The sequence below is a fragment of the Cherax quadricarinatus genome, chromosome 15 (genome assembly GCF_038502225.1).
Source record: "Cherax quadricarinatus isolate ZL_2023a chromosome 15, ASM3850222v1, whole genome shotgun sequence".
NCBI lineage: Eukaryota > Metazoa > Arthropoda > Malacostraca > Decapoda > Parastacidae > Cherax > Cherax quadricarinatus.
Genome location: NC_091306.1, coordinates 21,491,103 through 21,563,191, shown reverse-complemented (window position 1 = coordinate 21,563,191; position 72,089 = coordinate 21,491,103). Strand labels below are relative to the sequence as shown.

Below are 72,089 nucleotides of genomic sequence, written 5' to 3'. Positions count from 1 at the left end.
CATGCTATAAATACCCACGTACCTTTCACCAAGGTAGATCTGTTTGTGACTTGATAAAGCCCACTGTGTGGGCGAAACGTTGGTAATAAAGGAACACATTATACTGATTATGTGTTTACATTTCCATTGTGTCGGTATTTTATACCAATTATTTCCACACCTAGCTCTGCTGGGTGCGTGGTCTTTGTGGGATTTATGGCTGAGTGGATAAGGTGACATGTGCAGGACAATGTGTCGTCGGGTCGAGTGTCTTCGGATCACGAAAAACACCTAGCTCTGCTGGGTGCTTGATCTTTGTAGGATCGATGGCTGAGTGGATAGTGTGACATGTACGTTGTGCCGTCTTTTGATGAAGGACAGTTTATCGTGGGGTCGAACCCTGGCCTACCGCAGTTTGGTATATATATATCAGTGAAACCATGAAACAAGTGGTTTTGAATCACTGACCAAACTGCGGTAGGCCAGGGTTCGACCGCAAGATAAACTGTCCTTCATCACAAGACAGCACAACGTACATGTCACACTATCCACTCAGCCATCGATCCTACAAAGATCATGCACCCAGCAGAGCTAGGTGTTTTTCGTGATCCGAAGACACTCGACCCGACGACACATTGTCCTGCATCAAGAGACAACACAACGTACATGTCACCTTATCCACTCAGCCATAAATCCCACAAAGACCACGCACCCAGCAGAGCTAGGTGTGGAAACAACTGGTATAAAATACCGAAACAATGGAAATATAAATTATATATATATATATATATATATATATATATATATATATATATATATATATATATATAAACACTGATCTCTGGCTGAAGGAGACTCGAACCTACGAACCTTAGGACAAGGTACGCAGTGCTTTACCAATCTACCCACACTGGACAATACCTTGGCGTGTAGCATGCGCTACACGTTTGATCCAAGGCAGCCAGCTTTCAGGGAGAAGGCTTACAGCTTTTCATCTCATCCCCTGCATGCATCAGCCTTACTAGAGATTTGAACAATGCAAGGAATTCGCGAATTCCTTGCATTGTTCAAATCTCTAGTAAGGCTGATGCATGCAGGGGATGAGATGAAAAGCTGTAAGCCTTCTCCCTGAAAGCTGGCTGCCTTGGATCAAACGTGTAGCGCATGCTACACGCCAAGGTATTGTCCAGTGTGGGTAGATTGGTAAAGCACTGCGTACCTTGTCCTAAGGTTCGTAGGTTCGAGTCTCCTTCAGCCAGAGATCAGTGTTTGTGTATATTTCGCATGCTCTCGCGAATTCCTTGCCTATATATATTATTTATTTTTTTTTTTTATTATCACACTGGCCGATTCCCACCAAGGCAGGGTGGCCCGAAAAAGAAAAACTTTCACCATCATTCACTCCATCACTGTCTTGCCAGAAGGGTGCTTTACACTACAGTTTTTAAACTGCAACATTAACACCCCTCCTTCAGAGTGCAGGCACTGTACTTCCCATCTCCAGGACTCAAGTCCGGCCTGCCGGTTTCCCTGAATCCCTTCATAAATGTTACTTTGCTCACACTCCAACAGCACGTCAAGTATTAAAAACCATTTGTCTCCATTCACTCCTATCAAACACGCTCACGCATGCCTGCTGGAAGTCCAAGCCCCTCGCACACAAAACCTCCTTTACCCCCTCCCTCCAACCCTTCCTAGGCCGACCCCTACCCCGCCTTCCTTCCACTACAGACTGATACACTCTTGAAGTCATTCTGTTTCGCTCCATTCTCTCTACATGTCCGAACCACCTCAACAACCCTTCCTCAGCCCTCTTGACAACAGTTTTGGTAATCCCGCACCTCCTCCTAACTTCCAAACTACGAATTCTCTGCATTATATTCACACCACACATTGCCCTCAGACATGACATCTCCACTGCCTCCAGCCTTCTCCTCGCTGCAACATTCATCACCCACGCTTCACACCCATATAAGAGCGTTGGTAAAACTATACTCTCATACATTCCCCTCTTTGCCTCCAAGGACAAAGTTCTTTGTCTCCACAGACTCCTAAGTGCACCACTCACTCTTTTTCCCTCATCAATTCTATGATTCACCTCATCTTTCATAGACCCATCCGCTGACACGTCCACTCCCAAATATCTGAATACGTTCACCTCCTCCATATATATATATATATATATATATATATATATATATATATATATATATATATATATATATATATATATATATATATATATATATAAAGAAAGGAGCACTGCAGCAGGCCTACTGGCCCATGTGAGGCAGGTCCAAGTCACCTACCGGTTTATGCCACTGACCCACGCTAGACAGGTCCAGGTCACATCCACTTAAGGGAGGGAGACGGCATCAGATCTACTAGCACAAGCTAGTCAGGTCCAATTCACTCCCACCCACACCCACTCATGTATTTATCTAACCTATTTTTAATAATGCACAACGTTTTAGCTTCTATGATGGTACTCGGGAGTTTGTTCCACTTATCCACAACTCTGTTGCCAAACCAGTGCTTTCCTATATGCTTCCTGAATCTGAATTGTTCCAACTTGACGCCATTGCTGCGAGTCCTGTCTTGCTAGATATTTTTTTAGCACGCTATTTACATCCTCTTTATTTATTCTTGTTTTCCATTTATACACGTCAATCATATCCCCCCTAATTCTACGCCTTTCTAGAGAGTGCAGATTCAGGGCCCTCATAGGGAAGATTTCTAATACATGGGATCAACTTTATCATCCTCCTCTGTACGTTTTCCAGAGCATTTATATCCTTTCTGTAATACGGTGACCAAAACTGTGCCGCATAATCTAAATGAGGCCTAACCAAGGATATATAGAGTTGAAGAACAACCTGAGGACTTCTATTCTTTATGCTTCTTGATATGAAGCCAAGGATTCTGTTAGCTTGATTTCAACACTCAAGCACTGCTGTCTTGTGTTTTAGATTACTGCTAACCAGAACTCCCAAATCCTTTTCTTAGTCAGTAATATTAAGATCTACATTATTTAGTTTATATGTGGCATGGTTATTTTCCTGTCCAATATTTAGAGCTTTTCCTGGAGTGCTCTAATGTCCTCATTAGAATGAATTGGACGGCCTATTTTGGTGTCACTAGCAAATTTGCTTATGTCTCTATACATTCCCACAGCTATGTCGTTTATGTAAATTGTGAACAACAAGGGGCTCAACACTGACCCCTGCAGAACCCCGCTTGTGACATGCCCCTACTCTGATTTCTCCCCATTTATGCAAACTCTCTGCTACCTATTTGTGGTTGGGGATGTCAGTGCTAAAGTGGGTAAAAATGTTGTAGAGGGAGTAGTAGGTAAATTTGGGGTGCCAGGCGTAGATGTAAATGGGGCCTTTAATTGAACTTTGTATAGAAAGAGGTTTGGTAATAAGTAATACATATTTTATGAAAAGAGGATAAATAAGTATACAAGATGTGACATTGCATGTAGTGAAAGTAGTTTATTGGGTTATGAATTGGTGGATAAAAGGTTGATGTGTAGGCTTCACGATGTACACTAGGGAGCATTGAAAAAATACAAATTTTAGAGATGCAAGCTGCAATTTTCAGGTATTTTTTGTATGGTCACAAACTTCTGTGCAAAATTTCAGACCATTTCATGCCCATTTACCCTGCAGAATCGCGATCGACTTTTCGTCGAATTATACACGGGTGTCTTGCTGGAGCTTCTCGAGGAATGTCACACTGTCTTCCACTGGGATTGTTTTGCTTACACTCACACGATTACACTATACAGTTCAGTCCAAGATTTGTCTTTAGTTTCATGGTATTTTTTGCAACAGGAAGACCGGTCACACATCACTGTAATAGCTCTACCGCGAATTTCTGAGATTGTCAGAAGCACAAGAGTCAAGAATACACAGAACACTATTGTTCCTTTGTTCAGGGGCTATGCCTCGAGCAACACACACTTCACGTCCGTCTCAGAAAGCCAATGTGAGCTTCTGCGCACTTCGCCCTAGGGCGGGCTCTGAACGCTGACTTCAGCGTGATTTCCCTCCTTGCTTAACATCGTCACAGTATTCAATACCAAATGGTTGATTTCTTGTTATCTAGTTACAGACGACCGTTCACGATGTCCCACAGTATAAGTAAAGTGGTGAAGGATTTTCCTTAATTTTCCAGCTAAGGTGAAAAGAGTCATTTTCTCGTTTCACTGTCACTCATATAGCAATAAACACTGCTCTGCAAGAAGAGGTGATGGGATTGTGATCTGGTACACGCTGGTAAATGCAAACGGATTCAATTAAACTGTTGATCAGGAAGCAAGAGAGTCTATCAGCTCCTCTTCCAAGAGGGCTGAGTCCCTCAAGTCCCACAGGGGGCTGAAGGGGGCTGATACCTCCCCTTTCTGGAGAATTTTTTTCACACTGGGGGGCAGGCGAAAGTTCTCCGCAGGTGAACTATTACACATTACACAAATAACCCGCACATAGAAGAGAGGAGCTTACGACGACGTTTCGGTCCGACCTGGACCATTTACATAATCACACTAACGAAAAGGAGAGAAAGAGGGAGTATATATAGGCCACAGGTGGTAGTGTTAGTGGTAGTAGTGGAGGTAGAAGGTAGTAGTGGGGAAGGTAGTAAGGAGGAGGAGGAGTAGCTAGTCAAATACTGAGAAAGACGAGCACTGCAAGGGAGCTAGGTGCCCACAGAGGGTAAGAGCAAGAACACAGAGGGGGAGAAAATATATAAAAATGAAGGAACAAATACCCAAGGCAGAAGAAAGACAACCCAAAGGAGAAAAAGGAAAGAGGAAAGGGGAAGAGGGAGGAGAAGAAGAAAAAGAAAAAGGAATCAGGTTAAGTCACGGGTGTTTTGAAGTTTGGAGCATTTTACAATGTAGTGAGAAAGGAAGGCATCTACAGAGACGAAGCCAAGACTAAGATTCATGCAAGGAAAGTTGTGTATCAGGGAGGATTCCACCAGACGGTGACTGTTAAAGTTGGAAGTTGCAGAAGACCAGTCGATAGGATGGCTGTGATCTCTGACGTGACAGAAAAGAGCATTGTTAGTGTGCTTCCTGAGTCTGTCAGAAAGAGATCGGCCAGTGTCTCCAAATTACTGAAGAGGACAGGAGGAACAAGAAATAAAGTAGACACCAGGAGCATCTGTAGAGGAAGGAGAGGTATGAACGAGATTAGTGCGAAGAGTGTTAGTCTAGCGGAAAGTAAGTTTGATGTCTAAGGAACGGAGAGAGAGTTGTTGAGATTAGAAAAACCGGAAATGTAGGGAAGGCAGAGGATGTTTTCACAGGACTTTGAGGATCATGTGGATTTTCAGGCCACAAGAATCGAGTATAATCTCTATTTCTTGTAGGCCTACTCTTAAGAAAGGTTTGGAAATATCAGCCGTGTAGGCACATTGATTTGTGCGAAATTTCATAAGCACGTCTCGAAGCTTCTCAGTTAGTGAGGGTCCGGTCATCAGACAGGTCATCACACAGTCATTAAGACTTGCAACATCTTTACTAGCACGTGCGCTGCAACTGTATACAACACGTGGTGGAGTGGTTTCAGGATCCTTTCTGACTCCGTGGTGAGGGAGATAATGAGTCTGTCTTCAATTTGTCTTCGGCTACTTCCTCAATGAAGTTATTGTCCAGCTGTTCTTGTATGATATCATATACAGTCAGGAGCTCTGGATTCTTCCTGAGCTGGTGTATTGTGCTTTCATGTGTCCAAAAGCCATGCGATAATTGCTAGGCAGATGTGGTGGATTTAATTTCTCTGGTAATCTAACCAATCCTGCCCATCTTCATATTTGACAGTGTCCAAATATTGGTTATAAGTCTCAGACTCCTGTGGGCTTGGTTTATTTACATCAATACCTATCGCATCTAAATTCCACAACTTATCAGCTGGTTCATTTATTTCTTCCAGTAATGATAATTCTTGTAACTAGTACATTTTCCACTGAATCAATGTCAGCTTCTGTCCCACTTTGAGAGGTAATGGGACCACATATCATGTGGCCTCCTGCTGTTTTCAGCAAGTGAACATCATGTTTACTTACTATATTTTGCACAAAACGGTGATAATAATTACTTCCAATTATTAAATCAATTGGACTAACAGTGTCCGTCTGTATGTCAGGACAGGCTAACTTGACCTTAGCTGCTTTCAGTGCTGCAACTGTTTCTTTTAATCCCTGGATCTGCACAGACTTAGGCAAATCATCTACTACCACAGCTTCTACTCTCTTTTTCCTGTTTCCTAGACCTAGGTCATATGTCTGTTTACCAGAACTTTGGAAAAAAAAACCAGCTATATCTAACTGTAATTTGGCATGGGGTTGTTTATTCAGTTTATTCAGTTTCTTATGAAGGACTTTTGTGAGCCTTGATCAAATAGTGTTGGTACATTGGTTTTGTGCAATATATTAGATAACTCAAGTCAAGCTATTGGGAGAGCAGTCAATTTAGACTTATCCCTTACGTTTACTGCTGTTGTTTGTTGACTTCCGATTTCTCTGGAAGCCGGCTGTTGATCAGCACAAGTGCTTGGGCATAAAGCTGTATAATGCATACCCTTGCATTTAAAACACTTCTTCAGTGAGCATTTACCTCCTTTGTAGGTTGGTAGACAGCAACCACCCAGGGAGGTACTACCGTCCTGCCAAGTGAGTGTAAAACGAAGCCTGTGATTGTTTTACATGATGGTAGGATTGCTGATGTCTTTTGTCTGTCTCATAAATATGCAAGATTACAGGCATGTCTTGCTACTTCTACTTACACTTAGGTCACACTACACATACATGTACACATTTATTTATACACACTCATCTGAGTTTTCTTTGATTTTATCTTAATAGTTCTTGGTCTTATTAATTTTCCTTTTATATCCATGGGGAAGTGGAATAAGAATCTTTCCTCCGTAAGCCATGCGTGTTGTAAAAGTCAACTAAAATGCCGGGAACAATGGGCTAGTAACCCCTTTTCCTGTAAAGATTACTAAAAAGAATAAGAAGAAGAAAATTGTCAAAGTGGGAAGTCTGAATGTGCGTGGATGTTGTGCAGATGATAAGAAAGAGATGATTGTGGATGTTATGAATGAGAAGAAGCTGGATGTCCTGGCTTTAAGTGAAACAAAGCTGAAGGGGGTGGGAGAGTTTCAGTGGAGAGGAATAAATGGGATTAGGTCAGGGGTTTCAAATAGAGTTAGAGCTAAAGAAGGAGTAGCAATAATGTTGAAGGATAAGCTATGGCAGGAAAAGAGGGACTATAAATGTATTAATTCAAGGATTATGTGGAGTAAAATAAAGATTGGATGTGAAAAGTGGGTTATAATAAGCGTGTATGCACCTGGAGAAGAGAGAAGTGTAGAGGAGAGAGAGAGATTTTGGGAAATGTTGAGTGAATGCGTGGGGAGTTTTGAATCAAGTGTGAGAGTAATGGTGGTTGGGGATTTTAATGCTAAAGTGGGTAAAAATGTTATGGAGGGAGTAGTAGGTAAATTTGGGGTGCCAGGGGTAAATGTAAATGGGGAGCCTTTAATTGAGCTATGTGTAGAAAGAAATTTGGTAATAAGTAATACATATTTTATGAAAAAGAGGATAAATAAATATACAAGGTATGATGTAGCACGTAATGAAAGTAGTTTATTAGATTATGTATTGGTGGATAAAAGGTTGATGGGTAGGCTCCAGGATGTACATGTTTATAGAGGGGCAACTGATATATCGGATCATTATTTAGTTGTAGCTACAGTTAGAGTAAGAGGTAGATGGGAAAAGAGGAAGGTGGCAACAACAAGTAAGAGGGAAGTGAAAGTGTATAAACTAAGGGAGGAGGAAGTTCGGGTGAGATATAAGCGACTATTGGCAGAAAGGTGGGCTAGTGCAAAGATGAGTAGTGGGGGGGTTGAAGAGGGTTGGAATAGTTTTAAAAATGCAGTATTAGAATGTGGGGCAGAAGTTTGTGGTTATAGGAGGGTGGGGGCAGGAGGAAAGAGGAGTGATTGGTGGAATGATGAAGTAAAGGGTGTGATAAAAGAGAAAAAGGTAGCTTATGAGAGGTTTTTACAAAGCAGAAGTGTTATAAGAAGAGCAGAGTATATGGAGAGTAAAAGAAAGGTAAAGAGAGTGGTGAGAGAGTGCAAAAGGAGAGCAGATGATAGAGTGGGAGAGGCACTGTCAAGAAATTTTAATGAAAATAAGAAAAAATTTTGGAGTGAGTTAAACAAGTTAAGAAAGCCTAGGGAAAATATGGATTTGTCAGTTAAAAACAGAGTAGGGGAGTTAGTAGATGGGGAGATGGAGGTATTGGGTAGATGGCGAGAATATTTTGAGGAACTTTTAAATGTTAAGGAAGAAACAGAGGCAGTAATTTCATGCACTGGTCAGGGAGGTATACCATCTTTTAGGAGTGAAGAAGAGCAGAATGTAAGTGTGGGGGAGGTACGTGAGGCATTACGTAAAATGAAAGGGGGTAAAGCAGCTGGAACTGATGGGATCATGACAGAAATGTTAAAAGCAGGGGGGGATATAGTGTTGGAGTGGTTGGTACTTTTGTTTAATAAATGTATGAAAGAGGGGAAGGTACCTAGGGATTGGCAGAGAGCATGTATAGTCCCTTTATATAAAGGGAAAGGGGACAAAAGAGACTGTAAAAATTATAGAGGAATAAGCTTACTGAGTATACCAGGAAAAGTGTACGGTAGGGTTATAATTGAAAGAATTAGAGGTAAGACAGAATGTAGGATTGCGGATGAGCAAGGAGGTTTTAGAGTGGGTAGGGGATGTGTAGATCAGGTGTTTACATTGAAGCATATATGTGAACAGTATTTAGATAAAGATAGGGAAGTTTTTATTGCATTTATGGATTTAGAAAAGGCATATGATAGAGTGGATAGAGGAGCAATGTGGCAGATGTTGCAAGTATATGGAATAGGTGGTAAGTTATTAAATGCTGTAAAGAGTTTTTATGAGGATAGTGAGGCTCAGGTTAGGGTGTGTAGAAGAGAGGGAGACTACTTCCCGGTAAAAGTAGGTCTTAGACAGGGATGTGTAATGTCACCATGGTTGTTTAATATATTTATAGATGGGGTTGTAAAGGAAGTAAATGCTAGGGTGTTTGGGAGAGGGGTGGGATTAAATTATGGGGAATCAAATTCAAAATGGGAATTGACACAGTTACTTTTTGCTGATGATACTGTGCTTATGGGAGATTCTAAAGAAAAATTGCAAAGGTTAGTGGATGAGTTTGGGAATGTGTGTAAAGGTAGAAAGTTGAAAGTGAACATAGAAAAGAGTAAGGTGATGAGGGTGTCAAATGATTTAGATAAAGAAAAATTGGATATCAAATTGGGGAGGAGGAGTATGGAAGAAGTGAATGTTTTCAGATACTTGGGAGTTGACGTGTCGGCGGATGGATTTATGAAGGATGAGGTTAATCATAGAATTGATGAGGGAAAAAAGGTGAGTGGTGCGTTGAGGTATATGTGGAGTCAAAAAACGTTATCTATGGAGGCAAAGAAGGGAATGTATGAAAGTATAGTAGTACCAACACTCTTATATGGGTGTGAAGCTTGGGTGGTAAATGCAGCAGCGAGGAGACGGTTGGAGGCAGCGGAGATGTCCTGTTTAAGGGCAATGTGTGGTGTAAATATTATGCAGAAAATTCGGAGTGTGGAAATTAGGAGAAGGTGTGGAGTTAATAAAAGTATTAGTCAGAGGGCAGAAGAGGGGTTGTTGAGGTGGTTTGGTCATTTAGAGAGAATGGATCACAGTAGAATGACATGGAAAGCATATAAATCTATAGGGGAAGGAAGGCGGGGTAGGGGTCGTCCTCGAAAGGGTTGGAGAGAGGGGGTAAAGGAGGTTTTGTGGGTAAGGGGCTTGGACTTCCAGCAAGCGTGCGTGAGCGTGTTAGATAGGAGTGAATGGAGACGAATGGTACTTGGGACCTGACGATCTGTTGGAGTGTGAGCAGGGTAATATTTAGTGAAGGGATTCAGGGAAACTGGTTATTTTCATATAGTCGGACTTGAGTCCTGGAAATGGGAAGTACAATGCCTGCACTTTAAAGGAGGGGTTTGGGATATTGGCAGTTTGGAGGGATATGTTGTGTATCTTTATATGTTTATGCTTCTAGACTGTTGTATTCTGAGCACCTCTGCAAAAACAGTGATAATGTGCGAGTGTGGTGAAAGTGTTGAATGATGATGAAAGTATTTTCTTTTTGGGGATTTTCTTTCTTTTTTGGGTCACCCTGCCTCGGTGGGAGACGGCCGACTTGTTGAAAAAAAAAAAAAAAAAAAAAAAGTGTTACCTAAACACTTAGTGCACCATTTCAGCTGTTGACCACGTTGTTTCCGTGCCTCCATTGGTGTGTATTGACTGCAATACTGTGCCCAATGTGACCCATCAGTATAGGTAAAGTGGTGCAGGATTTTCCTTAATTTTCCTGCAAAGGTGAAGAGAGTCATTCTTCTCGTTAAACTGTCACTCGTACTGCAACAAGCACTGCTTGTTGCAGTACGAGTGGTATATCCTGGTAAACGCATACAGATTCAATTAAACTGTAGGTCAGGAAGCAAGAGAGTTTATAAGTCCCTCTTCCGGTGTGTGTTGGGGAGAGGAGTGGGATTAAATTACGGGGAATCAAATACAAAATGGGAGTTGACACAGTTACTTTTTGTTGGTGATGCTGTGCTTTTGAGGGATTCTAAAGAAAAGTTGCAAAGGTTAGTGGACGACTTTAGAAGTGTGTGTAAAGGTAGAAATTTGAAAGTGAGCATAGATAAGAGTATAGTGATGAGGGTATCAGACTATTTAGATAAAAAAAAATGGATATCACATTGGAGGGAGGGAGTATGGAAGAAGTGAATGTTTTCCGATGTTTGAGAGTTGACGTGTCAGAGGAATAACAGTGTTAAATTACACACACAGGCGTGCCTCGTTGTGCTCCGCGTTTTCGGGTGTTTTCACGGTCGCTCTTACGTGCTAGAACTTTAATTTGTGTCATCAATCCTATACGATACATCCCTCTAGCGCCTGGAACCAATCTTGGGCGGAAAACATTATATACTGAGTCAAAAAAGGAGAATTAGTGTGCATACCTAGCAGAGTTTACTGCCAGAGGGGAATCATAGGCCTGTCCCGTGTGAAAAAATAATAATTGAACTTTGTGTCAGAGGAAAGAAAGTCTCCCTGATAACATTGAATATACATAGTGTATAGTGTATACTATAGTGGCTCCCTAGTATATTGATGATAAAGGCTAAAGTGTCATTTGAAAACAGGTGAATTTGTAAATGAAGTGATAAGCCTATAGAGGCAGGTGCCAGAAGTCGCCAGAATCTTACCACAGGTCAGCTGTTTTTAATAATCTTCCTGGCCTGCTAGTGTACTCGCATATAATCTAGTGATACCAGTGAATAGCAGAATACAGTGCTGTAGTAGCAACTAACCAGTATTATAATGGTACTTAGTGGAAAGGAGTGACTTTCATTAGTTTCTTTTTCTTGAAATACCAGACGTTACTGTGAATTTCATATAACCTGTAGTTACCAGCGGTCGCAATATACACAACGAGAAGCAATTATTACTACAGAAAAAGCGTCCTTCCTCCAAAATTTGCACCAGTCAACTATAGTGATAATATAGCATTTATTGTGGTGGAGACGGAAAAAAAAAATAGAGAAGCTAGATACAGCGATTGATAAACAAGGGTGGAGGTCGACCGTTCGTCATTGTAGGAGTGCCAGCAGTCACCGGCTCTTCAACACGCAAGTTATACTTTTGTATCAATCAAATCACATATTACTCGGGTAGATAATTTCCAGTAGATCCTTCATGTGTTAGCTCAAATCACGGACCAGTATGTTTTAAATAAGTGACCCACTGCTCAGATCAGATAGACTGGTCCGAACCCTTGACTGGTCCGAACCCTTAACTGGTCCGAACCCTTGACTGGTCCGAACCCTTGACTGGTCCGAACCCTTGACTGGTCCGAACCCTTGACTGGTCCGAACCCTTGACTGGTCCGAACCCTGGACTGGTTTCAAACGGTTTCGTGCACTACCTAGCAGGTTATTAATAGAATTTTCAAGAGGTTGCTAGTAGAATTGCAGTAAATCAACCATTCAAATCATTATGAAGCTGTGTGTAGTCTGTGGTCAGTCAAACAAACGGGCTTCCACATGCATAAATTGTCATTTTTGTGGAAATTGGTGTCACGCCCCTTGTGCAGATATCCAAGAACTAGCTACAAGCAGTATTAAAACAGGGAAGTGTTTTTGGGTATGCCCAAATGAGATAAATCTGTGGACTAAAATCACAAGGGTATTAAAAGAGGTCAACATCAAAGCTGCTTTCATAGAAAACCTGGAAGCTTTCTACAACAGATGGGAACATAAAAAGTCTGGGCTGAATGGTACTGCCCTTGATACTGGCCATGTAGTCAGAAACTGTAAGGCTGGAGATGATGTCCTGGTAGTCAGTAAATGGGGGGCTGATAGTGCTGTCCTGGGAGACAGTAATGGTGAAGCTGGAGGTGCTGTCCTGGGAGACAGTAATGGTGAAGCTGGAGGTGCTGTCCTGGGAGACAGTAATGGTGAAGTTGGAGATGCTGTCCTGGGAGACAGTAATGGGGAAGCTGGAGATGCTGTCCTGGGAGACAGTAATGGTGAAGCTGGAGATTTTGTCCAGGTAGTCAGGAATTATATGCAGGAAGGAATACATATAAATGACCTCATAGGGGACAGGAGCCATAGTAGGGAAACAAGTGTAGTCAAAGATAAGATAAAACCAATATTGCAAACTAGAAATACCGCAGGAAATAGCAAACAAGAGGACTCCACTAGCAATAGTGAGGATATATTACCAAAAACAACTGGTGGGAGCTCCATTGTTGGTGCTAGGGAGGATAGAAGTAAGACAGGGAAACATGCACCAACAGGGAATACAGTCACAGAAACCCAAGGCAAACGGAAACCAAGCCTGTGCACATACTATGCACTCGGTATCTGCTGGCATGGGAAATCTGGAAAAACAGATGGGACGTGCAACTATGACCACCCTAGAAAATGCCATACCCATATGACAACAGGAAAATGCAAACTCCCTTCCTGTAAGCTTTTTCACCCTGAACTGTGTACCTCTTCAGTACAGGAAAGACTGTGCTATAACTTAAATTGCCAGGCATACCATCTAAAGGGGACAAAAAGATACAAAACATCCAGGCCATGGGAAAACCTGGGTAGCCACAGCCACTCAAGAAGGAGAGGTTTTTTAGTGCCAGGAAGGAAAAAAAACTGGCAGGAAATGGCAGAAATCGTACACCAAATCCAGTCATTCCTGGAGTGGAACCACAGTCGATGGCCTCCACTCCAAACCAACAGATACAGATTCTAATGCCGGAAAAAAAATCCCCCCCCAGTACCAACAATACCACCAGTCCGATAACATTCTTCTTTGCAAATATACAGGGTCTAAAGCCAGCAACAAACAACAAAATACCTTTCATCCGTGGACTGCTCGCAGAGGCAAAGGCAATGTTCGCGGCTTTCACTGAGACCCACATAAAGGATCACTTGGACAACGAAATATGGATCCCAGGTTACAACCTATACAGATGTGACAGAGTGAACAGGCAAAAGGGGGGGGTTGGCCTGTACATTGCAGAGTCACTTGTTTGCACAGAACTGCTAAATGCCTCAAATGATGTAGTGGAAGTTTTAGCAGTAAAGGTCGAGAACCAAAACCTAGTCATTGTGGTAGTCTACAAGCCTCCGGATGCAACATCCCAGCAATTCCAGGAACAGCTGTTAAAAATTGACCACTGTCTGGAAAACCTTCCAGCTCCTGCACCAAACATCTTGCTCCTGGGGGATTTCAACTTAAGGCACCTAAAATGGAGGAATATAGCAAATAATATTGTTGCAGTAATAACACCAGGAGGCAGCTCTGATGAAAACTCACACTCACGCGAGCTTTTAAATCTCTGCACAAAATTCAATTTAAACCAGCAAATAATAGAGCCTACTAGACTGGAGAATACACTAGACCTCATCTTCACTAACAATGATGATCTGATAAGAAATGTTACCATATCAAAAACAATATACTCAGATCACAACATAATTGAGGTTCAGTCATGTATGCGCGGAGCCCCAGACCGACATAATGAGATTAGTCACGAGGGAGCATTCACCAAATTCAACTTCAATAACAAAAACATAAAGTGGGACCAAGTAAACCAAGTCCTAACCGATATAAGCTGGGAAGATATACTAAGCAGCACAGACCCCAACTTATGCCTAGAACAGATTAACTCGGTGGCACTCGATGTATGCACAAGGCTTATTCCTCTAAGAAAAAGGAGGAGTAGATGTAAAACAGAAAGAGACAGGCGCTCCCTTTACAGGCGACGGAAAAGAATAACAGAGCGGCTAAAAGAGGTCAATATATCTGAAATGCGTAGGGAGACACTGGTCAGAGAAATAGCAAGCATCGAACTTAAGCTAAAAGAATCCTTTAGGAGTCAGGAATCGCGGGAAGAACTAAAAGCCATAAATGAAATCGAAAGAAACCCAAAGTATTTCTTCTCCTATGCCAAATCAAAATCGAGAACAACGTCCAGTATTGGGCCCCTACTTCAACAAGATGGGTCCTACACGGATGACAGCAAGGAAATGAGTGAACTACTCAAGTCCCAATATGACTCAGTTTTTAGCAAGCCGCTAACCAGACTGAGAGTCGAAGATCAAAATGAATTTTTTATGAGAGAGCCACAAAATTTGATGAACACAAGCCTATCCGATGTTATCCTGACGCCAAATGACTTCGAACAGGCGATAAATGACATGCCCTTGCACTCTGCCCCAGGGCCAGACTCATGGAACTCTGTGTTCATCAAGAACTGCAAGAAGCCCCTATCACGAGCCTTTTCCATCCTATGGAGAGGGAGCATGGACACGGGGGTCGTCCCACAGTTACTAAAAACAACAGACATAGCCCCACTCCACAAAGGGGGCAGTAAAGCAACAGCAAAGAACTACAGACCAATAGCACTAACATCCCATATCATAAAAATCTTTGAAAGGGTCCTAAGAAGCAAGATCACCACCCATCTAGAAACCCATCAGTTACACAACCCAGGGCAACATGGGTTTAGAACAGGTCGCTCTTGTCTGTCTCAACTATTGGATCACTACGACAAGGTCCTAAATGCACTAGAAGACAAAAAGAATGCAGATGTAATATATACAGACTTTGCAAAAGCCTTCGACAAGTGTGACCATGGCGTAATAGCGCACAAAATGCGTGCTAAAGGAATAACAGGAAAAGTCGGTCGATGGATCTATAATTTCCTCACTAACAGAACACAGAGAGTAGTCGTCAACAGAGTAAAGTCCGAGGCAGCTACGGTGAAAAGCTCTGTTCCACAAGGCACAGTACTCGCTCCCATCTTGTTCCTCATCCTCATATCCGACATAGACAAGGATGTCAGCCACAGCACCGTGTCTTCCTTTGCAGATGACACCCGAATCTGCATGACAGTGTCTTCCATTGCAGACACTGCAAAGCTCCAGGCGGACATCAACCAAATCTTTCAGTGGGCTGCAGAAAACAATATGAAGTTCAACGATGAGAAATTTCAATTACTCAGATATGGTAAACATGAGGAAATTAAATCTTCATCAGAGTACAAAACAAATTCTGGCCACAAAATAGAGCGAAACACCAACGTCAAAGACCTGGGAGTGATCATGTCGGAGGATCTCACCTTCAAGGACCATAACATTGTATCAATCGCATCTGCTAGAAAAATGACAGGATGGATAATGAGAACCTTCAAAACTAGGGAGGCCAAGCCCATGATGACACTCTTCAGGTCACTTGTTCTATCTAGGCTGGAATATTGCTGCACACTAACAGCACCTTTCAAGGCAGGTGAAATTGCCGACCTAGAAAATGTACAGAGAACTTTCACGGCGCGCATAACGGAGATAAAACACCTCAATTATTGGGAGCGCTTGAGGTTCCTAAACCTGTATTCCCTGGAACGCAGGAGGGAGAGATACATGATTATATACACCTGGAAAATCCTAGAGGGACTAGTACCGAACTTGCACACGAGAATCACTCACTACGAAAGCAAAAGACTTGGCAGACGATGCACCATCCCCCCAATGAAAAGCAGGGGTGTCACTAGCACGTTAAGAGACCATACAATAAGTGTCAGGGGCCCGAGACTGTTCAACTGCCTCCCAGCACACATAAGGGGGATTACCAACAGACCCCTGGCAGTCTTCAAGCTGGCACTGGACAAGCACCTAAAGTCAGTTCCGGATCAGCCGGGCTGTGGCTCGTACGTTGGTTTGCGTGCAGCCAGCAGCAACAGCCTGGTTGATCAGGCTCTGATCCACCAGGAGGCCTGGTCACAGACCGGGCCGCGGGGGCGTTGACCCCCGGAACTCTCTCCAGGTAAACTCCAGGATGGGTTTATGAAGGATGAGGTTAAAGATAGAATTGATGAAGGATAAAAGGTGAGTGGTGCGTTGAGGTATCTGTGGCAAAGAACGTTATCCATGGAGGCAAAGAAGGGAATGTACTAGAGTATAGTGATACCAACACTCTTATATGAGTGAAGCATGGGCTGTAAATGCTGCAGCGAGGAGGAGGCTAGAGGCAGTGGAGATGTCATGTCTAAGGGCAATGTGTGGTGTAAATATTATGCAAAGAATTCGTAGTGTGGAAATTAGGAGGAGGTGTGGAGTTGCTAAAAGTATTAGTCAGAGGGCTGAAGAGAGGTTGTTGACGTAGTTTGGTCATTTAGAGAGAAAGAAACAAAGTAGAATGACTTGGAAAGCGTATAAATCTGTAGGGAAAGGAAGGCGGGGTAGGGGTCATCCCCGAAAAGGTTGGAGGGAGTAAAGGAGGCTTTGTGGGCGAGAGGCTTGGACTTCCAGCAAGTGTGCGTGAGCGAGTTAAATAGGAGTGAATGGAGATGAATGGTTTTTGGGACCTGGCAAGCTGTTGGAGTGAGAGCAGGGTAATATCTTGTGAAAGGATCCAGAGCAACCTGTTAGTTAGACTTGAGTCCTGGAAATGGGAAGTACAATGCCTCTAATTTAAAGGAGGGGTTTGGGATATTAGCAGTTTGGAGGGACGCCTAAGCTGTGGTATCCGAGTGCCTCTGCAGAGACAATGATTATGTATGAGTGATGGTGAAAGTGTTGAATGATGATGAAAGTTTTATCTCTCTTTTTGGGTCACTCGACCTCGGTGGGAAATGGCCGATGTGTTAATATATATATATATATATATATATATATATATATATATATATATATATATATATATATATATATATATATATATATATATGTCGTGCCGAATATGTAAAACTGGTCAATTAGCAAGAACTCATTTAAAATTAAGTCCTTTCTAAAATTTTCTCTTATACACTTAAAGATATATTGTTTGCATTAATGATAATGTAAAAATTTATAATTTTGCACCAAAAGAATCTTAGAAAACTTACCTAGCCTTATTATAACAAGAACAATTTATTTTAGCCTAACCTAACTAAATATATTTTAGATACGTTTACAATAATTTAATACTAAAACACAGTGAAATATATTTTTTTCGTTAGGTTCAGAATGATTTTGGCGAAATTATTGCATACACAAATTTTCGCTTGTCCTATATGGCAAGATGAGCGTTGCTATTTAAGCCAAGATCGCAAGTTCTGCCTATTCGGCACGACATTATATATATATATATATATATATATATATATATAATGTATATATACATATATACATTATATTACAAACAATCGCAGACAGGCGATCTCAACTACGCAAGACAAGCCACGGGGGGGGGGGGAAATCTTTAGCACAAGTACTTTCACACTTCTCAATGTATCATCAGGAGCTATGCAAAGTTGCAAAGCAACAGCTGAAGGAGTGAGGGGAAGTTTTCTCAGAGTAGAGCAGTGTGGGTTTGTCACCTGCCGCAGCCTGTCTGGGAATGTTAGCCAGCGGTTTGATGCCACCCGCACCACCACTACCATCCCCGTCCACCCATATGGGGTAGGAGGGTTTTGAGAAGTCAAGAATTATGAAATTAGAAGATATAATAGCCAGCTCCGAGCTTTTTCTAGCCGCTTAGAACAGATCATGTGGCTTGTGAAAATACGTTTCTCAGTGGATACTATACATATGGATTGCTATTATTCTGTGTAACCGTTTTAATTAATAAAAGAAAGGAAATGAATGTGCATTTTTGTCCATTTAAATGTCCTGGTCTAGGGTATCTGAATGTTTCCAGGGATGCTCAGAAGTATCTCTTCATATTTTCCTAAATATTGTCTACCAGTCTTGTCAGTATCGATTAATATGCCTTATTTGTAAATCTTGTATACCGATAATATTTCTATGATCCAAATTTCTACTTATAATATCCTCTAACCCCACTACCTATGTTATCGGGTATTCTTGTGTAGCTGTCAATGTATGGTACAGCAACAGCTAAAACCGTTATATAAACGACATGGGTTCGAGTCCTTGGCTATTGGTAGTGTTGGTATTGATTAAATACCGCTAGTTCGTGGTTAAAATAATATAAAATACATGGAGTAGAATGAAATTTGCTCAGAGGCACCCACACCACCGTATGTCCTCAGATCAAGGTAAAACACCTAGCTCTGCTGGGCGCTTGATTTGTGTAGGATTTGATGGTCCTGTGGGTTTGAGCGTCATGTGATTTTCGGTCATCATGAGCCGGGCCAGAACGACATAGGTTTGAGTACTTGGCTAGTCAGAGTGTTGTTACTGATTAAGTACCACTCATTCGTGGTTACAATAATATAAAATACTGCTTGTGAAGGCTAGTACACCAAACGTGGAATATATATATATATATATATATATATATATATATATATATATATATATATATATATATATATATATATATATATATCGACCCACAGACCATCCGCATCGGTGTTGCCCTTCGACTTGCCGCCCCTATTCTCGCCGAACACAGGTGTATTTGTGGCAGTGAAGCAGCTGACCGATTCGGGTACCATGGTCTTGTGTGCCGTAAATCCGAGGGAAAGATTGCAAGACATGAGGAGGTTAATAACATTATCAAGAGGAGCCTCACAACAGCTGGATGCCCAGCAGTAAGGGAGCCACCCCAACTATGCAGATCTGATGGCAGCCAGAAGCGTCTAGATGGTATCACCCTTCAAGCCTGGACAGATGGGAAGTAGGTGGTGTGGGACTATACATGTGCATCTACCTTGGCTGATACCTATCTCCAATACACCAGGGAGGAAGGAGGGGCAGCTGCCAGCTTCAGGGAGTCCCAAAAGTCTAGAAAATATGGAGAACTTGCCCATCATTATATGTTTGTTCCCATAGGCTCAGAGACCCTTGGCTCATGGGGAAAGAGTGCATCTAAATTCCTTAAGGATCTGGGAAAAAGACTCATCAGGGCAACTAGGGATCCCAGGGCAGCTAGTTTTCTGTTCCAGCGGCTCAGTGCGGCTGTTCAAAGGGGTAATGCCTGCTGTATTTTGGGCACACGCCCCAGCTCTGAGGAGCTGGACGAGATTTTCGCCTTATAATCGGTGATACACACGTATCAACATGTACATTATATGCCACCTTTATATCAACAATGTATCTCTTAAATCTTTTGTACCATATTATTTATATATATATATATATATATTATATATATATATAAACTAGCTGGACGTCTCCCACCGAGGCAGGGTGGCCCAAGGAAGAAAGAAATACTTTCGCCATCATTCACACATAATCACTCTTTGCAGAGGCGCCCAGATGCGATAGTTCAGATGTCACTAACAACAGCCAATATCCCAAACCCTTCCTTTGAAGTGCAGGCATTGTGCTTCCCAACTCCAGGACTCAAGTCCGGCTAACCGATTGTCCTGAATCCCTTAACAAAATATTACCCTGCTCACACTCCAACAGCTCGTCACGTCCCAAAAACCATTCATCTCCATTCACTCCTATCTAACACACACATTCCTGCTGTATGTCCAAGCTCCTTACACTCAAAACCTCTTTTACCCCCTCCCTCCATCCTTTCATAATAATAATAATAATAATAATAATAATAATAATAATCTTTATTTCTACAAGTACATGCACAAGGTACGCATTTTATACTGATGGGTGAACATGGACAAAAGGTGTCTTATGGAAGCACGTCCTAGTGTTTTTCAGCTGTACCCTGGATTCGAACTCCGGACCTCGATTGAGCTACGAGACACCTAGGATGACCCCTACCCCTCCTCCCCTCCACTACAAATTTATACACCCTCCAGGTCATCCTATTTTGCTCTGCCCTCTCTAAATGACCAAACCACCTCAACAGCTCCTCTGCAGCCCTCTGAATAATACTTTTAGTAACTCCACACCTCCTCCATTTTCCACACTACGAATTCTCTGCATGATATTTACACCACACATGGCCCTTGGATACATCTCCACTGCCTCCAGCCTCCTCCTCGCTGCAGCATTTATAACCTATGCTTCACACCCATATAAGAGTGTTGGTACCACTATACTCTCGTACATTCCCTTCTTTGCCTCTACGGATAACGTTTTTTTGTCTCCACATAATAATAATAATAATAATAATAATAATAATAATAATAATAATAATAATAATATCTTTATTTACTACAAATACAAGTACATGCTATACAGGCCTAGCTGACATCAATGACATACTACTACATACAAAGCCCCTTGTTATGCTGAGCATTTCGGGCAAATTAGGTCAGTGTCCCAGGGTGCGACCCGCAAAAGTCGACTAACACCCAGGTACCCATTTACTGAAGGGTGAACATAGACAACAGATGTAAAGAAACACGCCCAATGTTTCTACTCTGGCTGGGAATCAAACCCAGACCCTCGCCGTGTGAAGCGACAGCTTTAGCCACTTAGGCCACCAGAGTCATACATACCTCAGTGCACCACTCACCTTTCTTCCTTCATCAATTCTGTGTTTAACCTCGTCCTTCATAAATCCATCCGCTGACAAGTCTATACCCAAATATCTTAACATATTCATTTGTTCCATGCTCCTTCCACTGTGATATCCATTTTTTCTTTACCTAACTCATTTGTATGTGCGTGTGTGTACTCACATAATTGTGGTTGCAGGGGTCGAGATTCAGCTCCTGGCCCCGCCTCTTCACTGGTCACTACTAGGTCCTCTCTCTCCCTGCTCCATGAGCTTATCATACCTCGTCTTAAAACTATGTATGTTTTCTACCTCCAGTACATCACTTGCCAGACTGTTCCACTTCCTGACAACTCTATGACTGAAAAAATACTTCCTAACATCCCTTTGACTCATTTGAGTCTTCAACTTCCAATTCTGACCCCTTGTTTCTGTGTCCCATCTCTGGAACATCCTGTCTCTGTCCACCTTATCTATTCCTCGCAGTATTTTGTATGGCGTTATCATGTCTCCCCTAACCCTCCTGTCCTCCAATGTTATCAGGCCGATTTCCCTTAACCTTTCTTCGTAGGATATTCCCCTTAGCTCTGGCACTAGCCTTGTTGCAAATCTTTGCACTTTCTCTAATTTCTTGACGTGCTTGACCAGGTGTATGTTCCAAACTGGTGCTGCATACTCCAGTATGGACCTGACGTACACGGTGTACAGAGTCTTGAACGATTCCTTACTGAGGTATCGGAACGCTATTCTCAGGTTTGCCAGGCGCCCATACATGCTGCAGCAGTTATCTGGTTGATGTGTGCGGTCTTCTTTGCCCTTCCCCGATCTTCATGACTTTGCATTTGGCGGGGTTAAATTCGGGGAGCCAGTTGCTGGACCACGCGTCTAGCCTGTCCAGGTCTCTTTTTAGTCCTGCTTGATCCTCATCTGATTTGATTCTCCTCATTAACTTCACATCATGTGCAAACAGGGACACTTCTGATTCTATCCCTTCCATCATGTCATTCACATCTACCAAAAATAACACTGATCCTAGGACTGACCCCTGTGGAACCCCGCTCGTCACAGGCGCCCACTGTGATATCTCATCACGTACCATGACTCGTTGTTGCCTCCCTGTCAGGTATTCTCTGATCCACTGCAGTGCCCTTCCTATTATACATGCTTGATCCTCTAGCTTCCGCACTAATTTGTGAGGAACTGTGTCAAAGGCCTTCTTGCAGTTCATGAAAATGCAATCAACCCACCCCTCTCTCTCGTGTCTTACATATGTTACCTTGTCATAAAACTCCAGTAGGTTTGTGACACAGGATTTGCCTTCCATGAATTCGTGCTGGTTGTCATTTAAAACCTTGTTGCGTTCCAGGTGCTCCACCACTCTCCTCCTGATAATCTTTTCCATGACTTTGCATACTGTACACGTCAGTGGCACTGGTCTATAGTTTAGTGCCTCGTTTCTGTCTCCTTTCTTAAAAATGGGGACTACATTTGCCGTCTTCCATATCTCAAGTAATTGCCCAGTTTCGAGGGATGTGTTGAAAATTGTGGTTAGTTGCACACACAGCATCTCTGCTCCCTCTCTAAGGACCCATGGAGAGATGTCCGGTCCCACTGCCTTTGAGGTATCAAGGTCACTTAGGAGCTTCTTCACCTCCTCCTCGGTTGTGTGTATTTCATCCAACACTTGTTGGTATATCCCTTGTCGGTGTACCTCTGTTCTCTCTTCCTAGAGTCCTTTCTGTTTACACTGTAAATACTTCCTTAAATCTCGTGTTTAGCTCCTCACATACTTCTTGGTCGTTTCTTGTGAGCTCCCCACCTTCTTTCATCAGCCTGATTACCTGGTCCTTGACTGTTGTCTTCCACCTGATGTGGCTATACAGCAGTTTCGGGTCAGACTTGGCTTTCGATACTATGTTATTTTCGTACTGTCGCTGGACCTCCCTCTTTATCTGTGCATACTCGTCTCTGGCTCTTCGACTAATCTCTATATTTTCTTGGGTCCTTTGCCTATTTACTTTTTCCATTCTCTAGCGCACTTAGTTTTTGCTTCCCTACACCTTAGTGTAAACCAGGAGCTCGTTCTGGTCTTCCCATTATTTCTCTTGCCCTTGGGAACAAACCTTTCCTCTGCCTCCATGCAGTTTGTTGTTACGTATTCCATCATTTCGTTTACTGACTTCCTTACCAATTCTCTTTCCCACTGTATCTCCTGCAGGAAATTCCTCATGCCTGTGTAGTCCCCTCTTTTGTAGTTTGGCTTTTCCCATGTGTGTGTGTGTGTGTGTGTGTGTGTGTGTGTGTGTGTGTGTGTGTGTGTGTGTGTGTGTGCGTGTGTGTGTGTGTGTGTGTGTGAACAGGTCAGTACATGTAACAAGTTGCCCATACGTCAAGTTGCTTCCAGATTCGATCCCAAGTCCTTTCATTTGTGAACCGAACGTTCTTACTGAGTCACCACTCTTCCCAAATGGGAACAAAAGCGGGGAGGTTCTGATAGACCCGATGTTAACTCATCATAGGGTCAATTCTTTTAAGTAAAAAAATTCCATTGTTTTATTTTCAAACGTTGAATATCATGCACACTACTGCTCGGTGCTAGGCCGGTATCATTCCCCTCGGCTGAGTTAATTAGGTACTCTACTTAGGAAATACCATTTAAAGGTTTCCACCTCTGAACACGCTCAATTTACCAAGGAGTGTTCTGTTTTTGTTTTAGGTATTTGCTGTGCTATAGGTTAGAGAAAACTATAGCGTTAAGGACAATCATAGATTTCCCCTAACGCTTCTGTATGGTATCCTTTTACGGGGAGATGAGGGGATGTGGTGTCGCAAGCTTGTAAGGTGATGGGTTCCTTCGATGGAAGGATAGTAACCTCTTGTTCAGCTGGGAGAGGAGGAAGGGAGAACTAGAGATCAGAATTGGGGAGAATGTGGTAGACACAGGAAAGCCTAGGTAGGTACGTAAGATTCGTCAGGAAACACAAGTTTTTCCTGACGCGGATCTAAGTCATATGATGACCCACCACTGGAGCTTTTGGTCATCTGGCTGAGGCCTTCCACTGGCTTGTCTGTCCACCTCTTTAAAAATTGGAAAGCCTATGATGGTGGACAGGATTCGTCGTGGAGTTTTAGTGTTAAGAGTCGTGAACTGTTCAGGTGGCTTCTAATATCAAAATAGTATAATTAAGAAAGGATGGTATATATATTTATCGGTTTGACAAGGTGTAAATGTTTGTCGGATTTGAGACGACTCAGTGTTATTATTTCCAGGGCTTTAGTCATATTGCAACAAAATATTTTTATATAGATAATCCACCAGAGTGCACTTTTAGTGCTGGTGCTCATCAGTCTAGAAATCATGGCACTAAATTATTATCTCCGTGTTGCATCAACTGTTCCTCAGAGATGGTGTCGCAGTCACAGACTAATAGCGAATACAACCTTTACAGTCTAAAAAAACTTCAAAGTCTGGAGCTAATAGATTTGAATAATTTTGATAATATTGTCACCCATCCACATTGTTGGCACAATAATAATAATAATAATAATAATAATAATAATAATAATAATAATAAAGATGTTGAGGTAATATCTCTCAGCATTATCCAGTTATAGTGACTTTTTTTCCAATAATAATATTTCGATGAGTGCAAACTGTCTTTTCGAATTTATAGAAAGCTTGATTTTGACCAGGTTGGTGTGAAAGTGCCTCAGGTAAAATGGATGTATCTGCACCATCTATTGACCAGTTAACGAAGATTCAAGATGAGGTGTTCTTGGCTGTGGCATTATCCCTTGATCACTAAAAAGGTTTTGATTTATGACCTTAATACTTAATATTATATATCTTTTGTCCAGCTACTTAGGTCTCGTAGGAGTGCGAAGAGTCGATGGTGAATAGATTGCCCAAACCCGTGGAGCAGTCGTGAAGCAGGCATGGACTCATAAGGTGAAACAATACATGAAAAAAAATTACCTTGTGTAAACCAGTGGCTGCTTTTTGTCTAATTGAATGACTTGCTACGTCATGTATCGAAACTGCTTTGCCTGACTCAAGAAATCGTAATGACACGATTGCAAACAAACCATACCCCCGGCCGGGATTGAACCTGCGGTCATAGAGTCTCTATGACCGCGGGTTCAATCCCGGCCGGGGGTATGGTTTGGTCTGCTTTGCCTGGCTAGTGATCCCGCTTTTCAGCTGGCCTCTGCCTTCTCTGATTATGTTCGTACAATAAAGAATGTTCAATGCTGGCTAGGATTCAACTCAAGCGTGTGTAGAGTTCTCTGTGATTGTTCCGGCTAGTGATATATCACAGATTACCTTTTCTCAGGTTGCCTTAGTTGGCGAGAGGGTTCTGGGGTATATCACAGGTTCTGACAAGACATTGTGCATTAGATCCTGCAGACGTTTCAAAGATCTTTACTGCATGTGTAAGTGTTGTTCCTTTTATAACTATGCCGATTAATCGTTGTTGTCAAATGAAGGGGACGTTGGTTCGTCTCCTCCACAACAAGTCTTCCCTTGACTTAAAAAATCAAACTATCGTCCTGTTTATAGTATGTTCTTTTCTGGATTGATTCAACGTGCTGGAACAATGGAATAATTTAAAGGAGTACATTTAAAATATATTACAAAATAATTACTGAAGACAGAACGCTACAAACATCACAGCTTGGCTCCCGCAGCTACAAATAAGTAATTAGCGAGAAAGTTCAGAACCAAAGTTAGGCTAAAATCACAGGGTATGTGAGATGTGTTTCCTAATGCTGCAGGGTAGCAAGTGAGCAAGGCTGGCACTGGTGACACTCGGCTAGTGTAGAAATCAACAAAAATAAAGGAACTAGAACATAGACGCAAAGAAAATAGCTGACTGCTACAATCAGCCCAAACCAAACAAGACTATGTTCAAACCACCGGGAAACTGATTAGAAATCTGGCCAAAATGAATGCGCAATTCATTGACCTTCAAGCACCAGAGTCGAAGCCGTGGATCAACAAATGAGTCATAGCTAGTTTTTTTTTGTGTATTTAGCATATTATGTACCTGCAGTGTATAGCTAGCACATTCTATACAAAACTTACATTGGTGGAACGCTGCGACTATGGTATTCTGAATCACATTGTAGGTCAAGATATGTGCTGAGAGTTTTATTTTAATCCCTACTTTAGGGAGTCAAGTATTCTTGACTGGTGATAAATAGGTGACATACAGCCTTAATGACCCTCGTTAATCGATGGGCTTTAAGCCCCCATTAGCGAACCACTGTAACAGATACAGAACAGTGTATCCATTCTATATAGCTACAGATACACAACAGTATATCTATTCTATATAGCTACAGTGTGGAATACTCAAATTCCATCCATAGTGGATGGTGGGGCTGGGGCCATGTCACACCCTTCCTCCTCGGATCAAATCTAATTAATTAGTATATCCAAGGCGGTGTATGTATGACCCTTACGTGTTTCCCTCTTCCCATGAATAATAATAATTTATTATTATTATTATTATTATTATTATTATTATTATTATTATTATTATTACATGATTGCAGTAATAACTAAGCTTCCTTGTCAGATTTAACAGTTAGCACATAACTAAACTTGTTTTTATGATCAAACTGAAGAAAGCGTGTTATCAAATTACTCTTAAATATATTAAATAAACATTATGACAGGCAACATTTCTATCACTGTGTAAGCAAACATTACAGATACTAGTATTTCTGTCACTGGGAAATGTACTGTATTATTGACCAGTGTGAGAGCACACAGTTTGTTTACACCGAGGCAAGCATTAAACTAAAATTTACTCGTGGAGTATTCACACAGATACGTATCTCATTGTAGGCCAATACACACTGATGGTTATATATCAGTAAAAAGAATTCTCGTTTGGTCTTATAGTGGTGTGCAACCTTGATTTCTGCTTACATGGAGGCTAGTATGAAAATGGTGCCTTAATAATTCGTTCTAAATCTAGAAGAGAGGAGGAAGAGTATGCGCTGTGATGTCAACGTCAGGGTAATGAAGGTTGTTTACACTAACTTACCCAGCTGTCTCGCCTCGCCCACAGACCTGCTGGTGTGCAGTCGCTAAATTGAAGTAAACACTCCAGCTAATTATTCATCACAGGTTATATACACCCGTAGCTCGATCGTTAGCACACTCAGCTCACACACTGAGGTCTGGAGTTCGCATCTCCGGTTCTGCTGGAAAACATTAGGGACGTGTTTCCATAAAACACCTGCTGTCCCTGTTCACCCATCAGTATAAAAGGGTCCGTGGGTGTTAGTCGACTGGTGTGCCCGAAATGTTCAGCATACCAAGCGGCTTTCTATATAGTAGTATGTACTCACCTAATTTTGGTTGCAGGGGTCGAGACTCAGCTCCTGGCCCCGCCTCTTCACTGACCGCTACTGGGTCCTCCCTCTTCCTGCTTCATGAGCTTTATCGTACCTCGTCTTAAAGCTATGTATGGTTCCTGCCTCCACTACATCACTTGCCAGACTATTCCACTTCCTAACAACTCTGTGGCTGAAGAAATACCTCCTAACATCCCTTTTGCTCATCTGAGTCTTCAACTTTCAATTGTGACCCCTTGTTTCTGTGTCCTATCTCTGGAACAACTTGTGTCTGTCATTGATGTCAGCTACGCCTGTATACCTTGTACATTTACTTGTAGAAATAAAGATATTATTATTATTATTATTGGTGTATATCTTTTAGTATATACTCAGAATTTCCTCTAATCTCTGTTTTGGGGATTAAAGTATTTTTGACTGGTGTTGTACGCAGCTTGAATGATCAGTGTGTAGTCAATAGGCTTTAAACCCAGTAAACAGTTATTTATCACTGAAAATTATGTAACAAAATTGTATAAAAAAAAAGCTTTTATAGTGTATTTCATATATATTTAATGAAAGTATACACTCAAGACAGATATTATGCAACTAGGTAGGATGTGAACTGTCGATGGCCAGATACAACGTCTTTCCTCCTGGCCTATCTATTCTTTTGAAAAGATGATTTGAAAGTATATTTTGTAGCTGAGAGTCTTGATTGGTCTCATCGTATGTCTCAGAGATACACAGTCTCTACCATGTCCATTTCCTGTTGAAAGCACGAATATGGCACTGAGGACATGGATGTAGGCATTTTTATCATGTAATAGGTGTGGAAAATACTTACATTAAGAAGGAAGTGAATATGAGGCGTAGAAGAGAGAAAGCAGAAGCAGAAGCAAGAGAAAAAGCAGCATCAGAAAGCAGCACGAGGAAGAGAAGACCTGAAGGTTGTATTGACTTGGCAACACCCGACGGTGGACCCATGTTGGCCAAAACTTCCCTGACACCAAACTCACCTCTGCGCTCGTTGTATTCTTTATCTGTTTACTACTTTGCTGCTTAGGATCTATTTGTAATGCAAAACAAAAAAAAGTGTTTGACGGTCAAAGAGAGATGGCATGCTACCACATTCAAAGGAGCCTAGCACAGCAAATCTTCCGTGGTTGGAAGGCACAATTCTAACTAGTGTTAGGATAATAACAGATTTTTGAGATGACCAAATTTTGGGTACTTATGTGTAATTATTCCCCTCAAACTACTACTCATCTTTCACTTTTCTTCTTTGTAATGGACTGAAGACGTCACTGGCTGGTGAAATGTTTCCTTAATAAAGATTCCCAAATGTCGCAAGACTCATTTTTCATAATAGAACAAATCTTCATTAAACAACGTTTCGCTCAAAGGCGAGCTTTCATCGATACATTAACTAAGCTTCTTCCGTATTTGCACGAGTTCGTTCTCAACTTCTCACATCTACCTTTTCAGGCACTCGATTCATAATTTGCATCAGGTTGCAAAGCCAAGTTGTAAATGTTTCTAATCTAATCTAGGAATAACAACCAAGCTGCTGACAAAATAGGCTAAAACATTATATCGTGAGACAATTTCACTCATGGTCCTACTTAAACGAAATCTTATCCACTACTACTTTTTTTTAACACCTACTGTCATATTTCTGGAACAATGATATACAATAAATCTCAAGGATCGAAGTGAACTATTTATATTCAATATCATTTATAATACTACAGTTAAGAACGTGGGAGTTGCCTCATGTCAACATATATATGTATTATCAGCTGAAATTTTTGTCGGGATGAGTAGCAAATGAGAACTACAGCAGTAATAAAGAAAACTTTCTTATATTACTATTAGTAGTAACGTGTAAGTTTAGCGCTTCTTTTTGATAATCATATTAATTAGTAGTAACAGCAAATGTCTGGAGAATATTATTGTTTTTGAATGGTGATACTCTGATAAAATTAGTGATACGTGGAGTATACCTGGAGAAGGTTTTCGGAGGTCAACGCCCCCGCGGCCCGGTCTGAGACCAGGCCTCGTGGTGGAACAATGTCTGATCAACCAGGCTGTTACTGATGGTTGCACGCAAACTGAAGTACGAACCACAGCCCGGCTGGTCAGGTACTGACTTTAGGTGCCTGTCCAGCGCCTTCTTGAAGACAGCCAGGGGTTTATTGATAATCCCCCTTATGTATGCTGGGAAGCAGTTGGGACAGTCTTGGGCCCATGACACTTATTGTGTTGTCTCTCATTGTATTCATGGCGCCCCTGCTTTTCATTGGGGAAATGTTGCATCTCCTGCCGAGTCTTTTGTTTTCATGAGTGATTTTCGTGTGCAAGTTTGGTACCAATCCCTCTAGGATTTTCCAAGTGTATATTTTCATGTATCTCTCGCCTGCGTTCCAGGGAATACAAATCAAGGGACTTCAACCGTTTCCAGTAATTTAGGTGCCTTATCGTACTTATGTGTGCCGTGAAAGTTCTTTGTACGCTCTCCAGGTCAGTAATTTCGCCTGCCTTGAAGGGGGCAGTTAGTGTACAGCACTGTTCCAGCCTAGAGAGAACAAGCGATTTGAAGAGAATCATCATGGACTAGGCGTTCCTAGTTTTGAAGGTTCTCATTATCCATCCTATCATTTTTCTAGCAGATGTTAAAGTTAACATTGTCGTGGTCTTTGAAGGCGAGATCCTCTGACATTATCAATCTCAGGTCCTTCACATTACTTTTTCGCTCTATTGTATGGTTAGAATTTGTTGTGTACCCCGATACAGTTTTAATTTCCTAAAATTTTCCATATCTGAGTAGTTGAAATTTCTCTTCATTGTTTTGAGTGGCCCATATGAAGATTTGGTTGATGTCCGCTTGGAGTTTTGCGGTGTCTTCGATGGAGGTCACTTTCAGGGCAATTCGGGTGTTATCCACAAAGAAAGACACGGAGCTATGGCTTACATCTCTATGTCAGATGTGAGGATGAGGAATGAGATGGGAGCAAGTATTATTATTATTATAATCAAAAAGAAGCGCTAAACCGCAAGGGCTATACAGCGCTGCAGGGCAGGAAGGAAGCGAGGGTATCAGGTGGCAAAAGGGAGATGGATGAGTAATAAGTATTAGGTTACGGAGAACAGCGGGGCAATGGATGGTGAAAGGGTAGAGGTAGAAAGGGCTGAGGGGAGTGCAAAAGGTATCATCATCAGAGTTTGTGGAGTAAATCAGTCGTTGTTATGAAGTCAATGAGAGAGTCAGGATTAAAGCAGGGTCCATCAGCAAGAAGGGAAGGTAAAGAGAGAGTAGTAGAACGGAGATGACGTTAGAGGTAAATTCTGCGTGCTCATTGATAGAGAGGGCAGTCCAACAGAATGTGGCTAATCGACACTGGAACTTGACACTTCTCACAGAGAGGAACAGGGTGCCTCTCCATGAGATATCCATGAGTAAGACGAGTGTGGCCAATGCGAAGGTGGGAGAAAGTAGTCACCCAACCTTGGCACAGATGACAAGAAGACGGCCAGTAACCTATGCTCGGTTTAATAGAATGAAGTTTGTTACCGAGTAGAGTTGACCAACGATGTTGCCAATGGGTGTGAAGGTGGGTAGCTATTACAGCAAAATAGTGCGGAAATGGAACACCTCTATATGAAATTGGTAGGTCATGTACTGCTGACCGCGCAGCAGTGTCTGCCTGTTCATTGCCCTGTACGTCAACATGACCAGGGACCCAACAAAAAACAATATCTTTATGCTTGGTAGAGATACGGCATAGCCAAAGTTGGATATGGAGAACTAGGGGGTGAAGTGTATCAAATTTCCGTATAGCCTGTAGAGCACTAAGGGAGTCTGAGACAACCACAAATGATGACACAGACATAGATGCGATACAAATAAGTGCTGAAAGAATGGCATACAATTCAGTAGTCAAAATGCTAGTCGAAGATAGTAAATGCCATCGCACGATGCTGTCCGGAAACACTGCTGCGAATCCAACGCTGTCAGAAGACTTAGAGCCATCTGTGTACACTGCAATGGCATGAGAATGAGAGTGGAAGTGGTCAAGAAAAAGAGAGCGGGAAGCCACCATAGGCAGTTGGGCTTTTGAGCAAGGGAGTGAGAAAGAACAGACCCGAACAGCTGGAAATTCCCGGGGGGTAGGGAAAAGGGAGATGCTACATGAACATATAAAGGTGGTAACTGAAGGGAAGACAAGAGCAAATGTAGGTGAAGAGAGAAGGGACGGGTGCAAACAGGGGCAGCGAACAAATAAAGAATGTCTACTAATATCAGGAATGCGGAGATCATGAGAGCGTACATAGTAGCGAAGGCAATGGGCATCACGGCGATCAGACAAGGATGGAACATTCGCTTCTGCATAGAGGCTCTCAACAGGGAAAGAGTGAAAAGCACCAAGGCATAAACGTAATCCTTGGTGATGGATGGGGTTAAGGCTAGAGAGAGTAGCATGAGAGGCCGCTGAATAGATCTGGTCACCATAATCGAGTTTCGATAAAATGAGGGCTGAATGAAGGCAAAGGAGAGTTTGACGATCAGCTCCCCATGAAAGATGAGCAAGGGTTTTAAGAAGGTTCAGCTGGCTGAGACAAGTTGCCTTCAGAGAGGTAAAGTGGGGTTTCCAGGATAACCTACGGTCAAAGAGAAGGCCTAGAAACCTGACTGTATCACGTTCAGGGATATGGGAGCCATAGAGGTACAAAGGATGATCGGAGATGACATAGCATCTAGTGAAAGTAATTTGGTGAGTTTTGGTACTGGAAAATTTAAACCCATGCATGGTGGCCCAATTGGAAACACGGTCGACTGCATGCTGGAGAGAAACTGTAATGAGGTGACAGTCAGCGCCTGCACAAGCAATAGCAAAGTCATCTACATAGAGTGATGACCAAATATTGGATGGAAGAACAGAGGCCAAATCATTTATAGCAAGGAGAAAAAGTGTTGTGCTCAGAACATATCACTGAGGGGCACCTTCAGCTTGGACAAAGTCCGGGGAAAGCACATTATTGACTCGAACACGGAAATGTCCGACAGTTAAAACGTTCTTAAGGAAAGATGGTAGATTGCCTCGGAGGCCTAAGGAGTGGGCTTGGGCCAAAATATTATACCTCCAAGTTGTGTCATATGCCTTCTCAAGGTCAAAAAATATGGCAATAACTGAGTGGTTATTCACAAAGGCATTACGAACATACGTAACCAAGCGTAGTAAGGGGTCTATGGTAGAACGGCCCTTACAAAAGCCATATTGACGAGTGGAGAGACTGTTGTGTGTCTCTAAATACCACATTAAACGTCTATTTACCAGGCGTTCCATCTCTTTGCAAACTGCACTGGTAAGAGCAATGGGGCGATAATGGGAGGCTTCATGTCCTGTAGTACCCGGTTTGCAGAAAGGGAGAACAATGGCAGATTTCCACATCTGTGGAAGAACTCCTTGTGACCAAATAAGATTGAAAAGGCATAAGAGGACTGCAAGGGCTGACTGATGTAAATGTTGTAACATACGAATATGAATGTCGTCGGGCCCAGATGTCGATGATCGGCAAGCTGAGAGTGTTGCCTCCAGTTCCTGAAGTGTAAAAGGCACATTATACTGTTCTTCTCTGAGAGAAGAAAAGTCCAAGGGTGCTAACTCTCTGGCAGACTTTGAGGAAAGAAACGAGGGGCATAGATGGAGCCCCAGAGAAATACAGACCAGATGATTGCCAATTTCAATGGCAACATCTATAGGGTTTGCTATATCAACACCGGCAACCCACAGGACAGGAGCCGGATCAGGAGACTATTTACCACTCAGTTTCCGTACTTTTTTCCAGACTGCACTCATAGAGGAAGCAGAGGTGATGGTGGAGACATAATCTCGCCAGCAAGTGTGTTTAGCGTCACGGATGACACAGTGAGCGATCGCATGCTTCTGCTTAAAATCAAGAAGTCTCTCAGTGGTTCTATTGTACCGGTATCTGCCCCATGCAGCGTGTTTCAAACGTACTGCAGGAGCACAAGCAGGAGACCACCAAGGCACGCATTTCTGAGAATGCTTGCCCGAGGTTTGGGGTATAGATTGAGAAGCTGCTGTTAAAACTGAGGACGAGAAGAGGTGTAAAAGCTCATCAATGGAGGACGAAGAAGGAACCTTATTAAAAACAGTTAGTTCTGAGTAAAGGTCCCAATTTGCCTGATCAAATTGCCAGCGTGGGTTACGAAGAGGTGGTGAATATGAAGGGGAAGCAAGAATGATTGGAAAATGATCGTTGTCATGTAAATCCGGGAGAACAGACCAGGTGAAGTCTAGTGCAGCGGAGGAAGAGCAGACTGAGAAATTGATGCAAGAGAGAGTATGAGTACGAGGATCAAAATGGGTGTGAGTACCTGTATTTAAAACATGGAGGGGGTGAGAAGCAAGAAAAGCCTCTAACTGAATGCCACGGGAATCACAGTGAGATCCCCCCAGAGGAAATGATGGACATTGAAATCGCCAAGTAACAGAAGTGGTGGCGGTAATGACGAAACAAGAAAGGCAATATCTGGGGTAGATAATGCCCGAGAAGGAGAGAGATACAAAGAACAGAGTGTATACCACCTATGCAGGTGGATACGGGCTGCTGAGTAATGCAGCGAAGTACGAACAAATAGCTGATGGTATGGAATATCAGTGTGTAGAAGAATGGCACTTTCATTAAAGGTCTCATCAGGAAAAGGATCCGAAGAATACAATAAATTATAACCTGAGATGGGATAGATAACAGCATAGTGTAATTTTGGTTCTTGTAAGCAAACACCAACAGGGGAAAACTGGGAGAGCAACATCTGAAGCTCACCCCGATTACCCCTGAGGCCACTTATATTCCACTGTAAATAGACCATGATTGGCCATGATAAAGATACTAGAAATCCGCAGGTAAGGGTAACTATGGACTAGAGGGGTTAAAAAAATCCACATGCGGTGGCAGCGGAAAACGTTCAAGCAGCAAAGGAACGGTGTGCTGTGAAGAAAGGAGTTGTGCAGATGGAGAAGAGGAAAGAGAAGGAACAGAGGGTGGATCAGTGTCCATTAATGGTTTGGTTTCTGCAATATATTCAGAGATTACTTCAAGTGTTTCGGAGTTCAGAGACATCGTATGGGAGACAATATTGGAGATGGAAGGAGGAGGAGTTTGAGTAAAGATTGGAACTGTAATAGACTGTACCAAGGTAGGGGATGGGACAAAAGGGTGGAGGGAACTGGAGAAGTGTGGAAGGGGACAGAAGAGGCAGAAACCTGGGACAGTGGCAGAAGAGGAAGAAACTTGGGAGGGGACAGGGGAGGAAGGCACAGTACGAGGAGGGGGGTACCTCCACACTTGTAACAGAGCCAGTGAGAGGGGAAGACCCAGGTACAGAGACCGGGAAGGTAAAATTAGGAGGTGGAGGAAGGGAAGGAGGGGTTAAAGGAGATTTTTTGGACTTCTGAGAAGTAGAGGGACGATTGGGAGGAGGTGTCGAACGAGGTCTTGTCGATACCAGGGTTTGTGAGGGAGAACACGAAGAAGTGAGAACAGACTGAGGTGTTGAAGTAGGGACGTCTGAGCCCAGGACAGCAATAGAGTTAGATACAGGATTGACTATCGGAGGGGCAACCGCAGAGGAAGCTGCAGAGGAGGCTGTAGGGATCACCTTTCGAACTTGTAACTGATGTCCTGCTACATAAACAGAGGATGGGAGTTCATGGCTGTCAAAAGTTAAATGAGCCACATTGCAAGGGTATCGTCTCTGCCCGTGGGCAGGAAGAACATAAGTGTCTACCTTGAGAATTGGGAGATCTTGGAGTTCCAGCTGTTCGAGAATGTCATTGCCACATGTCTGGAAATTCTGTTGGACTATGGTATGGGACAGAATGACAGTACCACTACAAGAATTGAGGGAATGATGTTTTTTGATAGTGATAGGAATAGTATCGATATGTGAAAGAAGAGAAAGATCATGAGCTTGGGTAGCATTCTGGACTGTGATGATGGGTGTACCACTCTTAAGAGCATGAAAGGAAATATCTGTACCAACATGGCGGAGAGCGCATTGCCAATACTATGGTCGGAAAGATAGGTAATAGAGGAAGTCGGTCGTAAAGTAAAGAATTTAGTCCATTGTGCATTCTGAAACTGAGCGTGTAAAGGGAGAGTACAACGTGTCAGTCTTTTCTGAGTAGAACGAGAAGGTGGCAAAGAAGTATCAGGCAATTGTCGTTGGCATTTAGGAGTGGGACTGGAGTTGGTCTGATGTGGGACGGGCTGGCGATTCGAAAATTGCCGCACCATAGAGGGAGAGGCCGGAAGCATAGTCAAAGGAGAGTGAAGGTCAGACAAATCAAAGGAGTCAGTCAAAACCCCAGCACCTGAAGCGGGTCATGAAACAGCACCAGCAAGAGGTACAGGGGCCTTAGGAGAGTCCGAAGAGTGGTCAAAAGGTGAGGCGAGGTCAGAACGGGGTGTGGTAACAAGAAGGGGCCTGGGGGTAGTGGGGTCATGGATTGGGAATTCCATGGTTAGGTTACTTCTTTCTTTTTGTTTTTAAGAAAAAAAAAGAAAGAAGAAAAGAAAATAAAAATAAAAAAAGAATAAAAAAAAGGGGGGACTGGGGAGGGATAGTTCCTAGGAGGAATGAAAGGGCCAGAAATCTCCCTCCACGCCCAAGAGGACCTCAGCACCACAAGTAGCACAGATGCAGCATGGAACCCGTGCCATACCCTACCCTTCATGCCAGTAAACCAGCAATCCAAGCTACCTTGGTGGACAAAAGAGAGGGCGGCCGTATATCCGCCACAAAGCATACCTCCTTCGGCCACCACCCCCGAAATCCAAAAGGTGGCTTCCAGAGATACACCCGTCGCCCGAAAGACACCCAAAGCCGCCCTCCAGGATACCAGAGAGGGATCGGGACGTCCCCAGGCAATCCAGATTCCACGGCAAACTACGCCACCGCCAAGAACCTCAACGAAATGGGGTGGACCCAGGTACCCTTTCCCTACCTAGGAACTAGCGCGCCTGTGGGAAAAATCCCAAAGGCCAAAAAGAGGAAGGGCAAAGGGGAGGGGTGGGGAAGAGGAGGAGGAAAGGAAAAAGGGGAGGATGGAATAGGGAAAGGGGGACTGGGGGATAATTAGGTTCGGTCTGAGGAAGGAGACCGACAGGTCTAATTCCTCAGACCAAAAGCCTCTTCACCACGCCAAGGAGTCCCCCTTGAAGAGGTGGGAGCGAGTAATATGCCTTGTGGAACAGAGCTTTTCACCATAGGTGCCTCGGACTTAACTCTGTTTACTATTACTCTTCGTGTTCTATTTGTCAGGAATTTTTAGATCCATCTACCAACTTTTCCTGTTATTCCTTTATCATGCATTTTGTGCCCTATTACACCGTGGTCGCACTTGTCGAAGTCTTTTGCAAAGTCCGTGTATACTACATCTGCATTTTGTTTATCATCTACAGCATCCAGGACCTTGTCAAAGTGGTCCAGTAGCTGGGACAGGCAGGAGCGACCTGCTTTTAACCCATGTTGCCCTGGGTTGTGTAACTGATGGGTATCTAGGTGGTTCGTGATCTTGCTTCTTAGAACCTTTCAAGGATTTTTATAATATGGGTTGTTAGTGCTATCGGTCTGTAGTTTTTAGCGATTGCTGTACTGCCACCTTTGTAGAGTGGGGCATGTCTGTTGTTTTTAGTGAGTGTGGGATGACCCCTGTGTCCATGCTCCCTCTCCATAGAATGCTGAAGGCACGTGACAGGGGCTTCTTGCAGTTCATGATGAGCATGGAGTTCCATGAGTCTGGGCCTGGGGCAGAGTGCATTGGCATATCATTTATTGCCTTTTCAAAGTCTTGTGATGTTAGGATAATAACAGAGATTTTTGAGATGACCAAATTTTGGGTCTCGTTCATAAAGAATTCATTTTGATTGTCGACTTTTAGTTTGGGTAGAGCCTCGCTGAACACTGTCATATTGGGACTTTGGTATCTCACTCATTTCTTGGCTGTCATCTGTGTATGTCCCATCTCGCCTAAGCAGGGGCCCAATACTGGATCTTCCTTTTCCCTTAGATTTGGTACAAGAGAATAAGTATTTTTTTTTCAGTTTCCTTTATGGCTTTTTGTTCTTCCTGCGATTCTTGTCTCCTGTAAGATTCTTTCAGCTTAAGTTCGATATTTGCTATTTCAATGATCAGTGCCTCCCTTCGTATTTCAGATGTATTGGCTCCTCTCAGCAGTTCTGTGATTCGTTGCCTTTGTATAGGGAGCATCTCTCTCTTTCTAGTTTACATCTTCTCTTTCTTTTAATGGAATGTGCCTTGAGCAGATCTCAAGAACCACAGAGTTTATTTTTCTAGGCAAAGGTTCGGATCATACCCCCGGCCGGGATTGAACCCGCGGTCATAGAGTCTCAAAACTCCAGCCCGAGTTTTGAGACTCTATGACCGCGGGTTCAATCCCGGCCGGGGGTATGGTTTGTTTGCAATCGTGTCATTACGATTTCTTGAGTCAAAGGTTCGGATCCGTGTTGTTTAGGATATCTCCCCAGCTTGTTTCATTTAGACATAGTTGACTTGTTCCCATTGTATGTTTTTGTTATTGAAGTTGAATTTTGTGACGACACCCTCATGACTGATCACATTTTGCTGGTCAGAAGCCCTGTGCATACATGTCTGTACCTCTGTTATGTTGTGATAGCCATACATCATGAATAAAACTTACATCTACATAGTATCATCGATTGCACCGGCTATGATCATCAACATTACTATTAATTTTATCTATACAAATTAATTTGTAACACATTATCTTAGGACGCTACTTGGCAGTGATCCTTTTTCGTAAATTAGGGATTAAAAACCCATACGCCAGTAGTTGCTTAACCACTGAACTTTTTGTTTATGACAAAAACTCGCTTCAGGAGGCTATTGATTGTTTCATGATCTAGAAAACACCATCAGTATTAGATAATAATAATAATAATTGTGAAACTTAATTGCTGCTCAGAATATTGCAACTAAATGTGAAACGGAAGAGAGAACTGAATCACTGCCAAGTTTATGTCGGAAATGGTTCAGGCTATGAATTGTGGTTTGTTTTCTCGTTAAATTCTATCTACAGCTTATACGCCTTACACTCGCAATAAATACTCGATGAAAATTCATGTTATTGTGAATGTAACCGGAAGCATCAGAGCCACCCCACACGAGGTCGCCAATTTCACACTAGACCAGGTAGCCAAGACAGAACCATACCAAGTCGGCAATGTAACACCAGACCAAGTCGTTAAGATCACACCAATCTAGTTGCTAGGATCATAACAAACTGGGTTGTCAATATCGCACCAGACCTGGTCGTCAAGGCCACATTGAAAGGGCTAGCAATATAACTAATAAATATACCAACTAATCTACAACCCCATTAAAGTAATCCGTGAACGTGTGGACAGGCTATGTTTTACGAATTGATTTCTGAGTGAGTATATTCCAATAGATGCACTTCTCTTTGTATAGGAGTATACACTGAGTTTACGTTATTTTTAACTAATTTAAAGAATGCATTGAAGCACATTTACTCTTTTATTTTCCTTAGCAGAACTCTAAAATTTGTCTGACGACTGTGCGGCAAGTATGGTGCCTACACCTTGAATGCCGGGTGGGAATGTTGAGTCTAGGGGATCATTAGACCGTTAAGTCCGTGGCCCTGTGAAAACACAGCAGTAGTCTACGAGTGATGGTTCATGTATTTTCTTTGAGTCGCCACTATTAACATGGTGTCTCTTCACCCTTAACACAGGGAGATGGGAGACAGCGCGGCGTCAACGATGGTGACGGGAGAGGTGGTGAGGCAGGAGGGCTCCACCACCCAGACAGTCACCAAGGTACGTACATTAACCCAGAGCTCATGCAACCCCTCCAAGCTTTCACCACTCAACAGTTCTTACTTTAAGTCATAACTGATGTCCAATTCTATTTTGATGATTGCATCTTAAAGACGTGAAATACAGCTAATGCTATGCCATTTTTAGTTTACTAAAATTGAATATTACAAACTGTATTCGGTATATTGTCATAAACTGTCACGTACTTTAGTGGTGCAAGAATTTGTGGTGCTTATTATTTAGCTTATTCTTGATTAGTTGGTGTGAAATAGCCTAAGGATTTACCCTCCTTAGTGGCCATATATCTGCTTTTAGAAATCCTTTAAATGATCACCAGTACTTTATTAGCAAGTTTAATCAAGGTTTAGCAAATCTTTGGTTTCTTAAGTACAAAAATGAATGTAGAAATATTTTCAACTTGGGTAAAATACCGTGACAAATGTAATTTAAAATTATGCCTGAAACAATAGATTTCACTTAGGTCTATTGTGATTATTATTATATTCACATGGGAGAAGCGCTAAACCCGTTGGGATCATACAGCGCCTAGAAAAGTGGGAGGTAACCTGGTTCGGCCCAAGGAAATGGTGGTTAAGTCCAATTCCTTGGATCGAGCGCCCCTCGCCCACATCAAGGCATCTTGCTTGGTTGGGTACGAATTGAATCTGTCTAGCATGAGCCATTGAGCCTACAGCAGTGCTCCATTTTTTTATATTATTCAATCTTCACATAATTCTTATATTCATAATTTTTTCGTATATACTGCCTGGCGTAGAATCCTCGGCTTCAGTTCACTGGTGTTGTTACCCCAAGACTTGATCTAGAGAGTTAGAAGTTGGCAACATCTCCTGTGACGTTGTACGATGTACGATGTACACCCAGCAGCCTCTCACTGTTTGTATTTCCTCGTCCTTACACACTTGTTCATCTTGTACTTACTCGTGTGTACACACTGATGCTTACACTTTTGTAGATCCTTGTAGTTACACACCTGTTCATCCTTGTACTAACACGCTCGTAGATCCTCTTACATGTTTGCATGCATGACCACAGTAATATATTCCACGCATTTATTTATATACAACTTTTTCTTTAAAATTCATTGATAATGTATATCTTATTAATTTTACAACACCGTAAATGTATATGATAGAAAACCACTATTGACAAAGATTTGAACCCATTATATTTTCATCATAACATGTCGCCTCTTCGGCTGGATAGTCGGGTGATACTACAGTATTACACTGGATTACATAAGATGCTTCAGCTAATAGTGGTTTTCCGTGATATTTTATATCTTTGCCTTCCACGCTAAGGTTTTCTTTACCTTATCCATACCGACAAGACGCAAACGAGTAACCCACTTAACGGAATGTCTAATGTCTGTTCCCAACCTCCTATAATCCCTTTCTCAATATCGCTTTCCAGACTGTGCATGAAACAGACGGATTTGGTATTGTTGGTGCTCGTGTCTTGTCTGAAAGTGGTAAGATTGAGTCCTCTGTGGAATTCCCTATGATCTCACCTCCGAATTCGGAATCACTAGCTACTTCTACCTACTCCTGCACCCAAAGCATGGCTCATTCTGTTACTCCTGAGACACAAGAGGTGAGTAAATATATATACCTAAGTTATACCTTTAAAAGTCTAGTTTTCTGTTACGTAGAAAGTTTTCTTTAATAATCAATGACTTGAGGGCTGACTTATTTAAATAATGAAAAAGTCTAAGAAGTTCAGCATCATACTCAGTTAATAAAGTGTATATACAACTTACAAGTAATATATACTTTTATTTGTACCATAATTCAAGTTACATATATTAAATACAGATATATAAAATAACATTATGGTGACTTAACTAGCGGTTGCTTAGTGTCAGCAGATATTTTACCTGGCGCAAAAAATCACTGTACAATAATTGTGGTATACACTTTGGTACAGTAAGTCATCGCAGTTACATATACGTATTTGAATCATTAAAGGTTCTTAAGAGGGGTAACACAGACACCATTTCCACGAGCCCTCCCAGGGCGGGGAAAGTGCCAGAGCCAGAGCTTGCTACCACCTCAGTTTACAAGACTGCCATTACTCACGAAATCGTAATGACACGATTGCAAACAAACCATACCACGGGCGGGGATAGAACCCGCAATCAGTCATAAAACTCCAGACCGACATGCTAGCCACTGGGCCATCTGGCTAGCGCAGCTTGCATTTGTGGTCACAGTGGTGCCTATGCTAACCTTCCTACCTGGAGGTTACCTGGAGGTTATTCCGGGGATCAACGCCCCCGCGGCCCGGTCCACGACCAGGCCTCCCGATGGATCAGGGTCTGATCAACTAGGCTGTTACTGCTGGCCGCACGCAATCCAACGTACGAGCCACAGCCCGGCTGATCCGGCACTGACTTTAGGTATCTGTCCAGCTCTCTCTTGAAGGCAGCCAGGGGTTTATTGGCAATTCCCCTAATGCTTGATGGGAGGCTGTTGAACAGTCTTGGGCCCAGGACACTTATGGTGTTTTCCCTTAGTGTACCAATGGCGCCCCTACTTTTTATTGGGGGCATTTTGCATCGCCTGCCCAGTCTTTTACTTTCGTAGGGAGTGATTTCTGTGTGCAGATTCGAGACCATTCCTTCCAAGATTTTCCAAGTGTAGATTATGATATATCTCTCCCTCCTGCATTCTAACGAGTACAAGTCAAGTGCTTCCAAGCGTTCCCAGTAGTTAAGGTGCTTGACAGAACTTATACGTGCAGTAAAGGATCTCTGTACACTCTCTAGATCTGCGAGTTCACCTGCTTTGAATGGAGATGTTAATATACAGCAGTATTCCAGCCTAGAGAGAACAAGTGATTTGAAAAGGATCATTGGCTTGGCATCTCTCGTTTTGAACATTCTCATTATCCATCCTATCATTTTCTTTGCACGTGCGATCGTGGCACTGTTTTGATCCTTGAAAGTGAGATCCTCAGACATTACTACTCCCAGGTCCCTTACATTATTTTTCCGCTCTACTGTATGGCCAGAGTCTGTAGTACACTCTGTTCTAGTTATTATCTCCTCCAGTTTTCCATAACGGAGTAGTTGGAATTTGTCCTCATTGAACATCATATTGTTTACCGTTGCCCACTGGAAAACTTTGTTTATATCTTCTTGGAGGTTAACCGCGTCCTCAGCAGATGACAGTCTCATGCAGATCCTAGTATCATCCGCAAAGGATGATACGGTGCTGTGATGTATATCTCTGTCTATGTCTGATATGAGGATAAGGAATAAGATGGGGGCGAGTATTGTGCCTTGTGGAACAGAGCTCTTCACTATGGCAGCCTCCGATTTAACTCTGTTGACCACTACTCTTTGTGTTCGATTTGTTAGGAAGTTGAAGATCCATCTCCCCACTTTCCCAGTTATTCCTTTTGCTCGTATTTTATGGGCTACTACGCCATGATCGCATTTGTCAAATGCTTTTGCAAAGTCTGTGTATATTACATCTGCATTCTGATTTTCTTCCAGTGCATCCAAGGCCATATCATAGTGATCCAGTAGTTGTGAGAGGCAGGAGCGACCTGCCCTGAACCCATGTTGCCCTGGATTGTGCAGATTTTGGGAATCCAGGTGATTTGCAATCCTGCTTCTTAGCACTCTTTCATAGATTTTTATGACGTGGAACGTCAGAGCTATTGGTCTATAGTTCTTAGCTAATGCTTTGCTGCCACCTTTATGGAGTGGGGCTATATCCGTTGTTTTAAGTGACTGTGGAATTTCACCCATGTCCAAGCTCCTCCTCCATGGTGTATAAATATTCCTAGTTGGACGAATCTTGTTGTAGCCAGCTGGCCCAGCGGCTAGCGCATCTGTCTGGAGTTTTACTACTCTCTGATCGCGGGTTCTATCCCCGCCCGTGGTATGGTTTGTGAGACTGCCATTCCCACGAGCCCTCTGGGGCGGGGAAGATGGCTGACCAGAAGTCTAGCTTCTCCCTACGAGCCCCGTGAGGGCGGGGAAATGGGGCTAAGCCTGGGTACTGTTGGTCCCAGAAGATGAGGAGGTGCTTGTACTTCCTCTCATGGCAGACAAAGGTCTCAGACACTCCCAAGACAGGGAGCCAAGGCCGGGTCACCATCTGGAAAAGACCCGGGCCAGAAGAGTACCGGCGAATCAAGAAGAAGGTGGTTCTCAATATTTAAATTGTTTTAAAATACTCCAAGAATTGCGCCTCAACCTACTAATCATCCTAAGTTAATAACACGAGTACAGTCGTCGTCTTCAACCTTATTTGAATAATTAAAGTCCAAAGATAAAAATATTCCGTGTAGATGAATAAAGTGCGGTTTTCCAACATATAATTAAAAGTGTCATAGTATTCTCACACCTTGATTGACTTTTGTGATATACTGAATTTCTTCGTTCATTGATTCTAAATCCTCTTTTACCTATCATCAACTTCTTAGCGCTAATCATTCTTGAAATCATTTAAACTGGAATTCCACATTATTATTATTATAATCAAAAAGAAGCGCTAAGCCACAAGGACTATACAGCCTGGAATTCCACAGCAACCCAAAACTTATTGCATGATCACTCTTCGAGGTGAAGGGCTCTGGAGCGAAGGAATTAGAGGTGAACCTTCCTCTTTCATGAATGAAACCTGATTGCCTCTCTTCAGGTGGTGTATATCACCCCTACTAGTTTAACGTTTCTTAATGAGTATAATAACAATAATCATGCATGATCCACTTTTTCCATCCTGTCCAACTTGTGGCATTTGTTTTCGAGTGTAAGAACTAAGTCCCTCACTATAACTTTCCCACTTAGCCCCATAAATTCTCAATATATATGTATATATACTCCATATATTGACTTCAATCTCGTGAAAATAATTTATCAAATTATGTAATCTAATCTAGCAAATATCATATATAATACTAAATAAAGTTGTGCTAATATTAGCTAGGTTATGTAATTTTTACTAAAGGATAAGTCGTTCTTATTTTTTTTAATTTACAATAAAAATATAATATTCACGTTGATATATTTTATTAATCCAAGTTATAAACTTCGGATATATGGCCACTCATATTTTGATTGCATGTGGTACTTTAACTTATTGTTTTTTTGCTGTTTTTTGTATGTAATAATGTTTTTATTATTAATATCTGGAATTGCACGCTGGGAGAGACGCCATCCAGAACCTACGGAAGAGGAATCTAGAGGATGACACTTTCAATCTAAATTAAACTAAACTTAAAGTATTTTATAATGGGTAACCTTTGTTAATTTTACTAAGAAGTTCCTCTTCCTAGTAGATGTATTAACATTTTGTTTCAGAAAAGACCAATTTTAGGTACGTAGCTTTTTTCAGAGTAGACTCTCCATAGATATTTATATACAGAAAGAACCGTAGCATAATGGACCATTTTTTTTTATTTTAGTATTTTCAGGTGTGACGGAATACCCACAGTTAACACCCTAGTCCTGCCAAAGATAACCCATTCATTTGCCGTTTTGATATTGACAAACGCTCTAACCAATCCGCTCCTTGCATGTGACGACCAGTCTCTCGTTGCTACATGCCAGGGAGGATGGTTACCAAATGACTGAGTTTGGCAACAGCACTAACTTCTCCCTTCATTGTTGTTATCCCTATAGTTAGCGCTAACCAGGTTGTGAACAGAAAGTAACGACTCTATCTCCTGGTTGATAGCACACGGTAAGGAGCTTCGAGACGACGTCTCACCTGGAGGCTTCACACCAGTCTGCTGTACGCGTGGAGTCAGCCATCCTGGGAAGCAAGACTGAGGGCGTCAGCCAATCGCAGGCCATCCAGAACATCAGCCAATCGCAAGCAACCCAGGCCTTCAGTCATTTACAAACCAACCAGGCCCTCAGCCAATCACAGAGTGTCAGCCAGTCACAGTCCATCAGTAGTGTCAATCAGTCACAGTCCATCCAGAGCGTTAGTCAATCACAGTCCATACAGAGCATCAGCCAATCACAGTCCTTACAGAGCGTCAGCCAGTCATCGATCATCGAGGGCTTCCAATCTCAATCACTCGAAGGTATCAGTCAATTGCAGTCCATCGCGGGCGCCAACCTATCACAACAGTCCGTAACGGAAATGCCAGCTGACGTTCCGGCAGTGACCCAGCCAGAACCTCAGTCAGTGGACGAGAACGCTAACTCGATCCAAGAACAGGAAGCCAGAGCACAGCGTCAAACAGAAGCGGTAATAGAGCCTGTTAGAGAAGCATTGCCTGTTGTCGAACTAGAACCTGTGAAGGAACAGGAACACGTTGCAGAACCAGAATCCGTCACAGACCCTGTTAAGGAGCCAGAACCTATTATAGAACCAGAACCCATTGCAGAACCAGAACCTATTCAGGAACCAAAACTTGATAAAGAGCAAGAAGATGTTGCGAAATTAGAACCCGTCAAAGCCGAACCTGTTGTTGAAACCTTACCCGAACCCGCCAATGAACCTGAACCTGTCGCTGAAACCTTACCCGAACCTGCCAGAGAACCTGAGCCTGTTGCTGAAGCCATACCCGAACCCGCCAAAGAACCTGAAGCTGTTGTTGAAGCCATACCCGAACCCGCCAAAGAACCTGAAGCTGTTGCTGAAGCCATACGCGAACCCGCCAGAGAACCTGAACCTGTTGCCGAAGCCATACCCGAACCCGCCAGAGAACCTGAACCTGTTGCCGAAGCCATACCTGAACCCGCCAGAGAACCTGAACCTGTTGCTGAAGCCATACCCGAACCCGCCAGAGAACTTGAACCTGTTACCGAAGCCATACCCGAACCCGCCAGAGAGCCTGAACCTATTGCTGAAGCTATACCCGAACCCGCCAGAGAATTTGAACCTGTCCCTGAACCCTTACCAGAAGCAGAGCCAGAACCCGTCGGGGAAACTCTTGCCGAGCCGACCCTAGCCCCCAGCGTCAAGCTCCAAGCACCAGCAGTGGAAGAAATCAGTCAAGAAAACATCAGGAATCAGTTGCAGGAGATCATCACCGAAATAGAACAAGTGGTACTCCCCGAGCAGCAGGAGGATGAGGTACTGGCCTTGGTGGTGCAAGTGGAGGAGGAGAAGGGTAAAGGTGAAGTAGATGTGATGGATGTCAGAGCTGAGGAGCCGGAGGAGGCACCTGTGTTGACTGGCAAGGGAGACCAACCATTCGAGACAGAGGAGGGGGAGGAGGAGGAGGAGGGGGAGGAGATCGAGTATTACGATGAGGTATTTGAAGCTGTTATGATCCACCACCACACCCTTGCCTGCCCCATGTTTGAGGTCAGAGTGATCAGTGACTGTTGTTCCATCCCTCCCTCACCCTCCAAATACTTATAAGGCTATACTCAAGTCAGCATCCTTCAAGTCTTGCAAGGCGTAGTTTTATTTTTCGCGTGTTGTTATATCCCTTTATATATTCTTCTGTCATCAGGATTCCTGATTATTATAGGGTAATTTATCTCAACATTTCTTCTAACAGATCTCTTTCTCTCTATATATGCCTATTTATTGATACTTTACTACAACAATATACGAATAATTTATGTAATATTGCCCAAATTTCTTTCCTGTGCATCATATATATTCCAACACTTCATAATGTTGCTGTTTTTGAAACATCTACGATATTATATAAATTCCCTCCTTCCTCTGCGGCCCTCCTCCTCCACCATACCTACCTATGGTAGCGCGAAGTAAGACACTCTGCCTCCACCGACTCTCCTCGAAATAAACAAACATCAACTAGAAACTTTAATCAAGAAAGTTAACTAATTCTTATAAATACCTATACTAGTGGTGGTAATGTCTTAAATGCCATATATAAACATGCTCTTCTTACAGTACAAAAACATTAAACAGGAATGAGATAAACGATATATATTATATATATATCATGTACCATATTAATCCCTAGCAGCAAGACACTTGCTGGCTTTCCCATACTGTCAGAAAGGAATGTGCTTTGCTGTATTATTGTTGTCACAGTTTTACCACCCTAAGTCATTACTAAGATATCATCAAAGCCTCTTCCTTGACAGTCCATGTCATTACGTCTATAGCATGAGCTCTCGACTGTTTATTATGCATTCTGATGTATATTATATATATATATATATATATATATATATATATATATTATATATATATATATATATTATATATATATTTTGATTATTGTAACACTGTGAATCTGAATGAAATAGTTTGATTACTGTGCACTAATCACAGTATGGTCTAAGTTTTTTTTCGGAAATAACCTGTCACTGAGGTTATGATCATGACGTGTGTGCACACTCAAGTTGTCGTTACGTCCCTCATTCAGGTTTACAAAGTTTATTGAATCTACTTAGTTTATTCATCATTCTGACATTTGTGATGTTAGAGAATAAGTGTATCAGCTGTCGTTCGACCACAGTTCAAAATAAGTGTTGTAAAGTATATATTGGAACGTTCCTTTGTTTGTCTCACTATTGTCTGAGTAATATGTTCATTCCACTCATCCATGTACATGATTTGTTTCACTGTGGCGCTCGACACTCTGGATTCTGTAGTAAAATTTAATATTACTAAGTTTTCACTGATCTAGTTGGAGCGCGAAGCCTCGGAAGCTTCACCTGAAAGTTCGTCCTTCATCCTCCACCCCAAACTAAACTCTTAAATAAAGTTATACGAATTCATAGATAGTTCTGATAAATTAAGCTAATTTGCACAATACTTTAGCAAGGCTTGGTTAGGTTGCTAGGTTAGTTTTAGTGTACTATTGCGATTAAAACAAAAATGAGGTCGAATCTTCAGGTGATCCGACTTCGAGAATAACGAAACAGTGTCGAACAGCAGTGAAGCGTTTCGTTTGTCTGTAACTGTTGCCAACTTCTCACTCTTACCTTGCTGCCTGTAACTCTGTGGATAATCCTCTCAAAGTTCCTTAAATCATCCTAGTTAAGCCACTGGAAGGGCAAACTCAAGTTCTGAAATACTTTTAAATTTATTGTATATAAATGGATAATGTCAGACGTGGGCCCAAGTTGTTGTTGGGTAAGTTGATACAGTCCAGTTATCCACAGAAAGAAAACAGTTGTGTGGAATCCCCTTCCATTGCTTTACTCCTTTTATTTACTGCATCACCGAGAAGTGTATTTTTCTCGGTGTATATACACTGAAAGTTTACGTTACTCCCCACTGTAGGGATTAACTTATTCTTAAACAGGGGTGCACAGCCGTATGCAACCTATTGTAAGGCCTTAAAACAGTCGCTTGAACTCTAATACGCCAACCAAATAACAAGTTACAGAACACTCCTCATGTCATTCCAGTTTCGTGACCTTAAAAAAAATGCACCATTTGTCATGCTAATAACTGTGCAAAATTAACGTAAAACATGTATACGTAGTTGTAAATATATTTAGTCATAAATAATTTATTGAATTATAGGTAATGATAAATATGATTAATAAAGTAACTAGTGCATTAATATATAATAGTAGGTCTAACATTTTTAGTTAGCTAGTAAAATTATATGTACATACTTTATATTTGATATGTATTGGTTATAACACACACACATTATATTTATTACATAATTTTTCCAGGATATATACCCTGAGAGGTGTATGTCTTGGTGTGTATGTATACACTGAGCTTACTTTAATCCCTATTTTGAGAATAAAAGTATTCTTGTTTTAGTTGTGAACACATCACTTGTATTTTTAATGACCCTCATGTAGTTGATAGGCTTTGAGCACCATACACCAACCATTATAACTAGTAGACACACACACACACACACACACACACACACACACACACACACACACACACACACACACACACACACACAAAACAACCACTGTGAAAGAATAGTGAAATTCTAAGCGCTTTCGTGACTACTCACATTATCAAGGAACAATCATTGTTCCTTGATAATGTGAGTAGTCACGAAAGCTCTTGGAATTTCACTGTTCTTTCACAGTGGTTGTTTATATATACATATTACAAGAAAATACATAGAGACAATGTAAATGCAGTGTGTTGTAAACCAAAATGTCTAACTGACACCTTCCAAAGCAGTTTGTGTTGAAGGTGTTCCCTATATGACCTTTTTTGTTTCGTTTTCACAGAATGACTTTCCAAAAGGACTTGACTTATCTAACACTTTTCACCCCCCCCCTCCCCTGGATGTGACAAACAACGGTCGGCTATCACACAGGTCCCTATTTTTTTTACTGATAGGCTAGGACAACTGCGGTGTACGGAAACTAGCTACAGTTGGCTAATCCTCTCAATGAGGGGGCTGTTTATCTGATTGGACTTTTACTTTCCTTCCTTGGACCGAACCTTTTGAAAGGCTTCCAGCTGTATAGCCCTTGTGATTTAGCGCTTCTTTTTTATTTTAATAATGAAAGGCTTCCATTCCCACATGCGTTGTATGACACCTTACGTAAGGATTTAGCACACAACAATGAATGCAAAAATATTCTAGCTGGATCAGTCATTCTCCAAGAAGTTAGGCAAGTGGGTCAAGTCCCATTGTTGATATTTTGTGTAGGAGTTACATGGACTCGAAAGCAGTTGGTTTTTTCTTGGGTTATTACCTTGACGATGTCGGATCCTATATCACTACCTACCTACCTACCTACCTACCTACCGACTGCAGTGTTCCTTGTGCCTTCGTTCCTTAAGTTTTCAAGAATGGGCACAGAAAGTAAAGTTTCCAGTTCTCATAATGGAGTGTAACAAGTAAATAAAAAAAATTATATACGTGGTGCCGAATAAGTAAAACTTGTGATTTTGGTTTATATAGCAACGCTCTTCTTGCCGAATAAGGCAAGCTAAACATTGTGTATGCAATAATTTCGCAAAAATCATCTGAACCTAACGAAAAAAATATATCTTATTGTTTGTTTATAATTAAATTATTGTAAATTATCTAAAATATATTTAGTAGGATTAGCCTAATTAAATTGAGCGTGTTATACGGTTAGGTAAGTTTTCTAAGGTTCTTTTGGTACAAAATAATTTATTTTTACATTAGCATAAATTAAAGAAATATCTTTAAACGTATAAAAGAAAATTTTTAGAGGACCTATTTTAAATGAGTTCTTGCTAATTGACCAATTTTACCTATTCGGCACGACATACATTTCCTTTCGGACTTCGTAATTTCCGCAGTCTAAAGTGATGGTCGTAGAAGTGCTCTGTTGCTATATTTAACGTTCCTGCTCAGAATGTTATGTATACTAGTTGAAGGATGTGATTGTCTTAGTGTAAGACAGGTAGTGGACATTATGAGGGTACTGCTGATATTATGTCTTAAGTAATACAAAGTTTGAAACCTCTTTACTAGAATGAGCTTAGGAAGGCTTCATTTTCAGTTAATTCCATGATACTCTTCCAGATGAGTGTACCTTGATGCTGCTGAAGGGCTCTTAATCCAAGGAATTTGAACTTCCCTTCTTGGCTTGTTTCTGATTTCCTCTCATTCCTCAGACGCTCTATCTCTGAGTTTAGTTCTTTCTCATAAAATAATCTAGCACGGAATATGACCTGTGTATTGGCCAACTGTTGGTGACATCCTGGGGCAGGACCCTAATGGGAATGGAGTCTACTGGCTTCTTGGATAACACTAGGCTACTAATTCTTTACCCGGAGAAGTGTGTTTATCAGTTTTTTTATTCTAGAGATACGATATATTAAGAATTGCAATATAATTTAAGATTATAAATGAAAGTAAATTTCGGCCTTTCTCATTTACAGTCTTAATTGAATTCAAATTTATCACGCGTTTCTTTGGAATATTTTTCATATTAAATCTTGCATGAAATAAATACCTTAAAATACACATGTGCGTATATAAACACAAAATTCCATATTTACAAAATTCTTTGCTTAAACACCCACACACACAATATAAAAATAAACTTCATCTGATAATAAATTTTCACCCTATGATTTTTAAGGTGAACTAATGTAAGTTTTACTACGCTCAGGACGGCGTTCTTCATCACACTTGGAGACCTAAGGGCTCTTACAAGATCCAGAAAACTTCCATCACGGTAAGGAAACAGTTTTTCTGTAATTCACTGTTATGAAAGGTTATGTAATATTTATCTATATTAAGTATTACATAACTTCAACCGTGAATTTATACGTAGTATTTACAATCTTTCACAGGATACGTATGCTAGGAAATGTTTCTCAGTGTATATACATTGCTAGTTTATTTAAACACTCTTAGCTATTGCATTATATTGAGTTAGTGTACACATAAATTACAATCTTAATGACCCACGAGCAATCTATTGGCTTATTTAAACCTTACACAAGTATTAATAAAAAGGCTGTCTCAAGGGGTCCAGTGAGGCTCGGGCCATTTTGATTCTTGAGAGCTTCTCTTAACTGTGTAAAAAATGAAAGCAAAATAAGGTAATAAATATAAATTTAGATACCTGAATACTTTTTTATTTTATTACGTCTTTCCTTGCCTTCTCTAAGGAAGCACACTACACGATGTTAATCTTGGCGAGATTTCCCATAGTAGACTTGTGATAATTCTTTACCAGCTTCAACGTAATTAAGGTGCGTTCACCTGAAGTCACATATGCAGTTACGGGTACACTGACAAAAATACTCAATATAATTGTGATATTAGGTGAAAACGTTCATTATTATAATATCGCTTGAGGAAGGTGACCTCTTCACTGAGACCTTGAGATTTCATTGCTTTATTGTCTCTGAAAATGTTATGCAGCTGTAAATAAATCTTCTTACTGCTAGCTTCCAGAGAAACTTGAAAAGGGTACAAATTAGTTGGTGACTCAAATCTGCGTTTAAGGCCTGAAATAATACTAATTACAATTAAGACACTGGTTCTATGATGCTGCTCATCAGATTTGGTAGGTAAATTGCGATTTGTTGAAAAGTCGGAAAAACTCCCATCTTGAGTACAGGAAAGCAAACCAATCCTTAGCTGTTACTTGATACCATGTTGGTATCAAGAAAATGAGGTTGCAGATGAAGTTGGCAAATTAGCCACTAAGGACGAGTATGTACTTGTCATTCCAGTCGACATATGGTCTAAACAAATGGCCCAAAACACTGTAGGGACAAACACAAGAGACCTTCAACCACGTATCATGATCAGACCTTTAGTATGAAACTGCTTCACAGCGACAACCCTCCCCATCCCCCCACTAGTTGCCAACAAAGACCTTAACAGTTATCAGCGCATAGCTAATCAGCTGCTGCTCCTTGCCAACCCTAAGAAAAGTAAAATGAGAATGCGGCAAGAGAGTGCCAACATTGCTGCTACCGCTACACAGCCATGCATGACAAATCGTAAGAAAGGGTTTTTCTGCTACCAGTGTTTTTATTTCCTCCTTTCACCTTGTCATGTTATGGTAAAGAGTAAAGAGACACTTTTATTATTACGACATTTCACCTACTTGATAAGTTCCTTTTGCTGCAAGTGGTTTTTTAAACCCCTATTACGTCACTGTTCACTTGCACTGCCAATAAGACAGCTGGATGATACGGCTTCTACGGAGTTGCCTGCTACTCAGTCACTGCACCAGGAGCTTGCCACAACTTCTACCTCTGTTTTCCTTGGATCAGATAAGGACATTGATACCCATCCTAACGGCATAAACACCCCCACACAATTTTTTAATAACAAGAATGAATTTACTCCAAAAAATGGGGTTGTTGTATACTTGAGAAGATATTTATCTTAGCTGCTGTACACCAATGGTGAAGAGCCAAGTGCTCATATTTTTTTTTTTTTATATTTTATTTAAAACAACACAATACATTAAATAGATAAAAGAACACAGTATCAGTTCTTACACAAAATTATAAATCTCATTGTCTAAATGCACACAGACGATTAACGTTGTGTTGTCACAACTGTCCCTCATCCCCTATACATTATATCCCATGTAACTATGTTAAGTAAGATTACACGAGATAACATAACAATATTCATCATTATTATTATTATAACCAAAGAAGACCCAAACCTACAATCTGCATTATTTTTTCTACTTTGTTATTTATGTATTATTAATCCTTCATACAGAATCCTTACAAATGCCATAACTGATTCTGTAACACGCTGTTAATTTTATATTTCCATACACTTGTCACGATTACCGTTAATTTTGATAGATCTGATCCTGGCAGAAATTTTTTTACTAATCTTACCCCTTCACCCCGAAGCAAAAAAACTAATATCACTAACAGATTGGGATATATACAAACTTTTACTAGATTTCATCAAATGTTACATTACTATTTTGACAATGGAGTGTATCACCACCCCAAAAAGAATGTACATTATTATATTTTCCTAAAAAAAAAACAAAAAAATTTACTATACATGAGAGCTGTTTAATAACCACTAACTTGTTTATCTGATATATTATGAACTCAGCCATAAAGATAAATTAACCCTAGTCACCAGTTTACTGTACATTGTATCATGTTTTCCTCATAACTCCAAACACAGGGAACCTTCTTATCGTTGAGAAAATTGCATTCATACACCACACACTACATTTACACACATGCACCTCCATACCCAGAGCCATTCACACTTGAACACCCAGGTGTTCTTGTGCCATCCCTGCAGCAATTAAACGTTGAACCATTACACAAAAGTTAAAAAACAAGCTAAGAGAATACATATTTAAATATTATCTATAAAACTGTGTACACAGAAACAACACAACACTTGTTATTCGTAATTGTTTGTGGCACATATACAAACTTTTACCATCATCCATCAGATGATACATTACTAATTTGACACAGGAGTGTCTCACCACTCCAAAAGTAGTTACATTATTATTTTTCCCTAAAAAAAAAAAAAATAAATTACTGTACATGAAAGTTTAAGAACCACGAAATCGTTCATCTGATATATTATGATCTAAGCCAGAAAGTTAAATTAACCCTAAACACCATTTTACCTGACATATCTTGATTTCCACATAACGCCACACACCTGGAGCTTTCCTATCACATAGAACATTACTTTTAACACACACACTACATTCACCTCCATACCCAAAGCAATTCACACGTGCACACAGTTTTACTTTGTTCCATTCCTACAACAGCAACCGGAATCAGACTAGTTATCACCCAACCATAATCAGTTACACTACATACCATCCACCCTTGTCATTCTTCGCTAAAACCATTCCCATACACGCCACCACCACTGAAAACCCGACTACCAAAGAAAACCAGTCCCCTACATGGTTATCACTGTACCAATTGCAGGAGACGACTGACTGTAATCTCTCTGTAGTTCTCTGGAAAACAAGCTCCCCACTGACTCCCATAAATAAGTTTGTTCCTACCAGCAGTCCTGTATATACGCGCTGCAATTGCCTTGATTCGAATCCTACCCCCAGCATCTCTCATTCCCCAGGAAATATACAGAAAATCCACTACCACATACATAATCGCCCTTTTTACCTCCCGTGATACCCCTTTTACCTCTGTTAAAGCTCGCAGGGTCTCTACATTACCCCCACCCAACAGACTAAAAACCCTCGCCAACCATATCCGTACCTCCCTCAATTCTTCACAAAAATAAACCGCATGAAATGCCGTTTCCAGCTCACCACACTGACTGCAGGACGGTTCCCTCACCAAACCCATTAAACTCAAAACTGCTTTTGAAGCTAGGATCCCCATCATGAATCTGTATACCAACTCACGTACCCTAGGCATTAACCTGAGCCTCCTGAAGTCTTCCCATATCGTTCCCCAATCATACAATGGATAGACCAATACGCCCTGCAGGATTTCCTTCTTCCCACTCAATGATACCAAACGCCCCACTTTAAGTCGCTCAACATCTTTAACCAATAACAAAACCCTCAGCATATCCTCACATTCAATTAACTCTTTACCTCCCCACCATCTCCGCACATCCCCCAATCACCTTCCCACTCTTACCCCTCTTTCCCCTCCAGCCCTAACGAATGACTGTTTTACATATATTGCTTTCACCCTCGGCCCCAGTGCTAAAAGACCCACTCCCCCTCTGCACATTCGACATCACCACTTCCTTGCTCAGCCATGCCCTCCCAAAACCCCAAACATAACGTATAGCTCGTCTCTGTATTTCTTGTACGTCCTGTGTTCTCAAAGGATACACTTCCGCTATACCCCAAACCTTACTGTAAACCAGCGAATTAACTATTACCGCCTTCTGCTGTAATGTGACATCTCCCGCCCGTAAACCCCTTAATCTACTCACTACTTTCTCCACTACCCTCTCTGAATTTACCTGCCTAACCTCCTGCGCATTCGCCATGTATAAAACTCCACAAAGCTTCAAATTATCCACCACTGCCCACCCAAACTCCAACCCCAAGCCCCCCCCCCACCCAAGCACCCACCTCCAGTAAACTCGATTTCGCCCTATTTACTCTCATGCCCGACACCTCACCAAAAATCCCCAACACCCTCCCCACAGCATGCAATCCCTCCACCCCTTCTATCAGGATAGTGGTATCATCCACATACCCCGCAATGCCTGAGCGCCCTTCCCTCTCCCCATTTAATGCTCCCACCCCCTCAACGAGCCCATAGAACGGATGTTGCATGCACGCAAACAGAATTTGTGAAAGAGGGCACCCCTGCCGTAATCCCCTCTCCATTTTAACCAGCCTTCCCAATTTGCCATTAACTTGGACCCGTACCATAGCCGCTGAATATAGCGTATCAACCCACCTCGCCACTCCCAATCCAAACCCCAGACGCAACAAACAAGCCCTCAAAAATTTTCTATTCACACAGTCATATGCATTCTCCCAATCAATACCCAAAAGTCCTCTCCCCTCTCAACCCTCCAAAAAGTCCCTTATGCGCCCATGCCCAACTCTCATACTTCGTCCCGGTATACCCATCTGACCCCTATGTACAACTCCACCAATTACCTTCTTCATCCTATTACCTAATATCTTTGCAAAAATCTTGTAGTCAGAACACATTAGTGAGATAGCTCTATACGCACTTAAAACACTCCCCACTTGCTTTTTCCGAACCAACACCACCACTCCAATACTTTGTGTCTGACTTAGCTTGCCCTCCCGCAGCATACAATTCATGACCTCCACCAGACAAGCCTTAATATGCTCCCAATGAACTCTGTAAAAATCATTTGAAATCCCATCGATGCCTGGTGCTTTTCCAGTACTCATGCTAAACACTGCCTCCTCAACTTCCCCCACACTAATCGCTCCTCCCATCTCCATCCCCTCCACTTCTTTCTGCCCTAACCCACACCCCCCCTCCAACACTTCCTCAAAAGCATCGCCCTCCCCCCCCCCCTTTCTCCATTTCTCTCGAAACCAGTATAATTACTCATGCCTTATGTAGTAGTAAGCACCTGTCCCTTATGATATCCACCCATATCCTCGCTCACCTCTAATTGCAAAATAGTTGACTCCTTCTGCCTTACCCTAAAACGTCTTAAAACACTTCCCGAAGGTTTATCCCCCCACAATACAGCCTCCAATACTGCCCTCACATGCACGGCATCAAATTTGTCATTGTGTATCTCCGCCAGTCTACCTCTAAGTTGCTCCGCAGTCCCATACTGCTTCCCCACTTCCTCCTCATAACACTCGTTCAGCTGACATTCCAAATAATTCTGTAACCCATACCTCCACCTGGCCTCTTCCCGTCCCCTATTTTTAAAGAATCCAGCAATACCTGGCTTAGCTCGCTTCTCCCACCATTCCAAGACACACAACCCCACATCCCTTGATCCCCAAAAAGAGTGCCACCAATCCCCAAAAGCCTCACTCACCCCCTCCCCCTTCACAAGTCTCGCATTTAATTTCCAATAACCAGTGTGTATCCTAACCATACCCTCCCAATCAAGATCCGCAATAACCGCCCTGTGGTCCGAAAACCCCACATCCAGGGTCCTAACTCCCAGAACTCGTATTGCCTCTGTAGCATAGAGCCTATCCAGTCGTACAGCATAACCCCTTCGTACAAATGTATACTCAATCCTCCAACCACCCCTCCCCACTACATCTAAAACTCCCACATCCCCCAACACATTGCGTAAAAACCCCAACACACACCCCGCCTCCCTCAGTTCCACATCACCCTGTCGTATGACACAATTCCAATCTTCTCCTATCACAGTAACTAAAGGCAATCCTCTCAAATAAAAAAGCAAAACATCCCTCACGAAAGTTACCTTAACTGCTGCATTTCCATCCGCCGGCATGTATACTCCCATAAAACAAACCCTTGTCTCACCCCACTCTCCCTCTACCCGCACCACCCTTCCACCCCCACCCTCCTCCCACCCCAACACACGCAAGGGACTGGTTTCCTTCACAGCCACAGCAACCCCCCCCCCCCTTTTAACCTCACCGATCCACTCACATATAACTTATATCCCTTCAAGCACAACTCGCATCCAAACTTGTAATTATGCTCCTGTATATCCACATCAAATCTCCTTAAAAACCATTCCATCCACACTCTCTTAATCTCAGCTCTAAGGCCGTTAACATTAATGGTGACCACCTTGAATTATTACAATAAAGGCGGCTTTCCCCGCTGCTTTTGAAGGTTGCTCGAAAGACGTGGTTGTTGACTATAGCCACGTTTGTCACTTGGTCTATCCAGACCTCCGATCCTCCCCTTTTCCTTGGACCCTTGCAGCACCACAGAACCTGTGCCACCATTCCCCTGTAGCTCTAGCCCGGTCTTCCAAGGTTTCTTTCCAGATCTCTGCCCTGGCGTTAAGACATCTTCCATATCAGACGTCCCAGCTGCTCGCTTACGTGTGCCACCTCCACACGTTGCCTCGGCATCCATGTCCTCCTGGTGCACCTCAACCACCACCGTGTGCTGCTTACTCTCGTTGCACAAGGTGTTCTCACACTCCTGTGCAGCTGCTACCCCCTCCAATACCCTCCCGTCCTTCTCCCCTTCCTGACTGTCTTCCACCTTCCCCAAGAAGTCTTTCAAGACCTCGTCCAACAGACCCTCCTGTTGTAAGTCACTTCTGTCAACAGTCGCATCCGTAGATGGTCGCTCAGATACAGTTCCCACAGGTAACGTGGCGCACGCTCCCAACTCCGACTCTGCTCTGTCTACTTCTTCACTCCAACTTCCAGACGCCTGTCTTGCAGCTTCACCTGTCCCAGGTGCCAAGGAGAGCAGCTGTCGTTCCACAGTTGTTGGCACCTGTTCCCTCCGTCCCTGCCTTTTGATGACATTGGGCCGCCATATGGTCATAAGACCCGCACAGCCTACATGTCCGACGCTGTCCTGCATAATATACATAAACCTGTGTTCTGAACTCTTCCATCAGAACATACGATGGTATAGGTTGTCTCAATGTCATCTTCAATGTGAAAGACCCCTCTGGCAGCCCCATATAAGGCCCATCCTTCCACACTCCCAACTCTGCCGAATGGATCTTGCCATACCTACGGAATACCTCCACAACATCATATTCCAAGGCCTCAAAGGGGACATTTCTCACCTTTACCCACGTTACATAGCTTGATACGTCATGTAGGCAGACCTCCACTGCAGAATTAACGGTCATCCTCTTTTCTTGAAACACGTCGACTATGCTGGCGTAAAACCCAGCACTCTTGAACTTGATGAATATCCTGGACACTCCATTCACTGCTACACCATACAACTCGTCGTTTGGTATGCCGTACACATCGCGGATGATACTTGGCAGAAGTACCTGCATTGTAGAGCTACTCAGGGCACCACGTACCAGCTCCACACAGACAGTATTCACCCTGCGTCCATGTCTGTCCGCCATTTTGATTGCTCAAAACAGGCAAACTGCGTAGAAAATCAACTGAATCGGGAGCGCCTGCGCAGCACGTCCACTCGGCCCGGAAGCGAAGAGGACAATGTGCTCATACTGTGTCCTTGAGTCGAGGAAACTTGTTCTTAATGAGCCACTGAGCCAATCATCTTATGACTGACTCTCGTCAGGTGATTTTCGCAGGTACACAAATTAACAACTCAGGACTACTACTTACTAACACGCACTCAGTACTGACACTACAGAAAATGACAAATTACTTTATACTTAATTATCTAAAATCCTGAATATATGTACTTTATGCATCAAGTAGGTGAGGTTTTCTACGAAATTACTCCATTCTGTAATATCCAGTGACTCTGATGGTTAATTGTAAGTCCTTGTACTACTGTGGTCACAACCAGCATTGGGGGAGCGCACTGACCCTGACAGTTAGGCGGCAATAATTAGCAACAAATATTTACTGGTGTACTGATAATATTCTTTTTCCATTCGTTAATGAACAGTACGAGGATGTGGTGCCAATCACAGTCCCGGATGTCAAGTTCACAGAGCAGGCACCAGTACAGCCACAGCAGCCTCAGCCGCAACCGCAACCGCAGCCACAACCGCAATTCCAACAGGTATGACAGGGGAATAGTAGAATTAGATATACTTGCATTATTTATGGGACTGGAATTGCGATTTTGCTAGTACTGCTCTACATAACATTTTCAGATTGATATGGTAGTAAGCATTCTTAAATAATGCCAGAATTTTTGTAAAAAGCGCTACATTTACTTGCAATTAAGATCTTTTCAGTTATATTAATTATCCTGGATTTAAAACCTCATTATCTTTTAGGTATGAGTTATGTACACTATCATGTACACCTCATACATATTATGACGTGATGTTATGCCCTTTGCATATCACTCAATGATTTATTCTAAAATACACTAATCTTAATCTATTTTCCGTAATATTGCATAGTTGAGTACATAGCAGCATATGTGTTGCTATGTGACGTGACAGTTCTAGTCAAGTGATTAGACTCGTCCAAATTGTGTAATTTTATATCTTGAGATTTAGTTTCTTCTTTTTCTCGAACGACTCGCCTTCCTTGTGACTTTTTTTTTCATTACCATAGTATAAGATTTGTCCTTGTGGTAACGCACAATCTCTTGACCCTGGCATGACCTGAGCTGCGTGCCGGCAGGTGGCGCTGCAGGAGGGTCATCTGGGTATGACTAATGGTAGCCTGTCACCGCTCATGTTGCCCATCGAGATCCCCGAGGGCATCCCGCTTCTGGCCAGGATCTTGCCCAAGGTAAGAACACATTCGTGCCTTCGCTGCATTCACTGACATCATTCACGTCTAAGTACACATTGTCATCGGTATATGGAATTAGTGATTCACACTGATTCAGTACCAATCTTGCCGCCTTTCCTGGCACCTGTAGCATTTGTTTTAAATCTCCGTACACTGTGAGATTGGATATAAATTACCCCTTTCAGTGGTTCGAAGATCAAAAAATTGATGCTGCAGTCTAGTGACATCACAGGACAGTTTGCCAGACATGTATTGTATCCTTGAAGTTGTAAGTGAAAGCAACTGGATTTAAAGTATTGTGTACCCTGTTTTTTGTAAATAAAAGCTATGGAAGTATCCATACCAAACATATTCTAAGATATATATTATATACATATATATATATATATATATATATATATATATATATATATATATATATATATTATATACATATATATATATATATATATATATATATATATATATATATAATGTCGTGCCGAATAGGCAGAACTTGCCATCTTGGCTTAAATAGCAACGTTCATCTTGCCATACAGGACAAGTGAAAATTTGTGTATGCAATAATTTCGCCAAAATCATTCTGAACGTAACGAAAAAAATATATTTCACTGTGTTTGTTCAGTATTAAATTACTGTAAACAAATCTAAAATATATTTAGTTGGGTTAGGCTAAAATAAATTGATTTTGTTATAATAAGGTTAGGTAAGTTTTCTAAGTTCCTTTTGGTGCAAAATTATAAATTTTTACATCAACAATAATGAGAAAAATATATCTTTAAACGTATAAGAGAAAATTTCAGAAAGGACTTAATTTTAAATGAGTTCTTGCTAATTGACCAGTTTTACATATTCGGCACGACATATATATATTATATATTGTGTATATACTTTAATATATTTTACCAAGAGGTGTGTGTGTTGGAATACATACACTAATTGTTAACTTTAATCACTATATTATGCAATAAAGTATTCTTGCACTGGTGAACAAATCTTGTACAGCATTAATGACCCTCATGTAGTAGATAGGGTTTAAACCCTCATTAGTCAGTTCGGGTAGGCTAGGTGTGAGAGAGGACTGTGGCGAGGTGTGAGAGAGAGGGGTGTGTGGCGAGGTGTGAGAGAGAGGGGTGTGTGGCGAGGGGTGTGAGAGAGAGGGGTGTGTGGCGAGGGGTGTGTGAGGGGAGAGAGAGAGAGAGAGAGAGAGAGAGAGAGGAATGTGGCTAGGTGAGAGGAGTGGCGAGGTGTGTGAGAGAGAGAGAGAGAGAGAGAGAGAGACAGTGGCGATGTGTGAGAGAGGTGTGTGGTGAGGTGTGTGGTGAGGTGTGTGGTGAGGTGTGTGGTGAGGTGTGTGGTGAGGTGTGTGGTGAGGTGTGTGGTGAGGTGTGTGGTGAGGTGTGAGGTGAGGTGTGAGGGTGTGGCGAGGTGTGTGGCGAGGAGTGTGGCGAGGTGTGTGGCGAGGTGTGTGGCGAGGTGTGAGGCGAGGTGTGAGGCGAGGTGTGAGGCGAGGTGTGAGGCGAGGTGTGAGGGTGGGGGGGGGGCGATGTGAGGAGAGTGCCAACGATATGTCTTGTCAGTGACTTGATGCAGAGGAAAAATAAACAGAGGATGAGACAGCCAGGATCTGTTGCTAGCACTGATGTGGTGACAGTGGTGCATTGATACAATAGTGCATTGCAACACTGCTACATTGCTACACTTTTTCAGTGGTATACTTCTGCACTTTACAGTGGTGCATTGCTTCAGTGATATATATTACAACACTGAAATTGTAACCTACAGAATCGCAACTAGGAAAGTGTCATCTCAACACTGACTGGAGAAATAACATGACGGGTACCTGCTCACTAACATCTAGTAGAATTTTACTAAAAAACAAAATTATTGACAAAATTAAATCAGAGTAAACAGATACATTGGAAGAGGTATATCTTTAATATATCCGTGATGTATATACAACGCAGGCGCTATATAATAATAGAACCGAAGTATATACACAGGTGTATTTTTTTCTCTCTCTCTCTCTCTCTCTCTCTCTCACACACGCACACACACGTGTGTGTGTGTGTGTGTGTGTGTGTGTGTGTGTGTGTGTGTGTGTGTTTACATAAGTGTACTTGTACAAGTTTACTTAATCCCTCTTTCTTTTTAGGTATATAGGTATACATGCTAGTTAGAAATTGGGTGGATTTTGGGTTTAATAATCTCAATGACAGTCGTTAATGTTAGATTTAATCTGCCATTATAACCTTGTGATCACATGCACGAATGAGTAAAATCACGCGAGGTGGCGTTCACGGTACGTAGGTGGCGTTCACGGTGCGTAGGTGGCGTTCACGGTGCGTAGGTGGCATTCAGGGTGAGTAGGTGGCGTTCACGGTGCGTAGGTGACGTTCACGGTGCGTAGGTGGCGTTCACGTTGTGTAGGTGGCGTTCACAGGATGACTCGAGACGAAGAGCTATATTATGGCTACAAGTTACTGAGGGTGTTAAGACCTTACGCTCTCCACCCACAGCAGTCTGTTGTGGCTCCTTTTCTTATTGCATCCGTCATATACTATAAACTCTTTTTGTGCTCGCCTTTCCTACAGGAAAGGGATAAAAATAGAAAGAAATGTGAAAAGTAAACTGTGTGTGTGTGTGTGTGTGTGTGTGTGTGTGTGTGTGTGTGTGTGTGTGTGTGTGTGTGTGTGTGTGTGTGTGTGTGTGTGTGTGCGTGTGTGTGTGTGTGTGTGTGTGTGTGTGTGTGCGTGCGCGCGCGCGTGTAAGCAACGAATATCGCCAGTAGTTATTGTACTCTTCATACAGTATAGTCCATGTATGAGGGTCTAAAGCAATTACGGTTCCTAAGGTCATGCATAGCATTGGACATAAGAAAACATCTCCATTAATTTCATGTTTTTAGCCTGGTACGTATTTTAGTTTCATTGCATCTGACATTAATTTTTACATATTTTACATAATTCAGGTAAGACCTGAATTAGTTATTAGCATATATTTACCACCTTCGATCAGACCTGATTACCTCAGATTCTCCAAGAGCTGAATGACACTTGCGAGTTTAGTGATTCCCGGTCACAATAATAAAATTAGAAAATAATATAATTGAAAGTCATTCCCTGCTCTATCATGAACTCTAGAGCCTAGTGTTTACGGAAGTGTTTTAGCTACAGGCTCTGTATAGTCCTTGTGGCTTAGCGCTTCTTTTTGATTATAATAATAATAATTAGCTACAGGTTATTTCCAGCTCTTCCATTGGCTTGAAACTTAATTTACCCACTTCTGAGTGGCATAAGTGAACGTTATATTTCACGAAGTTTTGTTAATCTCTGTAGCGACCTTGAGAGAAAACAAGATGGTGGTGAGCATCTCAGCCTCACAGTGACGGAGATGAAGGGTGGATTTAGTATGTCAAGTCAGTGTTGCGTCACTCTGCCAACATATTCCGCCAAGCCTATTAATACAACAGTATAAACGAACAGCTACCAACTGTTCTGACACCACACTCGCTAAATATATACATATTTATCGAAACATCTGGTGTTCTTATGGTGTGGCCTTTACAGAGGTTGTTTATAATATTTCAAAATAGAAAAAAAAACATTCTTTCAACATTAGTGCTATTATTTTTAGCAAAACTTTTAATCGTCATAACTGTACAACTGAGAATGAGGAGAAAGTAAAGTCAAGAAAGAGGGAGTTCCAAGAATGGAGAAGACAGGTCACTAGTACTGACATTAGCGGTAGTAAAAGTAATAAGTAACCCTACTATTTTCATTGCTAATTCAACTAATATTACCACTGATACTAACCTGTCTTTGGTTTTCTCCCCATTTTCACGTAGTGGCCCAGGACTGTGCGAAACCTCTTTCGAAAAGTTCTGAGAGTTATTTGTGAAGACTCTTAAGGTTGCATGTCACCTGTACATCACCACTCAAGAACACTAATTCCTGAGATGGGAATTACAGTACACTTAAAGGATATCCAGTATTTAGAAACCTTTTTATCTACTGCAAAATAATTATTTAAAACTTTGATCTTAATTCAGAGGATGCCTAACACGGGTCAGCATTTGACGAAGACCCGTGTCAGAAGACACCTCTCCTGTTTCCTGAGGAATAAACCACAGCATTTATGCAATACTGTATATAGAGCAAGGTACACATTTTAAGCTGTAAATGCCCATACAATTATTCTCTGCAGCCTAATTTCAACTGAAGACCGTGGTCAGCATGGTAAACTTTCAGTATAGCATTCATATTTTTAAGTTATTGCATGTGTCTCTTGAGAGACAGGTGTGTGTACAGTATGCTATTTAGAAAGAATAAAATGGCACAATACCGTGACTGGAACAATACACAAATAATCCTGACATAGAATGAAACTTATGACAATTTCGGTCCTACTAGGACTCTTAACTAAGTACTAGTTAATGGTTCAAGTCGGACCGAAACGTCATAAGTTTAATTTTCATGTGTGCGAGTTATTTGTGTATCCTATTTAACTCTCTTTTTCTTTCTGGGATTGATGTATTTCCTCAGCTGTCAAACTTTTCGCTGTTTGTGCAGTGTCCTTGCTCAAGAATGTACGAAAAAAAAAATAGTTGATAGTGCTGCAGATATAATCGTGTCATGTTTATATTAAGAAGTATGTTAATGGTTTCGCTGTCTTCGAGTAAGTCTGTAGATTGACAAATTTGGTTTAGTTTGCATTTAGAGCATTTCCTTTCACTCACGCATGTGTGTGACACACACCCACACCCACACCCACACCCACACCCACACCCACACCCACACCCACACCAGAGAGGTGACTCTTCCTGCAAGAAGATAAGTCTTATCCCCAGTGTTTATCAAAAAAAAGGAGGTAAGACTTTTGTCTGAGATGTAACACAGACGTGGTCGCTAAAATTACATTGGCGGGCCAGGTACACTATAGGCTTAATACAGACGTTGTCGCCAATACCGTAGTGGAGAGCCAGGTATAGGCTTAACGAAGGTATGCCTACGCGTCTAAATATAAGCTTAGGACAACTAGTTGTGCGCCTGCGTACTCGCCTGTTTGTGGTTGTTGAGATCGTCTCGGCTATTGACCGTGTCTGGGTTCACACTTGGCTTCGCGAGCCCTAATATTCTTATAGATCTTGTCTTTACCATTTCATTATTCAAGTCATTATACTTCCTGACCACTCTGAAATATTTCCTGACATCCCTAGCCCCTTTGTAAAAGTTAAAATAAGTATGAGGAGTCGAACGGTACTGGATTAATGGGATAAAGCCTATCTGTACACGTGGGTCATCCAGTCTACATGTAAATTGTTTACCACCAGTCAATACTTTTTTCATGTAAAATTATATTTGTGCAAGTAATGTGAAGTTTACTGTGGTAATGTTTCGCTCTCCAAGAGCTTTGCCCGTCAAGGGAAGTTTTTTGACGCTGGTGAGGGGCTCTTGATCTAGGGAATTGGATCTGTGCTCCGGTTCCCTGAAGTGAGCCTGAATACTTTCCATCCCCTCCCATGCGCTGTATAATCCTACGGGTTTAGCGCTCCCCCATGATTATAATAATCCAAGAGCTTTGTCAAGCCTGATGTTCATGATAACACAACTTCCAGTGTTGAATATGCACTCAAATATAATAGGTACCACTTGTGAACGTGAGTATGAATCGAAGAGGAGTTATGAAAAGGGATGTGGCGTGTCAACCTCCCAGGATGAAGGAGGACGAAGAAACAAATTAGCTGGTTAATGGAACGAGAAATGACTGTTTCATTAGATAACGAAACAGACTAACTCTCGGGTAATGAGAAATCGAGGAAGTGGGGACAGGCAAAGAATAGCACCAGAGAGGAGTGTCTTCGGTGTTAGAAACAGCCAGGGCTTAACTCGCCACAGGAGTGAAGCAACTTGGAAGAGCGACAAACATGAAAGGGAAGCATGGAGCACAGCTAGTGGGGAGAAGCGTGAGTCAAGAAATGTGTGAAGGTCAGGTTTCTCTCGCTGCAGATTACCTGCATTAAATATTATGGTTAACACGAGCGAGGTATATGATAAATTGTGGTTTGGCTAGCCGATTCCTCGAGTAGGTGGTGTAGCTGAGGGATATGGGGGGGGGGTTGTGGCAACGGATCGGTGGCCGGTGTAGTTATCTTATCAGGCAAGGAGCTTACAGTAATAGACCAACATGTTCGAATATACGCAGAGTTTGTTTCCTTAGTAGCTTGCTGCTAAAACACTGAATATCCACCGTAGGTGTAATTCTAATTAAGGTTAAACTTCTTTCCGTAGTGGTGAGCTGCTAGAATCCCTAAGTGATTAATCTGTGTATCAATATTGCTACAACTACTACTGTATCTACTAATAATTAAACATCTATTAGTTCCATGCTTAAGTATTACTAGATTATTACTACTGTTACTTTCCCCTCCCTCTTCTTGCCATGTCTTCTGATCTTCGTCTTCTGTGGCGTCTGTTCTAGCTCATTGCTTGATAACGTTTCCCTCTGTACTGGACCTTTATCTAAATTTGTGAAATAAATCTATAATTTGGGTGTCTGAAACTCCAGAGTAAATGAATGAGTTAAGCTTCCTTCGTGTAATACATATTTCGAAAGTTTTCCCTTTCCGGCTCTAAACGAGGTAGGGCGACTCAAAAAGAGGAAACACGTTCACTATCATTCATTCAATCGTTGTATTGCCAGAAGTGCTGACATCAGCGCAGGCACCGTACTTGACACCTCCAAAACTCTAGTCCGGCTAACCGATTTCCCTGAATCCCTTTTAAATTTTTCCTCGCTCACACTCCAGCAGCACGTCAAATCATATCTGTCACTATTCACTCGAGTCACTATTTACACAAGTCTGTTTTAAAGCCAACAGACGTTTACCCAGTCTTTCCAACTCTTCCTCTTTCCTTCCACTCCAGATTTGTATTTTCTTTTAGTTGTGCCATTCTTTTACATCCTCTTTTAATGCCAAAATCGCCTCAACAACCGCTCCCTCAGCCTTCTAAATTATACTTTTGGTAACAAGACATCAGCATCTATTATCTACTCTATTAATTCTCTGTGTACTATTCTCAGCACACATTGCCCTCAAACACATCTCTGCCTCCAGTTTCCTTGCTGCAGCGTTTTAAACCCATGGCTCACACCCATACAAGTGTGTTGATACAACTGTACTTGCCCCATGGTTGGGCGTCTGGTTTAATATACAGAGTTATATGTCTGTGTACTTGATTTAGATCTCAGTTTTTGGAATTGATATTTGTTAGTATGCAGGTAAAATGTAGCCTAAGGTCGATATTTTTCAAACGTAACCCTTTGGGTGGTATGGCTGGGCGGCAGCAGGTGGGCGGCAGTGGGTGTGCACCAGCCCCCCTACCTGTTGGCATCGAAGATGAGCGCCCGAGAATAGCCCCTCGACTCAGTCGCTACAGACCCATATGAAGATTCCCACGCCTGCCAAACCCCTGGCTTACTCGGCTTTTCTCGCCCCTCTACTCGTTAGTAGACCTCGCAACGGAGACCTCGTGCTCTTCAGGAGAAGTGGGCAGTATTGGGTGTGGTTTTGTGGCCTTCAGGGGAAGTTTGCGGCGCTCTGGAGAAGTGGGTGCTTCCTTGTAAACCCTGGAAGCTTTAGGAGTAGTGGATGATACCCCGGAGACCCTGTGTCCCTCAGGAGAAGTGGAAGGTGCTAGATAGTGGCCCCCAGACCCCGTATCCTTCAGGAGTTGTGGGCGGTGCTGGGTGGCGGCGTCTGAGAGGGTGGCTGCTGTTTGGCCGCGTTAGTGACGATGACGCAGTGTATGGTCGGTCCCTGTACCAGGCGTAGACCCTCCCAGACCTCCATGTGCTGCGTGTGGTGTGGGCGGGCCGCAGGCGTGGGCTTGCCCGCTGGCCCCATCATCTGAGCAGCCCTTCTGGTGTGCCCTGCTAGTGTTTTGGTCACAGTGAACAGTATCGCATAAAGAACGGCATCGGATATTTATCACTGGAACGTGTCTTGTGTTAATAACATGTTTTCACCCGAGCGCTTTGGCCCGCGACGGGCATCGTTTGGCACCTCGGAGGGTGGCAGGGGACGTAACTTCATCGGATTAAAAACGGCTTTCAGGAATAGAGAGACTCGGACGCCGCTACAGAAAGCTGCTCACTTCAGATTTTCCGAACCTGCGACTCCCTCTGTGTTGAAGGATCGAGGACTGCGACCCTCAGACCTCTCAGACCCTCACAAGAAGCAGTTTCTGACAGAGCTAACGGGAAGGATCTTCCACCTCGCAGTGTCAGGGGTACGTAATACTCAGTGCTAACAGTGACCTGATATCTAAGTGTTCTCACTGTAAAGCTTTATAAATCAACGAAGTGATACAAATTTCAAGGTGAAAAATAACCTTTTTTTTTTTCGTAATATTCTCTTTAAAAAGCACTGTATATATTTGTATATTTTCAAGAAAAGCTGATATGGTTTTAAATCAACTGAGGTAAGATATGCGACCTGGTGTCTACCCTCCAGGTAGACACCAGGTAGACACCAGATAGAATATCTTGCCTCCATGTTGGTTTCAAACCATATCAGCTTTTCTTGTAAAAATACAAATGTATACAGTGCTTTTTAAAGAGAATATTACGAAAAAACGTCATTTTTCACCTTGAAATTTGTATAACTTCCGGTTAATTTAGCTTGATAGTGAGAGCATTGTTAGGTGTCAGGCCATTGTTAGTGCCAGGAAGACCCGGATGTATACACAGCGATATATATTGCTGTGTGTATGCACCAGGAGATATGTATAGCTTTGTATGCGCCCTGAGAGGTGTTCACGTGTGAGGGGCTCTTGATCCAACTAATTGGACATATTTCCCCCCTTCCCACATTTCCTTCCATTTCTCCAGGCTGTGACCCTTTAGGAATTAAGCTTCCTCATTGAAACTTGTGTGTGTGTGTGTGTGTGTGTGTGTGTATATATATATATATATATATATATATATATATATATATATATATATATATATATATATATATATATATATATATATATATATATATATATATATATATATATTCGCATTATAATCGGTGACAAACACGTAACAATATGTACTAGACGTATCTCACACCTCATGTACTGTATGTGCCATCTTTGTTTCAGCAATGTTTCTTTTAAATCTTTTGTACCATATTATGTAATAAAATATACCTATTGGTAAAAACGAATGAAAAGATGGTGTGGTAAGGGAAGTGGAATATTCAAACGGCTTCAGGAAGAAATCAAAATATTCTTCCTTGAAGCCTTTTTATCCACTAAGATATATATATATATATATATATATATATATATATATATATATATATATATATATATATTGTGTGTGTGATCACGCACACACAAAACACTGAAAGAATAGCGAAATTTCAAGGAACTATAAAAAACAAAACATGAAAGGAAGACATATAAAGAGACAAGACTACACTTCACCATCACGTCACCACCTGTTCACTGTGAGCTTATTGCATAATATATATATATATATATATATATATATATATATATATATATATATATATATATATATATATATATATATATATATATATATATATATATATATATCTCCTGTCTGAAGGATTAAGTCGTACGTTTGGTAGACTGAATTAAAGTAATAATGGCAATAGCCTAATATTGTTCAGTGGCCGTAGAGGCGTCACAATGGCCTTCACCACGTAGATCATGAAGCCAGTTCCATACTCCTGGCTACATATACGAGTTCTTATTTAAAACACTAAACATAGTGTAGTTATTGTCAAAACCGAAGTATATACAGCATACTATATACAACACACGTTATGCAACAATATATACAGCATGTTATATACAACATGGTATATACAGCATTATATACACAATTCGGTATATACAGAGAACTATACACGTCAGACAAACACACTTCTGTAAACAATGCTGTATAATCCTTTCGGGCTTAGCACTTACTCGTGAATATGCAATAGTAATAATGATAGTCAATAATAATACTGAAAAATGATGAAGATGCTTAATAATGTGATGTTTGTTTTACTAAGTGTACGACGCGCACCTGCGCGCACGCGTGTGTATATGTGTGTGTGTGTGTGTGTGTGTGTGTGTGTGTGTGTGTGTGTGTGTGTGTGTGTGTGTGTGTGTGTGTGTGTGTTGCATGGCTGAATGCTTTTGTAGTTGGCTTTGTTTAGTGTTGTCAAACTTTTTTGTGGGGGTGAGGGGGGGTGATGTTTATGTTGGATTGGTACTGGGGAGGGGGTGAGAGTTATGGAAGGGGGGATCATAAAACTTAAGTAGGAAGTAGAGGGAAGGGGAGAGTTAGGGAGAATATTAATATTATAACTATAATCGTTATCGAACAAAAAACAGATACACCCGCATTATGCTGCTACACTTCTAAATGATAGTGAAATAGCTAGCTTTTGTTTACACTGATAACTGTCATCCCATCACACAAGGTGTCACGTACATGCATGTTGAACTCGGTCAACCTCAGCTGAAAGATTTCAGTGGGGGCAATAAGGATATTAAATATTCCAGTGCAGGTTAATCGGTTATTACACCTTCCAAGATTTCCTGCAAGCAGAGCTGGAATTATTATCACTTTGGATAGCCTACCTCACACTTGGTAAAGTGGACTTTTTATGAAGCTATCTCAATCCCAAATAGATGGCAAGAACAGTTATACATAAACAGGAAAGAGGAGGGAAGAGGAATATGAATGTCATTAAATAAAAAGAAATACACAACAATCGGAAACGAGCGTCAACAGATGCAAAGCAACCACAGGGGGGAGTTGAATGACAGCTCTAGGCCTTTCGTCTTGCGGCCAGCACTTTTTCAATAGCTTGAAATAGCCTAGAGCTGTCATTCAACTTCCCCCTCTGGTTGCATTGTATGTGTGTTAGTGTTCATATTTATTTGTATAAACTTACATGTGAAATACTCGTGTACAGATATAAGTCATAGATTAGCAGCCTACTGCTTACGTGATGCATCCTTTTTTTTATATTAAAATCTCGCTGGACACTCGACTATTTAATGATATGTCGCTGTCTTGCATATTCTAGAGCTTACATGTAGAATAAGCAGGGATGGGAGACTCACGTGCGGGAGGAGGATGAGTAGGGGGATGTGGGGTTTATAGGGGAGGAAAAAGAGGATGAGAGGTGAGAGTGCTGGAGGTGTGCCAGGAACAGCAAGCTAGGAGGGAGGTAGAAGCAAGGAGGAAAAGAATGGAGGGAGAGGGGTGAGGAATTGCAGGAGAACAATGTGAGAGAAAGGAGGGGGAGCAAGAGGGAGAAAGGAAAGGGGGAAGAAAAAGGGGGGAGGGACGGACGGACGGGTAGATTGATGGGGTCCTAAGAAAGAGGAAATGAATAGGTAAGAGATAAATGAGGCGATGAAGAAGCTACAATAAGAAGCACTAGATATGTGAGGGAAGACGATGCATGAGATGGTGAGACGAGCCAGGGTTAGAAGAGGGAAGCTGCGCATTGTGGACACCTTCGTCTTCACTGCCGCTGCCGCCGCTTCCATAATCAACCCACAAAACACAGAAGCACAAGTATAGTTATGTTCCCCATCTCTCTCCGTCGTCGTCCTTGCCGAGTGAGATAACCCAGCCTAAC

The 72,089-nt window shown here is 42.0% G+C and overlaps 1 protein-coding gene across 3 annotated transcripts; it reads left to right on the top strand.

Annotated features, from left to right (window-relative positions):
* The first annotated feature begins 39,153 nt into the window (after positions 1-39,153).
* LOC128698335 (proteoglycan 4) lies at positions 39,154-60,472 on the top strand. 3 transcript variants are annotated; one of them, XM_070085208.1, is made up of 6 exons: positions 39,158-39,261; positions 40,693-40,872; positions 44,970-46,322; positions 51,263-51,328; positions 59,619-59,735; positions 60,311-60,472. In XM_070085208.1, exons 1-6 carry the CDS (start codon positions 39,181-39,183, stop codon positions 60,455-60,457), a joined length of 1,944 nt encoding a protein of 647 aa, XP_069941309.1. In that variant the 5' UTR covers positions 39,158-39,180; the 3' UTR covers positions 60,458-60,472. The 3 variants fall into 3 exon arrangements, with proteins under 3 accessions (XP_069941308.1, XP_069941309.1, XP_069941307.1); XM_070085206.1 differs by having other exon boundaries at positions 44,970-46,502; XM_070085207.1 differs by lacking the exon at positions 40,693-40,872 and having other exon boundaries at positions 39,154-39,261; positions 44,970-46,502.
* Positions 60,473-72,089: the final 11,617 nt, after the last annotated feature.

Coding starts and splice junctions, on each gene's coding strand:
- LOC128698335 (XM_070085206.1), top strand. CDS start 39,181: ATGGGAGACAGCGCGGCGTCAACGATGGTGACGGGAGAGGTGGTGAGG. Junction 40,873..44,969: donor TTACTCCTGAGACACAAGAG/GTGAGTAAATAT, acceptor CCTGGTTGATAG/CACACGGTAAGGAGCTTCGA. Junction 46,503..51,262: donor AGATCGAGTATTACGATGAG/GTATTTGAAGCT, acceptor TACTACGCTCAG/GACGGCGTTCTTCATCACAC.